This window comes from Ptychodera flava, assembly GCF_041260155.1.
Source record: "Ptychodera flava strain L36383 chromosome 3 unlocalized genomic scaffold, AS_Pfla_20210202 Scaffold_25__1_contigs__length_14229661_pilon, whole genome shotgun sequence".
NCBI classification, from domain to species: Eukaryota; Metazoa; Hemichordata; class Enteropneusta; family Ptychoderidae; genus Ptychodera; species Ptychodera flava.
In genome coordinates this window covers 6,074,625-6,146,713 of record NW_027248279.1, presented here as the reverse complement: position 1 = coordinate 6,146,713, position 72,089 = coordinate 6,074,625, and the positions used below count along the sequence as shown (strand labels likewise).

At 38.1% G+C, this 72,089-nt stretch overlaps 2 protein-coding genes and 1 long non-coding RNA gene across 3 annotated transcripts; all 3 read left to right on the top strand.

Annotated features, from left to right (window-relative positions):
• Positions 1-19,076: 19,076 nt before the first annotated feature.
• Positions 19,077-22,824, top strand: LOC139125509 (NXPE family member 1-like). Its single transcript, XM_070691577.1, has 4 exons — positions 19,077-19,518; positions 20,213-20,921; positions 21,330-21,376; positions 21,843-22,824. Exons 1-4 carry the CDS (start codon positions 19,459-19,461, stop codon positions 21,897-21,899), a joined length of 873 nt encoding a protein of 290 aa, XP_070547678.1. The 5' UTR covers positions 19,077-19,458; the 3' UTR covers positions 21,900-22,824.
• Positions 22,825-41,202: 18,378 nt separating this feature from the next.
• LOC139125604 (uncharacterized) lies at positions 41,203-45,190 on the top strand. Its single transcript, XR_011550295.1, has 4 exons — positions 41,203-41,690; positions 42,233-42,786; positions 43,067-43,119; positions 43,823-45,190. It is a non-coding gene; the product is annotated as an uncharacterized lncRNA (long non-coding RNA).
• A 22,658-nt stretch (positions 45,191-67,848) lies between these two features.
• LOC139125563 (NXPE family member 4-like) lies at positions 67,849-71,225 on the top strand. The gene is made up of 3 exons (XM_070691663.1): positions 67,849-68,557; positions 69,603-69,649; positions 69,940-71,225. The coding sequence occupies exons 1-3, from the start codon at positions 68,223-68,225 to the stop codon at positions 70,770-70,772; spliced, it is 1,215 nt and encodes a 404-aa protein (XP_070547764.1). The 5' UTR covers positions 67,849-68,222; the 3' UTR covers positions 70,773-71,225.
• The last annotated feature ends 864 nt before the right edge of the window (positions 71,226-72,089 follow it).

Genomic DNA, 72,089 nt, shown 5'->3' with positions numbered 1-72,089 from the left:
AACGGGTTCGAATTACAAAATACAAGACCACTTTTAAGAAAGGGTATTTACCAAATTGGACAGAGGAGATTTTCGTGGTTTCAAAAGTTGTGTACGCAGCTGGACTAGGAACGCCGCCAGTTTACAAAATAAAAGATCTGAATGGAGAGGAAATACTTGGCACTTTCTATTCTGATGAACTTCAGAGCGCACCTTCAGAACGCGACGAGCTGTACAGAGTAGAACGAATTTTGAAGACGAAAAAAATTAGAGGAAAGAAATATTATCTGATAAAATGGAAAGGTTATCCAGAAAGTTTCAATAGTTGGGAGCCGGAGGAAAATGTTATTAGAACTTCGTAAGTTCCTGTGCTGGTACTTGTCAAGTACTACGTAAGTTCCTGTCCATGGTACTACGTAAGTTCCTGTCCATGGTACTACGTAAGTACTAACGTAAGTATTTACGAAAGTTATTCAATAAGTACCATGGAAAAAGTCTTAATTTCTTGAAAGAAGAAAGTGTCAGTTTACCACCTCGCTTCCACCCACCTGGCCAAGTATTTATCATGTACTGTCGTAAGTAATGTTCACTTATTGCATCTTTTTCGGCAGTATGTGGATGAGGTGGTACCCCCTCAGTTCCTGAACATATTAAGTTTGCAAGATCTTCAAAGCGACTTCTCATGTTGCCACGGTCCGTTCTTTCCAATCCTCCTTGTTCAGCTTTATCGATAAGTTCTGGTTGAAGTATAATGTACACAACTGACATGAGCCATAGACAAGTAACTCCAAAGTCCACCCTTTTCATCATATCAAGTGCCCGTAAGTCAAACGGAGCATTATAAGCACACACTGTTTCACAAGCATTAAGAAGTTTGTGTAGGTTCTCGAGTGAGACTCGAGGTTGTTCTAGTTGTTCTTGACCAGGTGGAAAGTAAGCTTTTTCAAGTTCCTCCTCCTCGAAACCGTCTATTAAAAATCCCTGGCTGCCGCCGGTCCATGCAATTCCAAAGTCAAAAGCTTGTGGAAAATCTACTGGTCCGACTGTCTCGGTATCAATTGTTGGATTAAGTATATTCTTGAGAAGGGCAGGCGTAAGAGATTGATGAATTACCAAACATGGAAGCCTGTAGTCGTGGCAAATTTCTAAGAAAGTCTGTTTGAACTTATCGTGAATCTCTTCTAGTTCTTTTAAGGCGGTTATTTCATATTGTCTTGCTCGAGTCAACACATTCCGCCTGCAATAATCCCAAGGCATATCTTTGAATATGATAATGAAACTATGTAAATGGTCAAATGCTCTAGAAACAATCTTTTTTTCTTCCCACTCCGTGGAAACGCTCCGGATTCGAGAAAAAGTCAGATGTTGAATTATGGAAGAGTCACAAATAATGTAGCGTTCCGAAGGAGAGCCCTCCCAGCCTGACATTGTAAACTAAGAGTATGTTCTATAAACTGGTTCTGAAAATCGGCAATCGAAACGGGGAGTGCCCATTATAAAAGTCGACAATGTTGCTAGAAAAACTAGTGTCAAATTCTGGTACGTGAGACATCGTAGCAACTCCCTCTGACAAATTTATTGCATCGTAACTCTTACCACTTCCAGTTGGTCCATTTATGAATATGTATGACATTTTGAGGATACTATATCATAGAAATTTTTTTTAAATATTTTATTAAGATATATACGATAAGACAATGACAATCCTTTCTATTTCAGATGCAATAAAAATACTTGAAACCGGAGAAAACATCAAAATTGATGATGGAGGCAAATTAGTATTTGGTGAATATGTAGATCCTTTCATATACGTAGACAGTGAGCTAGAAGTAGTTTTCAACATCGGACCTAAGTACGGTTCTAAAGATCCAGCTACATGTGATGAAATGTGTGTCAGTTGGCAACTGAGTCTTCAAAAGTTTACTGATTTAATAATATTCCGTACCTTAGGTGAAAGTTTCGATGCAAGCACTGCTAAAAGTTATGCTGCAAGCCTGGCCGCTCACTCCAAGAATACTACCGGATTTTACAATCCATCTAAAGTTTATCAGAAGCGAGGTAGCGGGGCGCAGCCAGTTGCGTATTTTAAATTTCGGTTTAAAAGAGGGGCTTCCGATTTCGCTACATGTATTGATATGGTTCAAGAAATTGACTGTGCTTTTAAAACAGTGAGCCCATTGCCAGTCCGAGAAAATCCTGCTATTGTACCTCGTAATATCAGGAAAGGTAGTAAGATAGAATTCTTAGCATTTAAACCGCGCTTAAATAAACGTACCCTTTCTTTCACTGTTGAGAGATTAATATTTTGTGCTGCGCCTAATAAACCAAAATTCAAGATGCGGAAGAACTAGTCGACTTAGAAAGATTAGGCGAGATATATAAACAAATAAATGCTGCCAAAAATATTATAGTGGATTTTGATGAATTAGAATAGATATTTCTTTTAAGAAAATTTTTTATGATATATATAGGACAGTACAATGGATCCAATCGTGAATGAATATAAGGTAAACCAATTGGCCGATACACTTGACCTCGATTTAAATAGAGGGCTAGACACTCAGAATTATCTGTATACCATGACTCACACAGATTTAACAGATTCTTCAGGTAAAGGTTTTACTCTAGAAAATCCCTTCGGTAAAAAACCATGGATAGATTTCAATGATCTTAGAGAAGAATTGGTGAAGAAATGGGAGAAGGTGCCGCCGCAGTTTATTCCAAGGAGACTTACTGTGCATTACAGCATAAAAAAACGGCGCTTACGGAGGCATTCCAAGGTGTATTTATAGAAAAAGATTTTTCCTCCGAAGTCAAGCGAGTCGAGGATATCGCGCAGATTGATATTGAAGGTATGGCCAAAGAAAGAAAGATGTACCGTGTTTTTACAGAAATGGAAGTCAAATTCAAAAATCCAAAAGATCAAAGTGTGCAAAATCGTACACACTATGTTAACTATAAGGGGGGTATATACACAAAAGATAAGGGAGGGGCGGCAGTGAAAGAACAATTAGTAAAAGACTACAAAGAATGGCTTGATAAAGCTGAAGCTGTTGAGGGCTCTGGTCTAGTTCTCGAGGAGATACTTAATTTTAAAGTAAGACTGGTAGAATTACTACTCGGGGCTGGCCCCGGCCCCCAACTGCCGGAATGGTTGAAAAATAAGAAATGTGTGAGCGATCTTGTGCTACTCAGAGGCGCCGAGGACTGCTTCCAGTATGCCGTCGTAGCAAGTTTAAAGTTAGCCGACCCCGAGTTTCGTAAAAAGAAGGCTGGTAATACCAGAAAAATGGAATACGTACTCTCCATTTATAACCGATTACTGTTGGGAAGGTATTCCCTTTCCTACACCCGCCGATCTGACTGTGTTCAGGCGCTTCGAGCAGCAAAATCCAGGCATCAGACTCAAAGTATTTCAGATCTACGAGTCCGATCCCGATCCGTCCGGTATAACTGTGTTTTATAGTGCCCCTGTCTGAACGGAAGGTGGAACGGTGCAGACAGCGAAGATTTTACTAATAGTCGGCGAAGACGGCGGGGCCCACTTCGTACCAATTACTGCGGAAAATCGCCTTCTTAATTCTAATAAAAATCGTAAGAATGTGCACAGACGGAAGTGTATTTGTACGGTTTGTGGAAAAGGATTTGCGTCAACAGGAGAGTTGGAAGAACATGAGAATTATTGTGGAACAGACACTGCCCAGCCAGTTTTTCCTAAGGAAGTATGTCAATTTGAAGGACATCGGAAGAAGGTGGTGTGTCCCTACGTCGTCTACGCAGATACTGAAGCAATTATTGAGCGGGGCACTGGCCGACACATTCCAATTTGTCTGTCGTATGTTATGGTGGAACGGGGGTGGGGGGTTCCTTCGGAATGGGGCCCACCGTTTATGGTAAAAGAACATTCACGGGGCTCTCCTGTGTTACAGACTTTCTGAAGGATATGAAAGAACGGGCTGAGGATTATTCGAAATCGTATTATTGGAAAATAAAAACGATGGGGGATCCTTCTAATTACGGCAATCCAGTCTGTATTGCATGTGGAGAGCCGGCAGGATACCAAGACGGAACGACTTTTTATTGTGAAAAGTGCCGTCCGTCGAGAACCATTCCTATCTACTTTCACAACCTCAAGGGATACGATGGTTCTTTTATTTTGAAAGAATTACATGAAATCGACGCCGAGGGGGACCAGAGACTAAAATCATAGCTAAGACGGGCAATGGTGGAATTATGGGTCTCTCGAAAACATTTATTTTTCACGCCTCAATTGTTGTCGATGGTGAGAGGGAGCCAAAGAAACGTTTCTTTTCTATAAGTTTATGGATAGTGCTCAGTTGATGTCTGGGTCGCTCGCGAAGTTGGCAAAGACTGTGCCGGACCACGGATGGGCGGCGGTGCCACTTTCGTACCCGGACATTCAAAGAGCGAAAGGTTTCTTTCCGTATGAATATTTAGATTCTCCAGAGCGATTGGAAGAAGATGAGCTACCACCGAGGGGCAAATTTTATAGCGAATTGACGGAAGAGGGGATTTCAGAATCTGATTATGAGCATTCATTGAAGGTGTGGGATGAAGTGGGATGTAAGACGATTAAAGATTATATGGAATTCTATTGTGAGACGGACGTTCTCCTTCTTGCAAATATATTCGAAAATTTCCGCGACACATGTTTAGAAGCGTACAAGTTAGATCCGGCCCATTACATGTCGGCGCCCGGCTTGACATGGGATGCTATGTTACTTTACACAGGTAATAAATTTGGGCTCATTCAAGATGCTGAGCAGATGAATTTCGTACAGAGGGGAATTCGAGGCGGTATCAGCCAGTGTAATATTCATTACTTACAGACAAATCATCCTGCTTACGTTGACGGAGCTGGCGGGAACTGGGATCCAGAGAAGCCAGTGACCGAAATAAAATATCTCGATGCAAACAATCTCTACGGCTGGGCAATGAGTCAACCAATGCCAACGGGCGGACTTCATTGGATGACGATGGAAGAATTGTTAGAATGGTCTGCTCAGAATGACGGAGCAGGATTTGATTGGGGACCCGGCGCCACCTTTCCACCAAGTTTTCTAGAAGTAGATCTAGAATATCCGGTCGAATTACATAAAGAACATTCGGATTTACCATTAGCGCCGCATCACTATGAATTTCCTGAGAGGCAGGGCACTCGACTGATTACAAGTGTGTTGGACAGAAAGAAATACGTCTTACACTACAAGTTGCTGGAATTTTATCTTCGGATGGGAATGAGATTGAAAGAGATTCATCGGGCGCTTGCCTTCGAAGAGGCGCCATGTCTTGCAGAATATATTGACTTTAACACTAAAATGAGGACAAAGGGGAGGACAGATTTCGAAAAGAATTTCTATAAGCTGATGAATAATGCAATGTTCGGTAAGACAATAGAAGATGTTCGAAAGTACAGAGATTTTAGATTTGTTTCGGGTAGGAACGGTTCCGACAGTGGTCGTAAAAAGATTCAGAAGTATAATCCAAAGATGAAACATATAACTTTCATAACTTCCGAAGAGGATGGTGATTCCTGCGACAGTGCTCTCCTGGAACTGAAAAGGGATCAATATGAATATAAAAAGCCAGTTTTCATTGGTGCGGCAGTACTGGAACTTTCTAAGCTGCTTATGTATGAGACGCATTACAATTACTTTCGGGTACGGTTCCCTGGAATACGATTAGCCTACATGGATACTGACAGTTTTGTTTACAGTGTGCCGATACCCTCCCCGGACGTAACTTTCAATGATATAGTTCGGGAAGATGTGGAAAAGAATGGTGAGAAGTCTATATATGATACTAGTGGGATGAGTGGGCCCAACTTTCCGAAGATTAATAAAAAAGTGATAGGTAAATTTAAAGATGAGTTGAATGGTGTACCTATTCTTGATTTTGTCGGCATACGCTCGAAAGTGTATGCTTTTCGAACTCCAACTTCGGAGACGAAAAAAAATAAAGGGGTGAAAGATGTTTGTGTTAGAAAACATTTGAACTTTGAAGATTATAAGATCTATTTGAAACTGGGAAGGAGACCGAGCGGGCACAATTTGTACAGTTTGTACGGAAAAAACCTGGAGAAATCCGTAGTGAAAAGCGTAGTAAAATTATGATGGCGCCAAATGATATCAAGCGTGTGCAGTTATACAATCCAGACACGGGCGAATGGTTGGCAGAAACATGGCCGATAGGACGGACGACGGGTCATGGTTTAAATTGTAAAGACTTTAATCTACTATTTTCAATAGAGACCAGGGCATCACTGATAACATAAATGTGGGCAAATATATTATCATTGTGAGCGTCATCGCCACCCCCACGCGGTATCTTTCTTCAGGATCTCAAGTTGAATTCCGTCCTTTGTGTTCATTACTTTTAAACCATTTCCATGAAACTCAATATCTTTAAAGCTACGCAGATCGATAAACAGACAGAATTTATTCTTCAAATAATCGCCTCATCTATATCAATTTCACACCAATCTTTATCTTCAGCAAATACCGTCGCACCTCTCGCCAAAATTGTCTTGGTATCATCTTCTGAGCGTACACTTTATTTGCAATGCCTTCAATCATTACAGACACAGATTCAATGGAGGGGTTAATGAAAAGTTCACTGTTCAGTTCTTCCTGATTCTGATTTTTAGTGAAGAGTATAGCGATACCTCTAATGCTACGTCGTGGTACATTTATATTTTCATTGATAACCGTGTCTGATTCTTTGAATGGGATTGTTCTAAAATAATGTATATGCTCGTAAAGGTAACTTTTTCCACCGTTGTAATAACCAGCAGTTGACCTCGCGAGATCGAGGTCAGAAATTGTTTCGTATTCCATTTGAATGTTTTTTAATTTATAATTGGTTGTAATCAGTTTATTACTGACAATTAATTGGGGGGCGGGTGCCAACGTAATTTCCCATTCAATATGACTCCCTAACGCTTTTGGATATGCAACTCCATGGCCTGTCACGAGGGGATGAGTGAGACGAATAGCATATTTTGTTTTATATGTGTCAAAAAGTAACTTATCGCCCACGACGTCAGCATCTGCATTGGCCGCACCGCTTCTTAATTTTCTTAGATTTTCGTTCTGAATTCCGTACAGTGTCATGTTCGTTCTCTCCTTTTTATGTTTGAAGAGATCACGATAGCATTCAATGAGGTTATATTTATTCAAATCTAAAAGTGTCTGGCCCTCAAATGTGAGTTTCATACGCTCCACCAAATTTTTTGCAACATTTTGTACTACTCGGGTAGTTCCACCTCCCATTACTTCGAGATCAAAAACCAGGTCGAAAGTATCTGGAACTAAGAGTACTCCGCTTTCTAACTTCGGACATCGTATGATAAGTGTCTGCTTGGATCTGCCTCACTTGGATTATGAGCAATCACGTGATGAGTTCTTTCTGACTTTGTTCCATTCGGTATTCGGTTGGTGAAAGTCGGTGATAATGTTCTATCGTACCCCATTTTTCGTGTAATGTATATAGTAGAAGAAAAAAGAAAATTATCACATCTTAAGTTTCACTTCGTGTATATAATGACTTAGAAGAAAAAATCACATCTTTACATAAATATTTCCGTCTGCCTGAAAGATAAATCGATTGCCTGTGTCGCGAATCAATCGAAGAACCCATATTCTTGTAATGTTGGACTTCCATTTCATCATTGTCAATCTCCTGAAAGACGTTTATGAATTCTAGTCGCTTAAAAAAGTTAGTCTTTTGACATTCCTTCACGAAAGCTAATATGTTATGATAAAGATTATCATCTTTGAGTCGGACACCTGGATTTGCTCGAAGGATATGTCGATTACTCGTCGGAGTTTGCACCATTCCAATTCGACAGAGAAACCAAACAGGTCTTTATTTTTAGAAAGAAACTTTGCAATATTCTTTTCACCAAACATGTTGATGCCGTAGGGGAGTGTCATATATTAATACATAATTTTATTTATAATGACTAATGTTAATCCAGTTAAAATATCCATAGCTGTTCTCCGACAAATCCGACCACCGATCCTGCTGTTTTTAATAGAAAACTGACAAGGGAGCCGATTAAACCTGGTATTGCAGCAGCACTTTTTGCAGCCAATGTTTTTAACCATTCGCCAAATTGCTTTACAATTTCTTTCGCTTTTGTATATACTTTGGGCGGACCTGAACCTCCTGTGTTTGCTCCAGTTCCTGCTCCCCCTCCCCTCCTCCTCTAGTTACAGCCAGGGCAATTGTTGATATTGCCATTCCAATGGCAGTCAGTATTGCAGCGATTGTAATACCATTTCGTTTAAATAATTCTGTCAGCTTCAGTCTCAGTGATAATTCTGGATCAGAAATTACATCACGAAGAGACCTAGTCGTAGCCAGTCTTTCATGTGCCCCACTGATCATATCAAGTTGTACTTCAATTCGATCATCAATTTTAGCTAGTCTTGTTCTGAGTTCGGGTGTAAGTTCTGTCTGCTCTAACAGATTTTCTCTTTCACTGTAAAGCTCATCAAGACGCATATTTGCCATCTTTAATTCATCAACAAAAGCTCTATATTCAGGGTTTAGATTGTTCCATTGGTCGATTTTATTTTCAAAAGCTTGTATTTTATCTGCATTACCAGAAGCATCTTGCCGTAACTCTGTCAGTTTATCTTTGTATATACCCATGTCTTCTGGCGTCATCTTCTCAGCCGGTATTTTATCGTTTTTCACATCTTCAGAATACAATGTACGACTCACATTTTCGGGCTCTGCGCTTGAGTGCTCTTCGAATACATCTCTCATAAATTCATGTCCTCCTTTTTCTCTCATTAATGTGGACAGCTTATAAAATCCACCTCCTCTATCTCTAGACAGCTTGAGGTTTTTATAATACAGCTTTCCATCCCTAATCTCAGATTCCGTAGCCAATATATTTAGTGCATCCGGATCAGTAATTTTATTATAGTCTAAGAATTGTCTAACCTTATATATTTTGCTTCCTACTCTAAGTTCATCCAAACGACCCACCTGCGGGCTATCGCGTGAGCCAGCCTGGGAAGGACCGGCTTCTGCAAAAGTATCATCGGTAAAGATGTTTCAGCAGTAACATCGTCATCATTCAAATTTGCATCATCGAAATCCTGGAGTTCTATATTCTCTCCTCCTTCTGCCATATTGTATTTCTATATTACTACAATTATTTTTTATCCCCCCCTTACATATACAGTAAAAATGCACATCTCAGTTGTTGAAAGCGTTGAACAATTGGCTGATTACATAGAAAGAACAAGTGCTGCATATCGACGCAGTTATAAATTAATGGGTCGAATTGATATGGCTCTTAATATTACTAAGGGAATTCTTGTAAGCTCTGCTGTAATAGCAGCAATTCCAACAGTTCCGGTACTGTTAGCCTTAACTCCTATACCTGGTGTTGTTATTGATGTAATACAAGGAAAACGGGAGTATCAAAGAGGCGAGAGAAATATAAACATTATTATGTTCAATATAAACAGCTGCTTACACAAATACAAGAAAAAGGCGCAACCCTTCGGAATGAGGAGGCTCCGGAGTCAGAACTTATTCAGAACATATTTCATCAGGCGCTAGAAATACAAAAACAAGAAGGATTTAGTCCCCCTCTGGAGCGATATCTACGATATTATGGATTGAATGGATATGAAAGTTAGTTAACTTCAGCTAGACTCCGCGACCGGCCGGCCGGACTGACAACGGGTCCTTTATATAGGCTAGTTTGATGGTGATGACTCACACGGAATTTCCGTACATGTATAAACATGCTCAGCAGGGAATTTCCCCGCTTAGTACAGGACAATGCACTGCTGCGCGTGAGTTCATATATAGGTCAGGGTCACACTTTAGTTACATGGATGGTTAATTTTTCCTTCGCTCCATGTAGATAAATGAATAAAATGGGTGTAAAATTCTTATTTTGTCCTGGAGGTCAAATTATATAAACTACTCCAGTGTTATTATTTCACTTGAAACTTCAATGCCATGGGTAACACGTACGGCATGCTGTTGCAATCTCTTTTCCCAATGCCAAGTATGCTATATCTAATTTCCTTCTGTTGTAGTTGGGTCTTGTAACTGTGGATTTTATCTTCATAAGTAACTTCCATTTTTCTATAAACAGAAGAATAAAAACATACTAGATCAACATCGAAGTTGTCAACAGCTGCATTTTTTAAACTTGTCACGTTTCGTAACTCTATTCATTTAGTGGTGACATCAAACTTAGCTATCGGAACGAAGTCAAAGTGCGTGATTGTGACTGCCGTTAATAAAAACAAATAAACACCGCGCTCATGTTGAGGGCGTTGCACAGGGAAGCAGCGTCGCCCCTTTCCTTATGGACAAAGGCGTAAGATTCTCATACAGAAATTGATGCTTGAGCTTTAATAAGATACTTGAGGTACAGAGTGTCACACTTTGCAACTTGATTTGAGTCCGAGGTTTTAAGATGCAATTTACTCCAGACATGTGTATACAACTTTGCTACAGGAAATTCGCACTCGTCAAACTTTGTATTGGTATCAGAATTTTGGCTTTTTACATATTTTGCCTGTAGTGACTTTGTATGAGGATCAATATATTTTGTCTTCAAATCAGATTTCAACTACGTCTTTGTCGCTTGCATGCTTTTTTTTGATATCGATTCTTTTTCATTCAGTACAATAGTGACACATTGTATTTTCGCATTGTATTCGAATTTTTACGCTCTCAGCATATTTCTGAAAATTTGAAAGGTTGTAGACATAACTTTCAGTGGTACAATCGTTTGTCAACGGAATAAACCAGACTTGACAAAAGACCAGTACACAAGAACTCGTCGAGACTTGTTTTATTCGATAAGGCTTTGGCAATTACAAAGTGACAGACCCTTTTCAACATATTTTCTGCGGGTCACGAATAGGGAAGGGGGCAGTTACAGAGGAAGTGAGAAAATAAAGAAACAAGAAGCGATATTTAGGCTAGCAAACTAAAATATATTCGTCTACGTTTTTGTCCTCAGAAAACAATGAACAGTCTGGTATACAACATTGGTTCACTTATCAAGTCTGGCCACACAAACCTGGCATAATGGTGACTTTGGTACAGCGAAGGCGAAGGATTATCAATTAATAGTGATATTGGGAGTATTTAGTAACAGCTTAGTGCAATATAGGTAATGCAGCGCACTTCTTTTAGAATATGTTTGGAATAATTAATGACAAATATGATGAGAGTAGGGGAAGGTACCAGCGGATTTATCAACACGGTAATCCTGATCAGATTTGCAATTAATAAATGTGATGCAGAATCACGTATAAACTATACCTCGCAACATGTACACCACGAGATTTCGAACAGTCCACAGCATGATACATGTACGAACGTTGCGAGTGCATTTGGACAATAACAGGTAGTGTGCATGATCCTGAGGGGGTTTATCGCTATAATATCGTTACAGTATTTTACAAATCAGCTAATAGTCATTTAAAGGGATATTTCTCTGACTAAGAGATGGCGTTCTAACTGCGCTATATCACGAATATGGCAATGCTATTTTCAGGCCTCAAACGACCAGATCGCTGCATTTGCGCCACAATTGCTATCTGCTGCACTGCAGCATCTGCTCACGGTCATTGTGCATTTATGGGTCATCGTCCAGTTATCAGAAATTTTGTCCAGTCCTTGGTAATTTAGCCACAAGTCGATCATGGACACACATGGACAAAACGAAAGTCTATCAGTGTTCGTCTGTGCTGGAAAATTTGGACCAAAGGAGTAATTAGCCCCCTTTGTTATGGTTTCAACATGTAGTTCTATTATTTTGTCACTAGCTCAGGATACTTTCAGCTGCTTGCACATTTATCACTGACCGTGTCAGCTGAGATAAACCAAAGCAAAATAATGACAGGTTCCTTTAAAAACTCTGGCAATGTTACAAGGCTATCTGACTTTAAGCATCAGATATTGATGAGTTCACTTAATGATCACTGAAAACGTTTTTAAGATTCTTTGAGATCCGAAACGAACGTTTTCTGTTAGAATGTCTGCTTAAGTACACTCAATCCACAACCATACGAACAGAGTAGCAGAATTTTACATTTTAATCACTTCGTCTGTGTAGATATGTTGACTTTAATTATCGTAATAGTGTTATTTATATTGTATACTTATTGCAATTGTAATCCTCCATTTAATTATGTAGCATAAACTATTAATTTTCTTGATGTTAAAATAATATTGTTTATTCGAACGTTCTGATTTGATGACAAATATACATAACAAAAAACAATTTTCAAAGTAGCTTGTGACCTTTTAAATCTAGGTGGAAGCTCTGTTACGTTTGTACTCCATTAGTCAAGTGATGAAGGGCATTTTTGAATTTTAGGATTGTTTATCTTCTTTGATCGATAAAAGGTTATCTTAAAAATCGCAATTAAATACGATGGCGTGCTGCATGTATTTTAAGGTAAGGGTCTCGGACTTGTAACATTTCAGGGTAACTCGGGATCAATTTTAACAAGTTTGTATCTAGATAGCTTGAAAATTGACTCAGCACATTTCTTAGTAAAAAAAAAGAAATATGTGCAGACTTTGAGAATTAGACCGAGACACGTGACTAACACCCACTATTATCCCGCCAAATTCACACATTGAAAATAATAAAATATCAACTGCTAGACTAAACATTATTCAAAGTAAACGGTAATTTTATGTAAAACAGCATTACTGTTTCAAAATAATTACTGTTTAACAATATTTTCCTTCAAAACCTTAAAATCAAGCAGGTATACATTTCACGGAAGTTTCAAATATTATTTAGACTTGTTAAATAACTCTATTACGTCTACTTTGTCTCTTATGATGAGTGATAATTGCTGACTTTGAATATTAGAAAGAAGAAATTGTATAATTAAAATGTGCGAGTTGACGGATCATTGTAGGTTTTTTCAGTCAGTGACATGCATACAGACATTCTGTAACAAACGGAACAGACTGACCAACTTTTAATCATCCGACGATATAAATGATACGATTTCGTTAATTCAAGTATGTTTGGTACAGCGACTAATGTCGTAACACACTTGATATGCAATGGTATGAGACTGATTGCATGCAAACGTAATTCGTTGATGCTGACACAGTCGTGCAAATCAGTGCAATTTTCTGTATATACTTGTTTAGGCAGTGATTGTCACCACTTTTTTAAACATGGGAAAGGACACTTCGTTGTGTAAGTAATCTCAGTCTACAGTAGATATAATATAGCGACGTGACCTTACTTTCTTTCAAATGCATTATTATATGTTATTATACACCTGCGTCTGTAACCTATGGAGTTTCGTCGTACAGTAACTTTCCGTATCAGAGGTATCAGAGGTATCAGAGTCCAATAACTTTGACGGTGAGTACAATAACTTCAAGTGTTATTGGACGCTATCTGACCTTTGACCTCAAAACATCTTACGTCAACGTAGAAAAAGGAGGGATGATCGTAAATTTTTAACAAAAAGTATACTTCTGGACATTCAGTAGTTAACGAAATTTATAGTGGTCAATCCAAAACCTGTGAATTTTAGTGAAATTATGCTGCTTACCTACAATTTCTACCACGTGCACTACGCAGAGCGGGTTGAAATTTCGTTCTGTGCGCTTAGTGGACGCGCTGAACGCGTTCCCTGTCTGCTCGCGATCGCTCAGTGCAGTGCGCGACGGGCATCCCAAAAATGCTTTAATTTTGACTTTCTCCTTGTAAAATTTGGCTAAAAAGTTCTATAATAATCAGGGTTATTTCCAAAAAAACCGGGATTTATGTCCTCGTACATCGTACGCTTCCCCAACGCTACGCATTTCGGACAATACTTCCGCTGCACGATGTATTCGGGCATAAATCCCGGTATTTTGTGATAACCTTATTATTATCAAGATTTCCTTGCAGGCTAATTTAGTGTGTCTTAGCAGTAATCATTAATTAAGCCATGTCTTTTTGTAACGTTAGGGATGTATTGACGTTTTTTAGCATTCAGTCATTACATGACTGACTATAAAAATACAGCCTAAATAGAGAATCTTGAAGTTCACACGATTTAATATTTATTCGAGCTTTCTATCAATAGTGAACAAGATATCAACATTCTAAATTTTATTCATTGATGTCTGATTATTTCCAACTGGCAGCGCAATTGACAACAGTTACCGGCGATGTTAAACACTACCATAAACATTTCCAATGCTCTGCAGCAATGTATTGTATGATATTGTAATTTACTTTGTTTAACCAGAGTAATCAGGTGAAGCAATGGGATTATTTCGTGTCGACTTAATTTGAATTTATGTCAAGAGCAATCGTCGCATACCCCTTCGTTTGCATCAGATGTTTTGCTGTGTTTACAGACAACACCTTTTTTATGACTTGGTCACCTTCATTATCTGCATATGCCTTTATTTATTTCTACAGGATTTTGTATGGTGATCTCGCATTTGTATGATCGTTCGAAATTAAGGATAAACAGCTAACGGTCAGGACCGGGAGCACTGTAAAACTAAAGATCCTTTATGAAAACTGTCCGTCCCAAAAACTAAAAATATGTATATTAGTCAAAACCTTTTTCGACGTCGTTCAGATCTATATCTCATGAATGATGGTGAATAAATTGACCCCTGACCCTGCTCTTTGTTCGATAGACAGCAATGTTCATACAGCATCATAGAAAACTCAGATTATTCATAACATTTCCTAGGTTTTTTTAACACGACTTATTTAAACTTTATAAACTCACTGGAAAAATTAATCGGCAATTTGTCATTGCGACAAATATATGATCGAGCTGACCTTTTAGAGTGTCGCTTCTACAAAAACCTTCCTTGTCATATATTTTATCCGACAATGGTCTAAAGCATGGTTCGATTGTCTTTGTTCTCGTCTCGGTGGTTTTCTTATTCCCTTTATTGTGTACATTAGTAGCCATTTCACCCCCAGTTTCTTTCCAAGCCCAGGGCACTATCCATCTTAAGCATTTTGCAGCTGCCTGCATCCCCTATCCCTCGTCATTGCCCGTTCATGAGAGCGGCATGTGACAATGTTTGGGTGTGTTGAAACTACTTAAACCGTTTAAGTATTACAGCATTGGAAACTGGAATCTTGAAACCTCTTTGCGCACGCTCATTTAAGTTCTGTTCAAAGTCAAAACGCCTTGTCCAAGAACTCCGATGCATCGACTGACGTACGAAAGGGAACAACAATATTTCTTGACGAGACATGTATATGGCTGAGCATTTCCTTTGAATTCATAATCATACGAATGTCATCCCTTAAAATTAACCAAAACGTTTGTAAATCCCTATTGAACTTTCATTATTTTTCGTAATTTTTCAATTTTGTCATGATTTACGAGTGTGACATGGTGCCATAGTATTATTATTCATGAGCTCACTGCTGTCTTTATTGCTCATCAGGACATATATATCTGTCTTGGCCCACGTGTATACCGGTCAGTGTCTCTCCAGCTTACCTTCTATTATTGTACTGTACCCTAACGTATAGTGGAATAAAGTGGTATCTTTAAATTATAGTACTTGCTGCCTCAAGTCTTCCTTACAACCCTTCAAAATCGGAATACCAGCCTTGCCGGCCCCTACACACTACCAAGTGACCGACAACACCATCATAATGATGGCAGCGATGGGACGTCGCCACGTGTCCGTCTTGGAATCTCCATACTATACTTAAGTTGGACGTAATTAATTGGGGAGGGTTAATCAGATGTAAAAATTTTGATGACGTAAAAGTAAAAAAAGGCGCATAAAATTAAACAAAGGTGCCTCTCAGTGTTTGAGCATACGTTGTGCTGATATAGGGTGAAAGTTAAAGAACGCATGCGCCCTGAACTAACCATGTCAACTGTTTGGCACGATGCTTTCAGCATTAAATGCAGGAAAATGTGGATTGGGAAAATAACGTTTATTTATTTATAAAAATGATAAGTTATGAGAATAGTGGGGTACAGAAATTACCCTGTATATATTTTGGATCGGTCACACGGAGCAGCTTGCATGTCAAAACTCTCGATCCTTCGGGTCCGGAAAATAGTTGGCCTCGGAAAGCAAGACTAACGTTAATTTCAAACGCTGATCGGTGTATGGCCAGAATCAATTCATTTGTGATATTATTGCCTTGAGCTCGATACTTCGATACGTTAAGAAACTTAGCATATATTAAACATAACTACCAACTTAAAGGCAAATCGGTTCCTTTCAGAGCTGGAATGATTGCCGTGATACCTGCAGCATTTACAGTTCATGCCAGGCTCGTCAATTATCTTATCAAGTCACCGTACGGCATCTGATCTTAAAAATCAGAATGTATTGTTCTCAATAAAGTATTGATTTCAAAGTAATGTGGCGGAAAAAATGTTCATTAAAGTGGAATTACTGTTTTTATAACATCACTAGAAATATATCACCTTCACCTCGACAGTCTATTATGTGACATCGCTCTTAATTTCGAGTCTTATGAAATCGATAAAAACCTTACGAAGCTTTCGGAGAAGCCTATGGTCTCCTGCATATAAAATAGTGTTGAGATCCACAATAAATTTGTGGGCCCACACGGACTGTTTGCATGCTAATAAGGTGTTCGAAAATGCTTTACAAAGACACAGCTACTTTACTGCTGTTGCTGAGAAATAACGACATAACAAAGTCACCGTGTTGACCTTTGTGGAAACCTTACTCTAAATAATGGTTGTGTTTATCAGAACTTTGTATCGAGAGACCACATCTACGGCTTTCAAACGCCGTAGAAGTAAGCAGTCTTATAAGTAACATAAAAGAAAATACAAACCTAGGGCATTATATTTTACAAAGTTATCTTAACACATTAGTTTCCTTTGTTTTATGCCCCTAATCCTCATATAGTGCCTTAATTCTCAGACATTTCACTAAGATAACAGAAGCTTATCAGCTTTTCACCAGGCGCTATAGCTCTAAAATTTATAGTTATGTTCACACGTAAAGATATCTGCCCATGGGATGTAATCCTGAACTAAAATTTGAGAAAATTTATTGGAAATCATCAATCAAATTTATTCCCTGCCCTGAATAGGACAACTTACCGAGATTGCTACAATAAAGATGTCCTACGCCGCCACATGACAGCTATAGGTAAAAAACGTAGTGAAACATTCGTTTCAAAGACTGAACTCTACGGAAACAAAACATCTGTTCAACATGTTGAAAGAGATAGTCAACGAGTAGGCACTGAAACTAGGATAACATTTAAACAGACTGGCAACGCAAATATCCTTTTGTCATATGATATGTTTAAACTAATACTGAAAGTCGAAACAGTTTGTATGAGCTGAAAAGTCCCATTGTTCTGGAAATGCAGAAACATGGTTGAGCGAGTCCGGCCGTCGAAAGTGCATCTCTGATTGCAGAAAGCAGAACACCGACGTCAATACGACCTGACAAACGACCGTTTAAAGGAAACAACAAGTTAAGCACGGCAAACACGCAGCAGTGAACAACTATTCAACAAAGGACACAGTGTAATTTGCCATTACGCCACACGTAAAATGAACTCCGGTAGCAACTCGTACATGTATAACACATTTAGAGGACCAGAATTGTATAAGATTCATCAAAAACTGCAGCAGTTATATTGTCTCACATAGGCGCTCTAGACTATTAAATTCCATTGCTTGTTTAATGTCGTTTGTGTATCATGAGAAAAGCGTATTTGCTTGCAGTACAAGTTAGTCATAAACACCATACCATCGATTTTAAATTTTTACAATCGTAATTAAATAAAACAATATGTCCGATATTTAACGTCAAATAATAATCATTATACAATGTATACTGAATAAGGTCTGGACGCTCTCAGTTTAATGAGCCCGCTGTACCATTCTAAACATTGAACTATACAAAATATATCACGAGATTGATTTACTGCCTGTCAGTTCGACTTTATTCTGAACAAGATCACGGATTGGATATACTCCCTTGTTTATCCTCACTTCTTTTTTAAGTTGGCCTTTACAAAGAAAGTACGACTTCATCGTGCGACGCGAATTGACCTCTTTTAAGGTCATGTGGTCGACAGGCGTCTCTTTGACTGGCTACCTTTACAGACTACTTCATCAAGATCATTAAGATTGCATTTTTCTCTTTGGGTTTCCTTAAATATAAAGACCAACGTTCTGTGTGACTGTATGTAGACGTATCATCGAGATCTAATGTTCGTTTGGTTAATACTAAGTTTGTCATCGATATTTAGCATACTTAATACTATTGAAACAAAACAGCCTCGTCAAGAGATATCGTAAAATGTCACAAATACACTGAATGAATGCCCTGTTTGTAGAAAAGCATGAAAAACGAAACAATGCAAAAACACCTTCACACTTCGTATGGACAACCAATCTGATTAAAATCAGATGTAGAGTACGGCGACGTCTACTTGCGCGTACGCGGTATTCTCTTGTAGTGAGAGGCGACAGCAAGAGAATACCACGTACACGTAAGTAGACGTTGCCGTACCCTACATCTGATTTAATCAGATTGATGGACATCGTGACCAGTTCGCGTAGGCTGTGTCGTTTGTTATATGAAGGCAACTTCAAACATTTCGTTCGGCCGTATTGACTCAACGAAGAGATATTTTTTTCGGATAACGAGTTATAAATCTTAGGCCGAAACAAAAGGCCTTTTCTTTACGCCAGTGCAATACACTAGCCAACCAGTTTTCTTCCTGAATTATTTTGTAATGTAAATATTGTAAATGTTGTTATACTCGACTCTGTGTGAGAAGAGCCTCAGGCTCAACAGTTTATCGAGTTTAAATAAAGTCTAATAATAATAATAATAATGATAACCACAGTTACGCCCATATAAATAAAGGCCTTATTTAGCACATAAGGAGTGCTTCAAAGTTTTTGAACTCTCAGTGAGACAGTAAAACACCAATGTTTGCATTCTTCAGTCATTAAAAGGAAAGTCGTTAATTTCTTTAGAAAGACGTTTTGGCCTTGAAAGCATCAATGACTTTGCACTGTGCCAAAAACACCAATGTTTGCATTCTTCAGTCATTGAAAGGAAAGTCCTTAATTTCTTTAGAAAGACGTTTTGGCCTTGAAAGCATCAATGACTTTGCACCGTGCACGTCGAGTTCACGAATGATGACATGCTTTTCACTGTAGATGGTTGGTATTATTTGCCGTGCATTGTAATTTTTTGGGTGAGGTACATCTTTCACGACATGTGTTAACTATACGACAGCCTGGCCATTTTATGTTAATCAAAAGAGTGGGCACCATGACAACGGTATATGCTAATGAGTGAGTGGTCTGAGTTCAAAGACGACACTCTCGCATTACCGATCTAAACCCACAGAGTGCAAGGTGATTGTTGTAAAAAAACTTTCTGAATGAGAGGAAAGAAACCACCAGCAGTTGAGAAGTAATCACAACGATGAATATAAAACGCCTATACTTGATACTAGCACTTGGTTCGATGCTGCTGTGCATTACGGTAAGAATATGAGTGAACAGCTTATTAAAGCTGAACTGCAGAACAAAGGTTGTGTCACCAGCAAAATGAATTTTTAGAGCTTAAATGATTTACTTTGCAATTGACCACACAACATCGCACCATGTACTGAAAGCAACGCTGTAATTCAAGGGCACCAGTCATGCACCGGTTGAATATTCATGTAGAGGGGCAACAGTCAGTCTCGATTTGACCGTATTTTAAACAGAAAGCTAGCCAAAAAGCCTTATGAAGGAATCATACGAATTATTGATCCAGTTGTAACCAGTTAGAATATTTCCACTTTAAAATAATTTTCAATTGAATTTTTCATATCGTATATCAAGATGAGTGCATGTGTAAAACATTGTTTAAAAGTCTGTTAAGTTTACCCAATGTAATTCATACTTTTAGTTTGTAGTAGTCTGGCCAAAGCTTATGTAAGACAAAACACCAAGAAACATTTTTAATTCTTCCTTGGCATATATCAAAAGCCATTGATAGTCTAGCAATCGGTATCAGTGAATTTGCTATACAGATTTTTTTCTTTTTTTTTTTTGATTAAATCAAAATTAAAAGGATTGATTGAATCAAAATTAATTGTGTTTATGTTATACACAATGTGTGTTTTTTATTTTATCAAAGTCTCTGCCATGTCGACAATCGTTATATACGTAATACTTCCCTTTTTCTGCAGGTATATCATGGTGTAAACGTTTATGGAAAATTATCAGTGCCTATATTAACTAACTCAAGAAAGACGTTGGTGGTTCCTAGCGTGATGTCGATGCTGCCGCCATATTGGAATAGTACAAACGGTGAGCTAGGTAGTATGAACGTTACAGATGCGTCGAGAACACTGCTAACTCCGATAAGTAACCTTACAGTAATTCACTATGGGGACGTTATTAAACTTCGGCTTGATGCAAAGGACGTCAACGGACGCCAACGTGTGCATGGCGGTGATTTCTGGAAAGCTCTGCTAACCAACAAAAATTACGGGAAGTGTAGTGTACCAGGCCATGTTGAGGACTTGGGTAACGGCACATACTTTGTCATATTTGTTGCAAAGTGTGTCGGCCAGTCAACGATAGTTATTTCCTTGACCCACACAAGAGAGGCTGTTCGTTGCTTAGAGCGAGAGTTCATACCGCTAGAGGACAAAACTGCTTGGCATGGCTATTTTGGGACAGGTGCTAAGAGCAGCCATACCATGTGCTGGTTGCATCGCGAAGGAACTTGGGAAAATAAGTGTGAATACAGGTACAAAACAGGTCTTGGAAGAAGTTTACTGCTTTGTGATAAACCGCCGAACAATCTTGTTCCAGCCTTCACCATCTTGTGGCCGTATTTCCTTCTAAAACAGCAGTCGATGTCGCGAGTAAACATAAACATCTATTTGAGAAGTAAGTATGGTCTAAACACTTAGTATTAGCATGGAATAGGTAAATCGTTCTACGCATACAATGGTACCACTCCATCGACTCATGCAATACGTATTGTTCGATGTTGAGAACATTACATTTTGTCTAAATCTAAACTTCATGTAACCGTCTTGCCGGTAAGAACCAATCACAATTTGTACTATATCGTGTCCTCACTGCGGGGACATTTATTATTGCTTTAATTAAAAAGATATTTTGTGGATAAACTTTGTATAGTTGTCGCGACCAATAGGAATGCTCGTTGAATTGGTTGTGTTCATTTAAGAATGTGGAAAATAGAAGCTACCAAAATGCAATGTTGGTTTTGTTTACTCTAATATACAAATATTTTTATTTTTATACAAATATTTTTTTCTTTTTATTTGGTAGAGAATCAAAAGCTGTCGCAGAAACTCCGAAGAAAATTATTATTTTTGGTGAGTATTTTGAAGAAATTATGTCAACATATTTTTGCCAGATAAATATATATATATATATATATATATATATATATATATATATATATATATATATATATATATATATATATAAGAAAATTATTATTTTTGGTGAGTATTTTGAAGAAATTATGTCAACGTATTTTTGCCAGATAATATATATATATATAGAGAGAGAGAGAGAAGAGAGAGAGAGAGAGAGAGAGAGAGAGAGAGAGAGAGAGAGAGAGAGAGAGAGAGAGAGAGAGAGAGAGAGAGAAGAGAGAGAGAGAGAGAAGAGAACACAACATTCTTACGAACCTTTTCAAGGTAATTCACAATTTAGCTGTCCTCAAAGTATTGATTTCATATTTTCATTTATCATGCTTACCATAGCTGTGTCATAATATTTTGAAAGTCCGCTGTTTCTTGATCATTTATGCTGATATATTCGGTTTTTCATTAGAAAATGATCGAAATAGAGTCACCGAGCAACTCCCGCATTGTTCTTCAGAGACTGTAGATAAAACATTTCAAGGACATTGGTTCAATGGAACTTGGCATCCAGCGCATTGTAGGACACAGAAGATTGATGTCACAAAGGTCAAATCTTGTCTCGCAAATAAGAACATTTTACTTTTTGGAGATTCGACGCTGAGACAATGGTTCGAAGAGATATGTCAGCTACTCCAAATAAATGCTACGAAAACAATGTGGGACACACAGTACAGGAACGTAAAACCAAAGGAGCCAAAATACCTTGGCCACATTCGTGGATACGGAAAACAGGATCCAAACATAACTATCAAATTCTTCTTTGAAGCTCTTCCCGTAACGCGAAGTAGATACAGAATTGCAGATTCCATTTTTGCTGATGACATGATAGACGACCTGACCGACTGCAACCAGCTTGTCGTCGTCAGTCTATGGGCACACTTCACATTTTGGACGCCAGAAACCTTTGCTGAAAAATTATACTATATCAAAATGGCTCTCTTTCGTTTCAAGCAACGTTGCCCAGATAGCGTGGTAGCTGTCAAGGGGGCCCACGTGAGGGAACAATCATCATGGCAGTATCGTATATATAACAGCGACTGGAGGTTATACCAAATCAATGAACAATTAAAGGAAATATTCAATGAAGAGTGGATTATGTTTTACTATTCTTGGGATCTAAATCGTTCGTATCCGGGCAAAATAGTCATTCACATGCCTCATGATGTCATAAGGGAGGAAGTGCGACTATATCTATCCTACATTTGTCCTCTGGAACACATAACTGCTCCTTCCATAAAATGATTTGCATAACTCAAACGATAAAAATATAGATCGCCGAACATGTTTTGTCTGTCAACTACGCCTAATCAACGCATTGTCCAATGTCACAATTGATAGTTAATATCTCAGAACCTTGAAAGCATGCCGTAAAGTAAAATTAATATGCACGATGGCTCGAAATGCGTCCATGTTAATGGAAGTGACCATTTTTATAATCAGGTTTTTAGGGATACGTTCACATTAGTGCATATAATGGTATATATCGATTGCAAGGGCTAAATTCAGAATATTGCATGTCCTATCAACATGAGTGTCATTCAAGAACTCTCCGAGATTTGTGATGTTTAACACGGATATCTCGAAGTTCACCGACATGGGTGATACATTACAGTTAAATTCACAAGGAATATTACTGGCATGGGCTTATAATACACCTTTTGAAAGTTTACTTCAGATATCAAGAGTCAAATTTCATGAGGAATAAATGATAAAAGTATCCCAGTTGAATTTCATAATAAGCCAACAACATAAACTTCGTAAAATAAAGTATTTTAATCCCTTGTTTTTGATAGAATCTGACTGCGGACCCACGAAGTATAGCAGCATATGTTAAGGCCTACATAAATTTGAATTTCTTTCAGAGAGATTTATACCTATAAAAACTTTAATTGGCCCACTCAGTAATAATAGTATTGTTGAAGTAACCTTGTTGGCGACCTTGCGGCTATTTCACTTGTACTACACTTGTAGGTCTTAATTTGACATTTAAAGTTGCTGTTTGCGATATTTCGTGTATGGCTACCAAGTACGGCACATAATGAATCACATGTATTTATATCCGCTTTGCATGATTCTTATTCGAAAGGGTCGGTGGGATTATGAATCATTAGTCGGGGCTCAAAACGTCCGACAGATGAATGATATATATTAGGCCTATAGCCCAAACATATGGGCTATGTGCCCAAGGGAGGTGACAATTTGCCCGACGTAAGGAGGGCAAATGGTCTCCTGCCCCAAGGGTACATATCCCTTGTTTGGGCTACCTAAGGTTTTTATTACACGCTTTTCTTACACAATTTTCATTCAAAATGTTTAGGTTTATTGGCAAATGATAATCGAATTCTTTATTTCCATCTTAGACGAAAATCCGTTAAAAATGGAAAGATTTTCATCATCGAATGGCGCATTTATATATTTAAAGTACTGTTATGCGGTTTATCATTTATTCCCTGCAAAATTGTCTTAAAACAGGATTTTCTATGGCAAACATGAAATTGCAACATTTTTACATCATAAAGTTGTCAAGTTGAACATAGTTCCGGTTCACTTTAAGTCCAATGATGACTATGCGGCCCGCGACGTCATCGACGAGTTACCATTTACCAGTTATGCTCCTATGGAGCGTTCGATATAAGTTCGATATACGAGGCATGTAATGAAGGGCCCACCTTGCATGAACAAGTAATGTTCAGTTTGATTCTATGCTGGTTGCAACGGAGTTCTTGATCTGTGCGTTATTGATTCAGTTGCTCCCCTCTTTGTTATGTCTACCTTCAGATTTACTCAGAAACCATTGTAAACATCATGAGAAAAATGCCGAGAGGTTTTGACCGGTTGACCTCGCTGTTAATTTTATGCAGGAAATTACAATAACAATGCTTGGTCGAATGACGTATTGCCTTGAGGGCGGGATAGCCAGTGGTATAGGGGGAGGAGTACCTTCAAGATAGTGATAAGTGGTGCGGATTACCGTCGCCTAGGTGTATGGCGTATACGCGTGCCAAAAGACACCTATGGTTGATTTTCGGTTGACCAGTCTGATGGCACAGTTGCAAATACCTGGACTGAACTATTCTGTATTTTGTAGGTGTCGTTGGCACTTTGACAATAAAGTAAAGATGCACACATATTGAGTTTATTGTCTTGTTTATGAGCGGCCAGTATTTCCAACGGCATAAATTGTGTGCATTTGCCCTAGAATAAATGATTTCGAATAAAACATCGCGAATGTAACCTTATTCCTTAAGCTCGACGTACACTTAATTGCCCCAAAGAGCCATGGAATCGCCCGACTTCGATATGAGCCTACAGAAATTTCAAAATGCCAGATGACTTTATTTTTATAAACATAGACAGTATAGCGAGAACTGTCTATGGTAGAAGAGAAGAGAAGAGTTCAATGGCTCAATGGCTCCCCCAAAGTGTGGCCGTCCCCGTCTCGGGGCTGTTCTCGGAGCGGGACCGTTTTCTCTGGTTTTCCGTCAATGTTTTCCACCACGGACAAATGGTAACAACACTGAACAAAACCTGAATTATATGCTTGTCAAACCAGTTTGTGTCAGTGCCGCCGGTCACGCGCACCACCCAAAAGTTTGACCGTCACTTAATATCGAACAGTATTCAAAGAAACAGTCCTACTAATTACTGCCGTCCCTGCCCGTCATTCTTCTAGCAATGCCCGTCACGAAATTGGCCTTTTCAATACAGTAATAGGTCGATATCTTAATATTCCACAACATTTGTTTGTGATATAAACTTATAAAATCATAGTCCAGGGCCCCCAAACCGCCGATCGATTTACGACCCGATAGTTATGCCGCTGACGCTGATATTCACCGTTGGTTGCCTGTGTGTGCGTACATGGACAGTCTGCATAGCCCTTGAATGTGGTCTCGGTTTTGATCAAACTTACAATTACAGTGGAATTTGATCGAGTGTCCGTTTTGCCTTGCAGAGCTCGACAAGTCTACATGTTGCTTATCATTAGAAAAGTAAACATTTGCAACAAATTGAGTATTTGGTGTTAGATTACAGCGCACGCGGCGAACGTTTCCCAGACACTGTCTCGTCTACAATAATGACAGTCGTTTCAGCATGCCACTCATGCACAACAAGCTTGACACCGCACTATAGCTATAGCACATCATCAAAGTTTTTTTTCAGCTACAGCTTTGTGTACTTTGATTTTAGGAAATATTACTCAGACAAAACTCACTGGCATATTTTTCGAGTGTCGGATCTATATCTCGAGGAAAGTCCTCAACATCAACCGGACTGACTCTCGGCGTTTTATTACAGTGAAACATTGTATTTTTTCAGCAAGGTAAAGAATATTTTGAAGGCAGAGAGATATCATCGTCCCCTCCATGCTAACCCGTTGCCGTGTATGATGCCGTCCGGGAAATTAAGTGCCAAAATACGGTGAATTATTTCAGAAACACTTGGTGTGTTATTCAATGGCACAAAATGTACCGTGTTGATTGAATTGCACTTGCCTGTGCAAAATCAACTCTTTTCTTCAAGTCTATTTTGTAGCTCAGAGAAGTGTCTATTCAGAGAGAAGTGTCAATTGAGAAAGTTTCATTTAGCTGAGACAAAAGAGAAGCGGGATTAAAGTTTCATTTAGGAGTGTTTAGCATTTTCTGGTTGACAATATTCAGTTTTGTATCGTGTCAAACTTGTTGATAGAGTAGACTGCACTCGCAATGCTAAGGGACTGGTCAGTTTCTTCGGCCTGGGGGGGGGGCGGTGGATTATTTTTTGCCGACGTCAAAAAGTGGCTGACCCCCCCTATTCCAAATTTTGAAAACAGGGTGACCCCCCTATTCCAAATTTCGAAAACAGGGTGACCCCCCCCTGGGGCGCGACATAGGTAAAATAAAAGGTGGACATAACGTCATATATATATATATATATATATATATATATATATATATATATATATATATATATATATATATATATATATGTATGTATTATATTTTACATTTTACATACCGGTATATTTATATTTTAAATAGTCATTCTATGTTTTAATGAAATTGTTGACATGTCAGTTGTAAGATAGGACTTTCAAAGTGTCAATCTTAAAGTTTGAATACAGTACATTTTGAATGAGCTGTATTTTGAATGAGCTGTGAATGTATTTCACACTTTCTATGCTTAACCAGATGTCCTGAACTGTTGTACAGAAATGGATGTCAATCATTAATATCAAAGAGGAAAAAGCAGTGAATCAAAAACTTTGATGGGTGTTAAGACTTGCCAACCATCCAATTAGATTTCCTGAGGAGTCATAGAGAGCTTTTTTAGCCAAATCTGATGTGTACAGTGTCTGAGAGGATCTTTTCTTGTAACATTGAAACCATAAAAGCACAGCTAATAATGACAAAAACTGCCTTTTTTAACTGTTATTTTGTTCATAAAAAAGCATCTTTCTACAGAAAACCTGTGAAACAAAGGAAAATAATTGTATCAATGAGAAGGAAAGATATCTTGTCATTTTTCTATCTCTAAAATAAGTCACTGTATCAAATATATATATTGTGAAATATTTGTGCAAGTTGCTTTCTCATACTGAATTCTCATAGAGAGAACAGAATTTGTCATCCTTTTCATATGAAATGCAGATTTCATAATGGTACACTTTCACTTAGCAAACATCAAGATATCTCTGATTTATTCAAGTATGGCGCCCGAAGGGCGCGCCGAAAAATATGAAACATCCTGATATCTCTGATATATATGCCTGGTATATTAAAGTCATGCTGAAAAATGTCTGATATATTAAAGTAATGCGCTTGAAGAGCACGCTGAAAAATATTGAACATACAGATATCTCTGATGTATGTATGCTTGATATGTTAAAGTTGGGCGTGCTGAAAAATATGACTGATTATTATAGTTACGCGCCCGAAGGGCGCGCCGAAAAATACAACTGAATGATGAAATTTGTGGCTGACACTAGCATTTTAGGCAATGATGAGCCTGTGTCAAAATTCAAAAACACACTGACCCCCCCTATTGGGCATTTCAAAAACATGGTGACCCCCCCTATCACCAAGTCAAAAACAGGGTGACCCCCCCCATGAATCCACCGGCCCCCCCCCAGGCTGAAGAAACTGACCAGTCCCTAAAGACTGCATGCTGAAGGAACTGTTGTCGTGATTGCTGACATCGAGAGGAGAAGAAAGGTTTTTTTTAAAGAATTTACTTGTTTCTTCATAAAGTTCCCATTTAAAGTAAACACCTAAAAGAAAACTGGTGATGTGCATGTAGTGCAGTGTTATGCTTGTTGTCAGTGACATGCTACAACGACTGCAGTGATCGTGACGAGACAGTGTATGGGAAACGTTTGCCGCGCGCTGTAATCTAACACCAACCAAAAGACGAAGACTCAATTTGTTGCAAAGGTTTACTTTTCTAATGATAAGCAACATGTAGACTCGTCGAGCTCTGCAAGGCAAACCGGACACTCAGGAGTATATATCAAAACAGATAATGATTTATGTTTTCACATGGATTCACAAAAAGTTTCGCCCCGGTGTTCATTTTGCCCTGGAATTCCATCTACCACCCTTTGCAGAGTAGTAAGCTTATTGGGCAAGTAAACATGGATGCGCCGGTGCGATTCAACGATCAACCTGTATATCGGATCGAAAGTCAAAATTTTACGGCTCGGACTATGATTTTACAAGTGTATATAGAAAGTATAAGGCGCGGGGTATTATATATTTGACTGATTACTGTAGCTATGATAGGCTACATTCAGGACGGGCAGCGACGGGCAGTAATTAGTAGGCAAACAGGTGGTTTTCACCGTGGGCAGAACTCGGTGCAATGATACTGAACATTAATAGTAAGCCCGTCACCTTGAAGGTAATACTGTAAGTGAAACAAGGACTTCAAAAGCATGATGTTACAAACGACACCACAAGTGAAACGTACACATAGAAATACACGCGTTCCCACGTTGTGCCCACCCGGGCCACGCGATTAACATATGACTGATACTGCTGGATAGTGTTAATTGGGTCGGTAAACAGTCAATTAATAGTTAATTGACTACGTGGGTGATTGGCAGGTCGTGTCCAACGACGCATATGCAAAGCAGGCCAAAAGACAAAAGCCCCCAAAGTTATTGACAGCTGGCCAGGGTCACCATGAATACGTAATGAAGCTTCACTACGCAGAACTGCGTAGTCAAGCCCTTCTTAAACGGTCAAAAGCTCTCGGCATTTTCCGGCATGATGTCGTAAAAGCTAACATAACTCTATAGGTAAGCGCGATATCAATTGATTGATTGATTGAATTTATTGGCAATATTAAGATAAAATATATAAAATGTACATTTCACATTACTGCCGAGGATAACACAAGAAAGCAATTGATGCTTATTTCCATTGTGGTCCTCGATGTTAAAAAAATACAAAATGACGGATTTGATTTTGACAAGACGCAATTGTTCTGCTTGATGTATTGGAATACATGGGGAAAATGTCATGACAATTTTGTTTTAAAAAAGTGTAGCTAGATATATATCATTCATTAAAATCAGAGAAACATTCTTGACATTAAGTGGTCTTTTACTCCTTTTTTGAATACACTGATTGACTCACATTGTCTTAGTGACAAAGGTAAACTATTCCAAATTACGGAACCTGTATAATTAAAGGAATTTATGCCACAACCTTTTACCCTTGGAATCTTGAAAGATGCAACACTATTTCTTGTATTGTAACAGCTTATGTATCTTTGTACTTGATTTCTCATGTAATCGGGAGCATGGTCATTGAAGATATTATGCATATGATTAAGTTTAAGTTGGTTTACTCTCTGTTCAACAGGCAACATACCTACTTGACGGAATTCGCCCGGCCCAATGTGAGCTCTAGGCGGGACATTCAACAGAAATCTGATAACTTTATTTTGAGCCACTTGTAGCCGTGATTTAGATTATGACAAGACATTCGTTTGAAACTAAAATGCAGACAATCATGAAAAAAGAACAGGGCTGCTCGGTCAGGTGGTGCCTGTTACTTCCAACGGAACTAAACGGAACAAATCATATACACACCTTGTTAATTATTGATGGTAACATAAGTACCAAAATGTCTGAATCACTATTTCATTGTGTACCAGCAAAAACTGACCTCTGAAATGACTTGTTGACGATAATTTTAAGTCAAAAATGAATTCAAATTAGGTTTTCATTACAGACTAATTTGAATAGAGACTGAGTTCTGTTTATTTAACTGCCATACAGTATGAAAGATTTGCGTGGCGATAGAATAGTTAAGAGCAACATAGGTAATGAATGTACTCGTGATGATCTTACTTTTCTGCGAGTAATTCCCAAAATATTAGGCAACGACTCAATCTCCTCAGAGTGATTGTAGAGCGGTATAATTTCTGATGTAGCTACAGGCATGAGGATAGCCCTTTACCACGCGCCCCATCAATCTCTGCTGCAGGTGACATTGCACATTGTCCTCCAAAATGTTTCGGTTGAGCAAACGTGTCAGTGTAGGACTGAAAGAAAACCGATTAAGTCCGAAATATTTAAGTTTGCCTGCTGCTGAAATTGGTGTGACTATTGGTCAGACTCCCTATTTAGCTTATAATTATCCAAGCCGCGCTACAATGTCCGTGTGGAGCTTGGCAACGACTCAGTCTGGGTAGAGAAACATAAGTATCTCATTGGCGATGACTTCATGTCACCAAAAGTCTTTTTCGAGGTGCAGCAAACGGAGCTATTCCTCAAAAAGCTATTCCTGGAGCAATTTTTTGAGGGCAGATGAAATTTTAACTTTGCTTGGGTAGGGACAAATTTTTAGCTGGCAGGGAGCATATTTGGTGTTTTTGTCGGGCTCGGAAGATATCGGTTGATTGGCCTCGAGACCTGGATTTGGGGGAACAAGAAGACGGGAAGTTGCTTGTAAAACGGAGACAGGGGAAGCTGACTTATTTATAAAATTAAATATGTGTATGGTGTTTTCAGCGAGGGGGGATCAAGGGCAAGTACATCATATCATTCGGGATGGAAACCAAATAGAAGGCCACTACAGTATATGTCTGCAGGTCTGCAGGGGAATGTTAATTTCAAGGGGAAGCAGGGGAATGTTAAGTTTAAGGAGAAATTTTATTTCCAGTGCAGGGGAAATCCAAAGGTTTTTTCATCATCAGACAGGGGAGCTTCATGTCTGCATGGGAATGATGAATTTTAAAGGGAATTTTCTCCCGGGCAGGGGAAATCGACAACTTTTTTCGCCACAGGGCAGGGCAGCTGCAAAAGTTCACAATGGGTATGGAAAACACGAAGTTAAAGATTATAGTAAAAAATACTAAGGATGTGATCCAGCCTGTACAGCAGTAAACTCTTTACTTTGGTTGCTCATGTATCAGAACAGATAATAAAATGGAGAATGCCTAAAGTAAAAAATTGTCATGACGTCTTTTGTTGGGCACAGTACGTGTTGCAGGAACGCCTATGAAAATGCTTATTCATGGTGAGTACCTCAACAAATAGCTTTTGCAAAACAATCGTTGTGATCGCCAGTATGAGAAAATAAATACCAATATGCCATAACAGTTGATGGAAAATACTTTATCGCTTAAAGTTTGGTCGAGTCAACTCAGTTAATGACTTTTAAGGGCGCATTGGAAGTAAAACTAGCTCAATGGGAGTTGTCTTTTTGAGATAACCAACCCTCACCCAGCGAGGTCACTCACTGATTCAGATCAAGAAGGCTTAAGCAGTTCAGCCTTGAATGGATTTATACGTACATATAGACACATTTTCAGGGGGTCCAAGAAAAAAAAACAACAAAACACACACAAACATAAGTTTTCTTGGAAATCTTCCCTTTGCTTGAGATTATAGGTTTAACTCTGTATTGCAGTCTCATTTCAGAAATGGCACCAGCCAGTGACTTCAAAAGGTGCCATCAAGACAAACCACCCATTGTAACTTCTGTTGGCGTGTGCTGTCTCGTTTTTGTAATCCAGAAAACAAATAGAATTACTCTTATAGGCCCAGTAAGTCTTAAAGGTTTACTGAAGACGAAAAAAAGCGAGTTAAATAATTTAGCAGAAAGCAACTGGAGCGCTTTGATCGTCAAAGATTTGGCCGACCGTTTACTTTGTCTTTTGAGAAACACACTGCAATGTACACGACTTCATGCAAATTTATTTATTATTCAGTTTGTTATTTTGTCTGCAGAAGATGTTCAAACTACATCCATCGACCAACTCCACATTGTTCTTCAAATTTTGTCGAATAAACGTTCCTTGGACATGGGTATGGCTATTGGCATCATACAATCTGTTAAACAGAGAATTCGACGTCAAAAAATCAAATCTTGTCTTGGAAATAAAAACATATGAACATCTTTGTAGACTCGAGTTACCGTAAATAAACATGACGGCTATCAGCAACGTCATATCGAAAGAGGGTAATTATTGTGGCAATATTCAGGGATACGTGATACACGAACCAAATATCACTGTCATTTGTTCTTTCAATAGGTGGCAGGAACGCATAGTAAAAGAGGCTTGAAGACTTTACCTTTGCTGGAGACATCATAGACGACCTGGTAGACTATAGCTATCTTATCGTTGTCAGACCTTGGGAGCACCACACCTTTTGGACACTAGAGGCCTTCTCTGAAGAGTTATGTTGCATCAAATTGGCTCTCCTTCGTTTCAAACAACGTTACAAAGATGGCGTGGTTGCTGTCGGGGGGGGGGGGAGGGCAAGGGAGAGAACAGCCATCTTGGCTGTATCGTACTTATAACAGCGACTGGAGGCTGCACCACATGAATGAACAATTAAAGGAGATATTCGTTGAAGAATGGATTATGTTTTATGGATTATGATTTATGGGTTCTTAATCCCTCGTGCCCTGCAAACTTTTATTCACATATTCTCTGATGTTATATAGGAGTAGGTGCGACTATATATATCCTACATTTGTCCCACTGAACTCGAGGATGTGCGGACAATTTGTACATTTTTATGATACAAATCTGCTCACATGGTGTCTGTATTTCAGAAAGTTTGCTGATGTCCTGATGTCCTAACAAGTTAAACATGTTACAAAAAGAGATGTTTTTATATTCTCTTTTTCACTACCCAACATTGATTAGGGGCCCAAGCCTATCGGCTGGGCCCTATTGGTTTCATCGTGGTTTTTCTTCTTCCTTCTTCTTTCTTCTTTTCCGTCAATTCTTTGTCAGTTTAGATCTTGGAAACTGCTGCATGTACATTTCCAATCTTGGCACAGTGATCAGGGCCAATAAGAAGTGGTGAACCTAACCCTTGAATTTTAGTTAGTCACTTGACCTTGCGGCCATTTTGGATTTATGAGATCCTAAAAGACTTTCTCTCTTATGATCTAGGCGTCTGGTCAATTTGAAATTGTGTGTATAGAAATCATGGTCCTTGTTCTTTACAGTTTGTTAATAAAATTGATAGCGGTCTCGTGACCTTGGCCGCCATATTGGATTTCAACAAAATCCAGTTTAATCTATTTAAATCTGAAACTCCAAAACCAATAGACCTTTTGAATTGAAATTTTACGTATGTCGTCAATTGTAAGAGTACTATCAAGTTTGCGAAATGCATTTGGATCTGGCACCACTGAACTGACATTTTGCTTGTTTCATCCTTAGTTTTGTTAGCATCAAATGTTCAATGTCATGTGATATGGTGGTCATATTGGTTTTCACAAAAACCTACAAAAACCACAATATTCAAAATCTTCTTTATAAGAAGAGTAAGGCCATTTAAAACTCAACTTTTGCGCATAGTATCATCAGGTGAGTACTTTCAACCATGCCAACTGCTTGGGCCTCGCGAGTGCTGCTTGCAGCTTTAATTTGCCTTATTCTTATACTACTTATGTCGTATTATCAGAGATAGACAATATTCAGCTTCTGTCTAAAAATCACGTGAATTTTAATAGTACTCAGACGTCTATCGAATTAGGTCTTACAATAAGGGCTTCTTGTTCATTCACTCATCATTCACTCATCACCCTTGTTGACTTTCAGTATGGCTTAGCCTGGGTATGGCACTGACGCTCTGACCCACTTTCGTTCACCCTGTCAGTGACCTAGCGTCCGGTTTTCAAATCAAAGTGCCAGCAAGACTGTACTTCTCCACTCAGCTAATTTAATCAGTAATTAAATTTTTGTTGGATTCTCTTAAACGTATTCACAAAACAGTTAAGTCTGTTGCACTGACGCATAAAAAGTGTCTTAAAGCCACGTTCGTCATCTTATGATAGTCTAGCGACGAACTCAAGGATCACTTTGTAACTCAGTTTCCTAAGCGATAGCCGGAGCATGGACTGTGGCCAGATATACATGAATTATCACACACACATAAATGTAGATATCTGGCTTGTTTTATGGGAAAATGCCAATAGTTTGCCCAATAGACCCCAATGTATTATGATTTGATATGATTGGACGAATTGCTATATCGGCCACATTTTCCTTCCTTTAAATGGGGGGGGATTTCAAAATTATAGCAAGTCAGAAGGGGCGGATTAGAACACAACTGCAGTGTGAGTTTTTAAGGGGGTATTTGAAAAAATCTGAGCACTTTTTTTGGAGTCCCCCGATGTGAATGCAGCCTTAAGGGACTTTTTCCTGAGGTACTCCTCTCACTGAGGGTGCTGCCGCAGATAAAAAAGATCGTAATACCGACCCATTTTGTCATCGGATTTTAATCAGATTGAGTTCGGCAAGGCACGACTAGGCCTGCGTTTTGAAGTTTGCCAGCCTTTTAAGGTAGGAATACATTCTACCGTAATTTTGGACAATGCCTCACTGTCCAAGTTTCCTGGGTAGAATTCGACCAAAGTTGTGAATCATGCAAACCTAACTCTGAATCAAGAAAAGTCACGGCCCTTTCACTGGTCGGAATTTTTTTTTTATATAATGAATTCATAAAGCGGCTGCACTACACTTCTTATAACCGACATAGGCCTTCCCGACAGATCAAAGGTACAATGCTCGGGTATATAATGAGTATTTATTTATTCAGTCTCGAGTCAAACAGTCTAAGAATTTATGGTTTTATGTTACAGTATGCGCATGCTCTATCATACTCCGGCAACAAGTCGTAAATGCCTAGCACAACAAGCTGAATGCCCAGAACAACATATCGAATGCCTTGTAGAGTAATGTGTACAAGACAGCCGAGCGCTGCAACTGCCGTGTTCTGGGCGCTGCTCACAGTATGTCTCAAAAGCTGTCCGCATGATTTCTGTTTGCACACTTATTAATATAATGCATGTTTCACCATTCGATTACAGACAAGTGGTTTTAAAATTCGCAGAGTGTATAAGTAACAGCAGAGCTCAGAGAGCTAAACGGCCACAGCCGTTCACTACACTGATGGGCACTGTTCACTGTATGCCTCAAAATCTGGCCGCACGATTTCCGTTTGCACATTTGTTAATAAAATGCATGTTTCAACATTAAAAATTCAGATAAGTGATTTTAAAATTTGTCGTGCGCGTATACAGAGACGAGAAGACCCGAGACGACCGAGGCACTGTATGCCTATAATCGAAAAATAAAAAGATATTCAAAAGATTGTATCAAACAAATAGTGCATGTCAATGAGCTCGGCCATGGCGTTCGCTCATTCAAAGATTAGATATGCTCTGCTGTGGCGTAATGGTGTTTCGTCATTCACAATTATATGTGAATGTAAATGGAGCCAAGGACAAAACCAAATTTTATCTCCATATTCACACAGGCTACCATTCAGCGGATTTGATTTTGCTAGTCAATCGTCACCGAATTATTTGGTCGACATGCCCACAGGCGTGCTAACATTAAAGGGACGGCAGTGTTTGATAACTGTTTCACTATTTTTGTTTTCAGATTTTTCAAGTGCCCTATCCCACCCCAACAAACTCACAATGCGTTCAAGTTCCCCCTTCTGACTTGCTTTAAGGCAAAGAAAGCAAAATGTGGCCAATATAGTGCTTCGTCCAAAAATATAATATCATTATATATCGAAGTCTATTTCGCAAAATATTAACATTTTCTCACAAACACAAATTACAAATTATAGTTGTCGATAAGTCATGTAAATGTACTTTGCTTGAAGTGGCAGATAACAAGTGCATATGTGTACAAAAAATGATATTTGGATTTCATCGATACTGTAGATACACTATACATGGTAGTCTATGAGAAAACTATGGACATTTTTTCGAATATTCAACCAGCAATGTCTGTTTTGATAGGCGCTGATAATTGATATATATGTACTTGATCGTTACTAAGTGGTTACAAGTGCATATGTGTACAAGAAATTTTATTTTAAAACTTCTCCGAAATATGATCCACTATACATGGGCGATTATGCAATATTTATGCATATATAGATTCCAGATTATTGACATATTTGTACTTGATTAAGTGAAGGTGGTAACATGTGCATATTTGTACAAGAAATCTGATTTTGGAAATTTGCCGAAAACGTTAATTCATTATACATTGAAGTCTATGAGAAAACTATGAGTTTTTTCAATGCTAAAGTAATTAAATCTGTGCTTTAGTAAGTGTTTGATAATTGATACCAGAGTACTTGATTCAAAACGATGTTTGAAAGTTCCGATGCGGACAATAAATATGATATTTGAATTTCACCCAAATTAGTGTTTCACTTCTCATGGTATATATAGTCTACATGAAAACTATTGCATATTTTTCCTCAACAAACTTGCAATATTATTATATGCTAAGAACGTAATCATTGTTATTGATGACAAATAAATTGCAGTCTGAACTTGAATTCAATTTGAATTCAATGCTGACTGTACCTATGTGGCTGTGCCGGACTTTTCATCACACTACAGAGAGTAGAAAAAGGAACTACAGCGGATACACGAAACAAAACCAGCCAAAAATTAGCGAAACGTCTGCTGACATTGACAATCCTAGCACATATATCATATGAATCAGAGACAGTTTTTTTCCGATTCCCCTTAAATTTCCAAAATTCATTGAAGTGCCCCGATATACACTTAACATTATCAATGTCCCCCGCCATGGCCACTGCAGTGGTGTTTGTGAATGCAGCCTAAAGTGTGTTAAAATACACTGTCTTGAGCTTATCAACAAAGGCAGTACAGTGTACACCGCCTTTTTGTTGATGAAGTGAATTAAGGTCCGGACTAAAGTTAAAATGTAAGCAATATCGAGCATTTTACACATACATGCCCGTTTATATAAAATTAGAAGCGGATCTTTCAACATGGTCATGAAGTAGAACACGAACTTACGATTGACATTTAAGAAAAAAATAGAGTGCAAATTTCAAGAAGAGTAAAAAACAGCTGTACATCTGGTAGTACTGGCGTCTTTACAACAAGTACAACAGCAATGCTGACAATATTACATGAGGCCTGGCAGTATTTTAGAATGTTCATGAATACGGAAGACAACAAAAGAAACTCTTTCAAGTTTGAATGGGGAAGACATCAATAACGAAAAAACTCTTTCAAGTTTGTTTGGCTGATCGCAACTGAACCGTGACTGTTTCAATGCCAAATGAGGTCAGTTAAACAAATACGTTTATCCGGTATCTGGTTGGTAATCTTTCTTGATTTATTCGGTTTCGCAGATGAATAAGAATACTAATAAGAGGAAAAATGTGGTTTATACACTTGGAATGGACTACTTTCATGTTCAGCTGGTTAAGTTTAAAATGGTCATGGGTTTAACGCTATGTTGAATACATCCACTATGCAACATCATAATATACCGATAATTTAAAGGTCGTTTCGTCAAGTTAAGTGTATATTCATTGTGTATTTGCCACCAGTATTTTAAGCTTATGGGATCAAATGTGCCATACATTCCTCGGGTGTACATGTTAGAACCACGTCTTGGTTGTCGTTCATCGCCGGTAGATTAACCGAAAAACTTATCAACTACATTTCGATATTCGCTTATGGCCATTGGAGAACGTAATTTGAAACGCGAAAGCCCTTGGTTCTTCGCGACCGGGCCTTGCCGACTTATAGCGGGCTATAACAGGTTGAGTAACAAAAGGCAGTAGCATTGAACTCGGACCACTGACCCCTTTCAACAGTCAATGTTGTGCTCTGAATGAATATTCCTTTTTATGCAGATTTACAATTTATAAAGGACAACGCAAGATAAACGACGTAACATGGCGCGAACCACACGTTCTTTTAGCTAGAAAACAACAGGAAATTAACCTACTTGCTTAAAATACGGATAGTTTTAAAAGCACATGCTGGCACCATTTCGCAGGTACGTCCAAACTGAACATTTCGTTAACATGTCTATATCCTTTGCGATGGTGGCCTTGTACGCCTAGTCTGTGTCAGTAAACACCTCCATGTTCTTTCTTGATCTTCATTAAACATACCGTGACACATTTTCTTTTAACTCGTTTGTTTTCCTAGGCACCATAGCCTGGATGGATGTCTTTCCGATTAACTAAACAAGAACTGCTGGAAATTATTTGGGAATATCATTCTACTTTGAACTATTCACAATCGACGACAAAGTTTTGCTTTGATTTTGAACGGAGACCCTAACTTATATTCTTTATTTCGAAAGGGAATGCTTTTGAAGGTTCCTTAAACACGATTTGAACTAATTTGGGAGAATTTAGATCTTAATATTGTAAAACATTCTCAAAATGTTAGATGCCCTACAGCTGAAAGTTGCCATATTGCAAATTATGTATAGAAACAAATGCATTGTAAGTAAAGAAAAGCAGATGAGCCTACATTGGAGATTTAACCAACATGACTTCACTCCCGAATTATCCCACATTTGTTTCAATCGTGTTCTTACAGAAAGTTTAAGCTAAATTATAAGCCTTTCAATTTCGAGGTGTCCAAAAGGGTTGCTAAAGTTGACATCACAAGGAAAAATGGAATGTTAAGGACGCTATATTCAGTCAGTATAGTGTAAACACGAGTGCATTTGCCTCGGACATATATTTTTGGTAAGATCCACTATGCAACATCATAATATATCGATAATTTAAAGGTCGTTTCATCAAGTTTAGTGTATATTCATTGTGTATTTGCCACCCTATTTTAAGCTTATGGGATCAAATGTGCCATAAAAAATGAAATTTTACGACAGGAAAGACAATGTTGTAGTCGCTCAATAAAAATCCGGGTGTGGAACGTAAACTTAATTTCAGATCAAGATTTTTTACATTACATGTTATTTCTTTCGTGCAGCCGTGAATTATAATCAAAGTTCTACCACAGACAGTATGTCGACACAAAATAAAAAGCAGCATTGGATTTTATCATGGTGTAAGGCATCAATAGTATTCACACTGGTCTTAGGCATGGTTCTTGGAGCTCTTATTCAAGACATGGTATGTGTCCGTCATCATGAAATGTCAATTAAATGTTAAGTATTTATTAATTTATTTAATTTAATTCATTTACTTATATTAATTGCCCCTACTTTGGCTTTTTACTTAGTGTAATAAATAAGTATTTCATAGTCCACAATAATTTGCTTATTCGTTTCCAAATTGCAATTCTGTGAATAAAGTTAGTACATATGTACAGTTTGCTTGGCATGTTGAATCTCAACACAAGCATAATATACACGAGACGAAGACATAGAAATTTATAGCGCCCTCATCGCAATCGAAGGTAGAAACTGAAAAAAAACACACAAAAAATACACACAAGTACAAAATGAATACTGTTTTGAACTGATAATTATAGCTTGCATAATGTGACCTTGTAGTAACCGCCATATTGTAGAGCATGAACGTATTTGCTTACAGCGTTAAAATTTCATAATCATGATATCGCAGAAAAATATCTAACAACTCTGTCAGACTGTGCAGACAGAGGGCGTAATATCTATAGATTAGCGGACGAGTAGGAGGCGGTTTACGGAATTTAACGGTACAGTTTGCCAGTAAAACTCCGAGGCCCGCAGGGCCGAGGAGTTTTATGGCAAACTGTACCGTTAAATTCCGTAAACCGCCTCCTACGAGTTCGCTGACCGTGTTATACCACGAATTTGCCGAGTTTTAGAGCCTTGTTTGCACGCCCAAAGGTTTCATTTGTAATTTTAGTGCAGTACAAGTTGAAACTTTGGCAGGAAAACATTGACGCGTTTTGACACCTTGTTGAACGAAAGTATAAAAAATAACCCATGATTGGATAAAACAAAGTTGACATGTGTTGCTATTGTAGTGCGATGACGTGGTTGAGCACCTGGTTTGATTTGAATTGTATGAATAAGTTTGATTGATTGGTTGGTTGAATGAAGTGAAAAGGTGTTTGCAGATCGACGTCAGAGTCACGCTTTGCTCATTTGGGTCGAAAACTTTGAGCAGCATACACGCAAATTGCCGAGTCGCTCTACGTATATCGATATGGCGGATGAAGTACAAATGAAAGCTGTATCCGGTGCACTTCAACTACCAAAGCCAAAGATGGAAAAGAAAAGTCCCCCTGTCATGCCAGTGCTAACGGCCACAATCGGAAGACCAAGCTACACAGCCACGTCAGAGAAAGGCGCAACAGAAACTGCAAGTACAAAAAAAAATACGTGTAGATCCACAATGACTGTGGTACTGCGTGTGTGTTTGCCTGTAGCTAGATTTAACTTTACCAAAGGCGACTGAAACCTCTACATTCAGTGTTGATAAGGGACTGGTCAGTTTCTTCAGCCTGGGGGGGGGGGCGGTGGATTCATGGGGGGGGGTCATCCTGTTTTTGACTTTGGTGATAGGGGGGGTCACCATGTTTTTGAAATGCCCAATAGGGGGGGTCAGTGTGTTTTTGAATTTTGACACAGGCTCATCATTGCCTAAAATGCTAGTGTCAGCCACAAAATTCATCATTCAGTTGTATTTTTCGGCGCGCCCTTCGGGCGCGTAACTTTAATAATCAGTCATATTTTTCAGCACGCCCAACTTTAACATATCAAGCATACATACATCAGAGATATCTGTATGTTCAATATTTTTCAGCGTGCTCTTCAAGCTCATTACTTTAATATATCATACATCTTTCAGCATGCCCTTCAGGTGCATGACTTTAATATACAAGGCATATATATCAGAGATATCAGGATGTTTCATATTTTTTGGCGTGCCCTTCGGGCGCCATACTTTCAGAGATATCTTGATGTTTGCTAAGTGAAAGTGTACCATTATGAAATCTGCATTTCATATGAAAAGGATGACAAATTCCTGATACTTTTCTGTTCTCTCTGTGAGAATTCAGTATGAGAAAGCAACATGCACAAATATTTCACAATATATATTTGATACAGTGACTTATTTTAGAGATAGAAAAATGACAAGATATCTTTCCTTCTCATTGATGCAATTATTTTCCTTTGTTTCATAGGTTTTCTGTAGAAAGATGTTTTTTATGAACAAAATAACAGTTAAAAAGGCAGTTTTTGTCATTATTAGCTGTGCTTTTATGGTTTCAATGTTACACAAGAAAAGGTCCTCTCAGACACTGTACACATCAGATTTGGCTAAAAAAGCTCTCTATGGCTCCGATTTACAAGTTCTTTTGTTTAAAAGTGTCCGATTTACTAGTAAACCGGACAGTTTTTAACAAAAGAACTGTCCGATTTACCAGTAAATCGGACACTTTTAAACAAAAGAACTTGTAAATCGGACACTTTTTAAACAAAAGAAAGCCAGGTGGTACATAATAAAATATTCGGTTATGGAAATTAGAGAGCATGGTAGAACAATGGGCACGAGGCGGAGAGTGGTATAACATCAGAAAAACGATTTCGTGTACTCGTTGAAGATGTACACAGCAATCATCTTCTGATTAAAGGAGTTTCTTTGAAAGTGTTTATAAGTGAAATGTAGATAGATAATTGGAAACATATTCAATATCTTAATTGTAAAATTCAGGTGAGGCTAAGAGTTAATATGGAAAGCCATCACAAGTCAAAAATGTAGTGCATTTCTAGAGTTGTCATATATTATCATACATTGCATTAGTCAGATTCATTTGCATGATTTTTTTCTTCAGTCTTTGTTCAACCCACCAACATCAACTCTCACCAACGGTTTAGTTCAACAGTGCCATAATGAAATCGCAACGCTTCACGAAGAACTTGTTGCAAGTGAAAATTTTGACCAAAAGGATAACTCGACAGATTACTCTAAAAATAATAAACCTTTCATAACTCACACGACCAGTCTTTGTCTAACATCAGCAGAAAGCATGAGGTACGTAAACGTTACGATTACTACTTGCTGTTGGTCATTTGTTATTTTGTCATAAGGGCCTGTAATCGTCGAGTGATGCTTGCATATTCCGTATGAAAGTTATTTCATATGTGCAAGCTTGTAAAAATTACATGACGAACGAACGTACTATTACGTATTCGTTATGTATTAAATTAAATTGTCAAATTGCGATTTTGTTCATGTAAATATTCAGCTATTGATGCCAATTGATTATGACACAACAAGGCGCAGAACAAAACAACAACGACAACAACAACATCAACAACAATATCAACAACAACAACAACAATAAGTGAACACTTAGGACTCAGCAGTATAATAGGAACACGAAGATATAGACTGGATAAGATATGGAGGGATAACATGAACTTTATTAGTGATTAGCTGTAGAGATTGGTAACATCGATAACAAATCATCCGAACATGCATGATTGATCGTGTCGTCTTTGATGACACGAGGAATATGTGAAAATGAAAGATAATATCCTCCCCGTTTGTTTTCCCTCTTCAACGTTTTTTAGATTGACAGCAGAAGGGAATGGAATAACGCCATCTTTTTCCAGAGGTGACTTCGTTCATGTAATGATACATAGTTCTGGTGACGATGAAGATTGTCCTGTTGGTGGTGACTTCTTTTTGCCGTCATGTCTAGTACGAAACAGAAAAAGTCAACTACTGGGAGGATTATCGATCACAGCAATGGTTCTTACAGCGTCTTCTTTTACGCAGGATGGTCTGGAACAGCAGACATAGCGGTCACATTGGTACATCCACGGGCGGCTGTGGACTGGATTGAGAATCATTATAGAACCGAGGAGCGACACGTAGAATGGAATGCATGGTATAGAAATGGGACGCTGACGGAAGACAGTATCTGCTATGTTTCTAGAGCGCCGACCTTTCCAAATAAATGCGTGTATGCCAATAAAAATGCCCTGGGAAGGACAGCCTTCGTGTGCGACAGACCACAACACTTATCGTGTGAGGAGATTAAAACAACAATGTCTTGAGTGACGTCCTTGGACGCATCAGTCAATAAAAATCTGCCGGAGGATTTGGACATTTTGTTTAGAAAGTGAGTGAAGTTTGCAATAAATTTTAGACCTAGTAAAGGGATTAACTTATCAAATGGGATAAGGTATTATGCAGAAAATAGAACGCCACACATAGCATTGGCTCGAGTTCAAGTACAGCGTTATACATACCTACTGCTATGTCTCCTCTTATCCTGTATTCGATTTTGCAGATGTTGCTATTGCATTTTTGTAATTGGTTGTCACCAGATATCACATTACCTGGCCAGCTGACGTTTTCGTGATGCAAAACCTAAGCGTGAATTTTATTTATTTCCGTAGACCATACTTAATGACGGCTGTAGTTGGCAGTCCGATAAAAATTTCAATTCAAGGTAAGATCATCGACTTCACTGTGGCGCGAAATTCATTATGCATGAACTTAAATTTTCATGTTATTAGCATACGGTTGGATATCTGACTTGAGTTTGGTATTATATGTTATTTTAACACACTCGAAGGTTTGACAAACCATTATTGTTACAATTAAATGCTGAAATAGAGGCTGCAAAGTAAAACAGATGGAATATGTTCAGACTGATCTTAAACAAGTGTATTTCATGCAGAAAATTTCTTTGCGTCCGATAATTGACCAAACACTGCTCCGTTGGTCTTTCGAAAATGGTTATTTGCATACTTTGCGAAGCTTCCTTAAATGGATCACATGAGTTTAGTTACGTCCTATGTGGTTGAAATTCTGATTTGAAAACGTAACGTTGTGTGTGCACGATTGCGGCTGATGTTTTGTTCAAATACTCACGATACATGTATACTGACATTTGCTAATTATTCATTAAATGCGGACTTGCATACTGGAACATTACTCATTGATTCAATTTACGTAAATTCATACAGTCTGTCACGCTTTTTGCATAAGACCTCCATGAGAAAAGATGGTAATAAATTGTCTTTGCTCATGCAAGGGTGGATATTAACAGTAGAATAAGATTCAAATGTCTTTCATTTGACGAGATAACACCAAATGTACATTGTACTTGGCATTAACACTACTACTACTAACAACTTTCTTTGCTTCAGAAGAAAATACAGACTTGCAATTTGATGAACCAGGCGATGACCTTCCACGATGCGGAGTAGACCTTCAAGACCAATGTCTGATGGTTTCTGGGGAAATGACGTAACATGGACTTCTCGGGTATGTAAAACACGTCACTGGAGTATTGATGAAATGAGACAGTGCCTCAAAGAGAAAACACTGTACATACTTGGAGATTCAACTGTTAGGCAGATACACGAACTTATTACAAAACTCTTCGGACAAAAATTGCCATCAAATCCGATAGAACGGACATGGACCGCGAACCGAACAACCGTGACGTACCAGTTTCATCCCATTCTGATAGGCAGTCGAATTATCGACTTTTGGCGACAGAAGTTTGAAAGTGACACAATTGATGGTATTACAATGACGGAATGTAACTCGGTGATTTTGTTAAGCCTCAGCTATCACTTTGCTTCATGGACAAAGACTTCTTATGAAGAGAGGCTTCTCCGAGTCAGACACACCACTGTTCGTTTGAAATCTCGTTGTCCAGATATAATTATAATCGTGAAAAGTTCTCATCCAAGGGAACACGCTAGAAAAGAAGGATATATACACAGCAGTGACTGGACCTTATATGACATGAATACCATGATGCGGGCAATCTTTAAAGGAGTTGGTGTCAAGTTTCTTGATGTGTATGATATGTCGCTGTCACACTTTGCCCAAAATAGAGTTCATATGCCTCTTGGCAGTGTCATTCGACAGCAAATCGACCTCCTAATGTCTTATATTTGTCCGGATTTTGATAATCAGAGCCTAGCAAAATTGGCTTATTTATAAAATCTGTTTGTAACAAATTTTTTTATCTTCAATCATGCCTTAGTTTTCTTCGACTAAAGATCACGTAGAACAATAAAGTTCATTATGTGGTTGTAGTATGCATCAAAGGTGATATCACACAGTAATATAACGTACAGAAACATTCTGATAATATTATTTGGCCTTATACTCACCATTTGTCACTCTTGATGCGAAGTTACAAACACGATACTGGCTTTCAAAAACAATAATCCTGAAACACGACATTACTTCTCTGCTTTATTTAGATTTTGACGTGAAGTTTATACAAAAGTGGTCATCAACTACAGGTGTGAAAGGATTACCCTTATAATCGATTGCACATAGTTGTTTGAAAATTTGAAGTTATTTTAATTTGATATACTTAGTTAAATTCAAATGGGATAAAACAATGACAGTATATTCGAAACGATTAGCGACGTCACATTTGTGTACATGGATAGTCGATCGAAGGTTCGGGAATGACGTGTGAGGCCGAAAGAAAAGAGGGTACATGACATATATATGTATATGAAAAATTGGCAAGAAATCCAAACTATTCCAAAACCAACATAATAAAAGTCTGCCTCATTAAAGGTAGCACCGGACGGTAGAAAGAACCTTGAAAATATTGCAAGTATAAAGTTACATTTGTCTTTTTACGATTGGAAATCAATTGGAAAATAAGATGGGTGTATTTATAAGAAAGGTGCCACGAAATCGAAATGCTTACTGCTTAAAATACAAAGCAATAGAATCGACTAAATATGGAAGTAATGTTTTCATCTTGCAAAACAAATAGACAAGGATACAAACTGCATAAAATCCGCCAAATCGACAACTTCTGAGCCTTTCATTATTGAATGTCCCTTATCTTTTCGTTAATTTGAGAAAAAATAAAAGCTAACTGTTGTCAGGCCTCGTTTGAAATGAATCTAACTTCACTGTAAATCGATCGAACATTTATGTTAATGCAAATCAACAAACTGAGACTAGTACAAGACAAATATACAAAGTCACACATTTTTATTAAAATATTCATAGAAGCCATTTGTTTCCAACGATATTCGATCAGATACAGTTAGTTTTCTTTTTAACCTTATCATTTGCACAGCATCGCAATATTTGAACAGAATTTTTAGGAAGTTGAGCAAAATATCGATTAATATTTGACATATTTACCTTGAAAATTGTGCCAATCCAATATGCATTAACGTCAAGAATAGAAATGTAATATCAAATTTTAGCGTGTCAACAAGTGAAGGTTACTTAAATATGCCCTGACTTAAGAATTAGACATTGGACCAATTTCCTTGTTTACTAAATTGTACCAAACTAAAATGCACTGACTTCAGAAATAGAATAGCACCGATATCCAGTGAAAGTCATTTTAAGTGTTAACTAACTTAAGAATTAGAATTCGACCAATGTCCCTGTTTACAGTTAGCTTCATTTTAAAAGTGCCCTGCCTTCAGAATTACACTGTGATCGTTTCAATCGGCAAATTAATCTGACAATTTATGAGTTGGTGTACATCACTCTGAAGAAATTAAGTTCTACACAAATTAATAGTGTTTGACTCGTTTTGATGTAATTTTGTGAAAAGTATGCTATTCTATGTTCCCTTTTGCGGCAGACAGTCATTTTAGTAATGTATGTTCTTGTGTTTTTCACTTGGTCAACGCATACTTTCATTTACAGTGTACATTTTAAAAATTTACTGTCAGTAATGTAATGTTTCAAACCTTATGGGAAAATATTCATGGTAAAGTTTGTGAGTTGAAAAAACAATTGTGAGCAATTCTGAAATAATTAGATTGTCAGTTTTCTTCTTTGACAGTACCTTGGAATGACAAATGTCGGGTTAATCATAGTCTACTGACAAAACTGAACAATATGCAGGCTGGCAATTGAACTTTTGATCTCAACACGCTAGATTTTTAGTCACTGAAATTTTCAGTTGCAGCACTATAACCTTTGGCAGCAGAATAACCCGATCTCAATGTCAAATCGGGTCATAGACTTTTGGTAATTTATACCTTCCACTGTCTCTATTAAGGGATGGCTGGATAACACGGATATATCTCGCCTCCTTGACACCCCTTTCGAAATATCTGGGATCCGTATCAAGAATTTGTACATTTTCCAAAACTACAAAGTTGTCTGGTGATTCGAATGCGGATATGTTGGAATTCTTGATAGGGATCCTAGATACTTCGTAAGGGTGTCTAGGAGGAGATTTATACCTGTGTTAACCAGCCATCTCTAAATAGAGACTGTGATAAATATAAATTACCAAAAGTCTATGACCCGATTGGACGCCACGTGTCCGAAAGGTTGTAAACATTTTACTTATAAATTTGAGAAATGTCACTCCCATATGTTTGTCTGTGGAGATAGGCAGTGTTTCTATTTTGCCGACTTTCTTCTTAATTCTTAGCTTATGTAGTTCGTGCATAGGTCCTCTAAAACACGATTTCAGAATGATTGGATAAAAATACATCTGCATAAAAGTTCTCGATGTGGAATTAAAAAAGTCGACGACACTTTAACTGGATCGATCTGATATGCTGACTGCTGCCGAATGACTGACCATGGATTTGTAAAGTATCTCCACTGTCTGTTTCTAAATATCTGAAGGCGGTGTCAGACTCTGAGAGAGAGAGAGAGAGAGAGAGAGAGAGAGAGAGAGAGAGAGAGAGAGAGAGAGAGAGAGAGAGAGAGAGGAGAGAGGAGAGAGAGAGATTTCTAATATGGTCGTATAGGGCGCGTAGGTACTGTGTTAGAGCAGAGTCGCTGACAATTCTTAATTTTACTGATCTACGTTTTTAACTTTTGATATTTAAGTGTTAATATCATTAGGAGTTTTACTGAAGACCTTCAAACTCCTCAATAGTTTGATGAATGTTATTAATCAATGCTGAGTCTTGGTAACCAAAATGTCAGCAAACTGTGGTGAATATTATCAATAACGAGTTCAGTATATGAACCTGAGCTGATCGACTTTATTACTACAATATCGTAACAGAATATTACAAATCTGACGTGAATCATTTAAAGGAAGTTTTTCCTCTGACTGAGAGTTGGTGCAGGTTTTAACTGTGCTATACCACGAATAAGGTAATGTAATTTTCAGGCCTCGAACAATCAGATTACTGTATTTGCGCCATTAATGCTGACTGCCGCACTGCATCTGCCCATGGCCATTATGCATTTATGGGTGTCCAGTTATGAGAAATTGGAAATCCTTCGTAATATAGTGCCAAGTCACGGACATGCATAGACAAAAATAAAATTAATTCCGTATTCGTTTGTGATTGAAACTTCAGACCTCCGGAGAAGTAAGCCTCCTTTGTCACTGTTTTAAGGTGTACTTTATTGTCTCTCGCCAGCCCAGGATACTTTCAACTGCTCGCACATTTATCAATGATCGTTTTATGTGAGATACAGCCAAGCTAAATAATTAAGGTTCCTTTAATAGCTCTGGAAATGTTACAAGGGTATCTGACTTCAAGAATACATTGTTGTGTTCACGTAATGACACTGAAGATCTTTAAGATTCTGTGAGATCCAGAACGGAAGGTATGGTCTGCATAAGTGCACTCAATCCAGATTATGCAGATTATGATCTTAATTGTACATTTAATTACAGCGTCTGTGGCGATATGTTGACGATAATTATAGTTATCGTGTAATTTACGTTGTATGCTAATAAGTTGTAATCTTGTATTTAATTATGCAGCATATAATTAATTCTCTTTATAGTAAAAGTAATCATGTTGTTTCTTCAAAAACACGATTGAAACTAATTAGGGATAATTGGATGATGAAGTGATGTCGATTTAATCTACAAATGTAATCTCATCTGCTTTCTTTTTTTCTTTTTACATTACACGCTTGTTTTTATGAGTAATTTGTTATATCGCAACATTCAGCTATACGGCACCTAACACTTTTAAGAAATTTGAAAAATATAAAAATCCAATTATCCCAAAATAGTTCCAATCGTGTTCCTATGACCTTCTATATCTTGGATGGAAGCTCAGTTACATTTGTCCTCCATTAGTAAAGTGATGAGATTCATTTTTGGACTTTAGAATTGTTGATCTTGATGACCGATAAAATGTTATCTTATAAATTACAAAAGTAAAACGGCGCGATATATTGCATGTATGAAAGGGCAAGCTAAGACTTAAAATTCAGACTAGCTAGAGATCAGTTTTAAGAGGTTCTGATTGAAATAATGGATTGAAAGTTGCCACAGTACATTTCTTGGTATAAAAAAGGAATTTTTGCTCACCTTGAGAACAGAACGAAGTCACATGACTAACATACACTGTTATCCCGCCAAATTCACATATTAGAAATTATAAATATTCCACTTCCAGACAAAACACGATTCAATTTTAAAGTAAATGGTTTGTTGATGTAAAACAGCATTGAACAACCATATGCCATTTCAAAATAATTAAAGTTACTTTAAAATTCTTCAAAACCCTAAAAATAAGCAGGTTTTATATTTCATGAAAATTTGTAAAATATTACTAAGAAAATACGTGTTAAAAATGTAGTGATGTTATCTTGTCTCTTATATGAATTATATTTGCTCCTTCATCAAGTTTCGCGCCTTGTCTTTTAGTTTGATTTTCGTTTTAAATAATGTGAAACTGTCACTTTGCCCGTTTAATTCCGGCAATATTTACGTTCACTTTGTAAAAGATACTGACATCAAACAAAGCTGTTAACGTTGTACTTCATCCAGCGGATTGTAGATGATTGGCGTCACGTTGATAACATTCATCGAACAAAAAAGTAAAAAACCAATCTTTCCAGCTTTTTTCACGTTTTCCAATGTTTTATTATTGCTGTTTACTGACCAGCACGATACAACCGATCCAAGAAATAAAAGTCATTGTTCACAACACTACTGAGGAGAGTATTCGAGATCAACTTCCAATTACATTTTTCGTGACTTATTGTCTAAAAACATAATAATTACGTCATAATTCAGTTGCCCCGAAGACGCATCTGCCTTGTCCTTGTCTCGGTAGTAAATTGGATTTCCCAAGACTGTGCAGGGACTGCCAGAAGAGAGCCCCGAAATGAAGTGTGGGAGCAGAGAGCTTGTTTGACAATTGAGAAGCCCGGTTAACTCGCAAGCATAGGTTTTAGAAATCGCCCTTCGCATATGTGAAATGGATACAAATGATGCGGGTATGCGAAAGTTAAAGGAACGGTCAAAAATAAAAAAATGAAAAATGTGCTGTATCCAAAACATTCAGGCGACGATGCGAATTTCTTTTTTATATTTTCTTTTTTTACTTGATAAGTCAGTCGAACTGTCAACTTTCCGTGCAGCTTTGCTCGGTGTAAACAGTTGTTGATGATGCGTTTTAACAAAGTTACTCTTCAATGACATTTGAACTGCGACACGCTATGAAAATGGAGTAGACGTCCATGTCATATCACCCCATTATACGAAAATCCGGTTTTTGCCTTGATCCTTTGAATGTTTAGCGTTCTACCGCACAGCGTCGCATGGAACTCCGGTTTATATCAAGAATGACAGGGACGCCGGTAAGCTACAGCGCCATCAGCCGGCGTAATGACTTTTTTCGAGTCCACGTATTAAAGTTGAAAATAGGTCGACGCGAGGAATTCCAAGTGATGCGTTCCAGAAACGATCCTTTTTTTTCTTGGCTATCTGGTGTTGACTGTTTTCAATAACAGCAAAAAATGACGACTTATTTGTACGTTTATATATTTTTCTCTCTTTACATAGACAAGTTCATAAATACAAGTAAACTGTTGTGCTATGATTGATCTGAAAATGAACTTTGAATGTCTCATGATAAACCTGTTTATTTATTGACTAATAGATTGGTAAATCTTTCAGCTAGGCTTTCCTATTTACACCATTTTTCCATGTTTAGCGAAATATCGATGAAGGTCACAGTTCAATATTGGTGGGCACGGAACTGGTTTATCAGGTGTGACTTTTAGAGAGTCGATATCCGTAACTGGCAGCATGCACCATAGATATGATAGATAAGATAACAGTTTCTGCATATTGCAAACCCATTCATTCACGTAGCGGTCAAAATCCTGGGGACAGTTCCACTGAAATGGAATAACAGTTCGGTATTTCGGTTAGACTTGAAACACATGGATTCAAATATGGCTGAACTAATCTGAGACCTAAATGAGCATAAAGTTGGTCAAAAAAGAGAAAGTTATGAGTGTCATAAAAGTTACATGAGTGAACTACGTGTAGAGATATCCTAATTGAATGGAAGGAAACAGGTGCTGAAAACGTATTTACTGCAATGTCTATCTACTATTATAATTATTGCAAACATCAGCTGTTCGTGGTCCTGTGAGTAACGCGTAACTCAGAGACAGACGTTCTGATGGGCGATGATACAAGACTCTGGAAACTGCGCTTCCCTGAACATTTGCCTGTGGATGAAAATTATCTGTTGTCCGTAGAATTGAGCTTAAGCTGGCTACCATAAACATGTTATTCAGTGTCGCTGGTTGGAAAAAATCAAAACATATTTCAATAGTCACCCAAGCTGTGACAGCATTGACCTGCAGTACCTTTGACCTACAGTATTTGCATACTGGATTTGCAATGCACCTCACGTTCACAAGCGTGTATCGACTATATCAACTCCACCAAAAAGTAAACATAGCATCACTTTAAGATTGTTTTTCTCTTGCGTATCAATTGGCATCTACACAACAATGTTTTAGCGACTGGAATATTCATTACCTAATAACTAGTTGTAATAACAGACGCATTCATTCACTTCATAACCAGTCTGACGGCGTAATCATCAGTCAACGACAGTGAAATGATAGAAATAAGTATATCTTCGTTTAATTTGTAAAATTATAAAAAGAAGTATTTTATGTGAGCACAAAAATTTTACTTTGCCAACAATGTCTTTCTGGTGCTTGCTGACCTTGTAGAGTCTGGTTAAATCGCTTTTTACAGATACAGTGAAGATTGAGGTGGCCTTGATCTGAATTACTCTTGAGCTGAGTTAATCTTACAAGAACAAAATGAAATATTTCTGTTAGACATCGGGTGATTACTGTAGGCGACAAAATGTTGACATTACACGTGTATTCATGCAATGATGTACTGGTGTAAAATTATTTCTTTAATTGTTGACAGATTGGATGCATATCTCAATGAATAATTCGATGAAAGGTCTAGTCCATACCTAGAAAGGCTAAAGACATTAAATACGCTTTGCTTTGCCAAAACTTCTCTATCAAGAGAGACACAACTCGGGGACACCGGTATGACCTCTTGCGTGTCATAATATGAGTAGTTCATCAGCAATTGATTGGTTGGTCCATTGGTTACCTAGCAAAGGTCAGTGATTGAAACAAAGTCTTTAAAACTAAACTATTTTAACGTTTGCATGGTATATTGTCATAGACATCTCTATAAAATGTCCATCGACATGACCTGACCTTACTAAGCCTCAGCGGACAACTGATAACATTTGACTCCAGCCGTTAACTGATAAAGTTCATGTTAAATTACTTTGATGGCGGTGCTATTTAATCTTTGACAAAGATGATTTTGTTTGTCATTGGTGATCGGTTTGTCGTCGACGGAGATAACAACTAGCGAATAAACAAAATTGTCTTTTGACATCAACACAGACTCTCGTTGTGCACAGCAATCGTGATCAGAGAAGATAAAGAGGGCTGCTTCAAGAGTGCACATTTTTGCCGTCGAAAAACTAAAGAACTGACGGTGGGACTGAAATTCGCCAGGAAGTTCAAGTAAATTCCCACGTTATGAATGCACCCGTGACGTAAAGCGTATTGTGTCTGATTAAAAAGACAGGCTATATAATAGCTTAAGGGACAAAAGCACGACGTTCACTTGATTTTTATTTATGCTAGCTTTCTGTCAACAGGCAACAAGATATCAGTATACAAACAGTGTATCATATTGTCGTCGTTTATTATCTAGCAGCTGAATTATTTATGTAGTTATTTTTTGCCACAGTGTCTGACCGCGCAATTGACAAATTTGACTTAGGACAAAGTAATTAAATTCTTTGTTTTGCGTCCCCACCCGCTTAGGTTTTCATGGTTTCATGAAAAACACACTGTGTATTTGAATGGGAATTTTGGGACATAACCGCTTAGCTTTTCTGGACTAAAATTTTGTTACAATTTTTTATTTGCTGCAATCAAATTACATTGTGTTAATTTTCTTGTGTGTGTTTTTCAGCCGCTTAGACGCGTACCTTTTCCCATTTAGAGTGGACGCAAAACAAAGAATTTAATTACTTTGGCCTTATCTAGTTGCTGGCACATTTGGCAGAACAGTTGATATCGGCATCTTTTTCATATTTTCCACACTAAGTGGTAGTGAAATCAAACTTGGGCCGCAATTTGACTGACATTGTCACAGCAAATGTTTTTTGTTTTTCAAGACGATGGACATTATTTTTCAAAGCCCTTTCTTTCGCTTTCTTACAAAAGATTTATTTGCCTAGTAGTAGTAATCAGAAATATGAAATGACGATTTTGGTTCAACTTTATTTCTGTACTTTTTGAGACTATAAGTTGCAAGCTATATAAAAACAAAAGCACATTGATCTTAAATGGAGCATGCTAAGAGCACCATTAATGTAATTTGTGCATGATTTCAACATTTAGAAGTAGAAATATGGTTTATTTTGGTTTAAATCTATACAATTCTAATGACGTAGCGTTTGTTGAACTATAAAAGATTCAAAAATTCACGGGCTGAATGCCCTTGGTACATTTCCCTGGAAACATCATTTGCAATGTTTTAGTGGATGTGCATTATTTATTTGTACACAAAGATTGATGCTTATAGCTTGAGATATTTTAGGAAAAAAATGTTGTACTTTATAAGTCGATGCGCGTCGATTTACATATGGTTTGCTTCAGATATATACTGTATTCCTACGCTTTGCCGCCATGGGACAGAGGAAAGCTAAAGAAACTTCGTACTCGTCACCTTGTCTTGGTATCAAAATTTTCATGATTCCAAGCCCTTACAGGTCGTCAGCATTTATATTTTAGTGATGATGAACAGATTTTGCCTGTTCTGTATTTTCACACAGAACTTACTAGTTTGAGTATAGCTTCGTTGCGAAATGGACTGTCAAGTTTGTATGATCCATGCAATCATTCGATAATTAGTCTGTATGGGGATAACGTTATTTCCTTCAGCAAATCAGATTTCAATCATTGAATCATTCATAGTACAGAAATTTGCGAGACATTTGCAAGAAATGGACACTTTCTCACTTTATTGCGAGAAGTAAGCGAGAATACATACTTTCTAGCAATCAACCTGCAAGAACACTGCTTTCTCGCCTGCATCTGCGAGAAATTGAATTCTCGCAATCAATCAGCGGAAACTATGTTTTCTCGCTCTGCATCTGCGAGAAATGAATTCTCGCAATCAACCAGCGATAAATTAGTTTCTCGCTCAGCATCTATGCGAGAAATTGAATACTCCCAATCAGCCAGTGAGAATTACTATTTCTACTTTGAAAGACATGGTTTATTGTTGTGAAATGCTTACACAGAAGAATTCAATTTCTCGCAGATGCAGATCGACAAACTAATTTCTCGCAGATTGATTGCGAGAAATCAGTTTCTCGCAGATGTAGAGCGAGAAAACACAGTTCTCGCCAGAAAATTAAATTCTCGCGAACCGATTAAGAGAAAGTATGTATTCTAGCTTACTTCTCTCGAAAAAAGCGAGACAGTGTCCATTTATCGCAAATTTCTCGCAAAATTCTGTACTAGTGATTGTCGATTGCTTTGTGATTCTACCCTAATTAGTACGTTTGTGGTGCGTTGTATTTTCGCATTGCGTTGCAGTTTTTACTGTCTGCGCCTATTTCCGGTTGTTTGAAATGCTATAGACATCACATTAAGTGATACAATTGTCCATGTACAACGCTGTGTTTTGTCAACGGAATAAACCAGAACTGGCACAAGATCTGTATATAACAACTCATCTCAGACGTGCCTTATTGAATAAAGCTTTGGCTGTCACAGAGAGACAAATTTTTCTACACATTTTCTACAGAATGAAACTATGGAATTGAGACAGGTACAGAGGATGTGAGAAGAAAAAGAAACTTGAAGAAAATTATTTAGGACAGATTACTTAAATACATTTCATAGACACTCATGTCTTCAGTAAACAATGAACAGCCTGGTATTCAAGACTTGTTTACTTATTAAGTCTGATCACACAAACCTGGCATAATGGTGTCTTTGTCGCATCAAGGCAATAGATGTGATATTGGGAGTATTTAATGAAAGCTCAGAGCAATATAGGTAATGCAGTACATTGTAAGTAAGATATATTTAGATTTGTTAATAAAGACATGCTGCGGATGGGGGAGTGTATCTGCAAATTTCGCAACATGAAAGACATGATTGATTTGAAATTACAGAAACTCATACTTTAAAAAACCAAACGTGTTCGACAGTTAGGGACTGGAAAAAATTACTGGGGGTGGAGGTTTCAAAATGAAGCTGCTTGAAAAATAGTGACCCTTCGAAAGTGTTTGCAAGAAAAAGAGTGACCCTCACCGATTTTATGAGCATTTAATAGTGACCCTCCTCCGCGTGTCACAGTCCGTATCAACAATATCTTAATTGACATATGTCTCCTTTGATCTTTGAACCTTGTTATGTAGGTCATTTTCCCCACACTCATCATGACCTGAGTTCAATTAGTCTAGAACATTCTCAAGGTCACTGCCCTTAATGACCTCAAAACCTTGAATTAAATTAGTCATGTTTGGAATGTTCTGGAAATTTACTGGGTTGTGCAAGAGAGATAATTTTAGAACAGTAATTAGCATGTCAATAAAAGTTCTAGATTGTTCTTATATGCCCTTATGTAAGCACATTGGTATAAAAAGGGACGTGCACAGCTTGCAGTCAGACATTTGGGATTGTGTCTCTTGTGTGTTACTTCAAGTCTTTGGAAACTCCAGCAGTAGTAATTTTCAAGACTTTTCAAGACCTTCACTGCCAACGCTGGATTTATACTGTGGACTTTTATGGAACTTCAAGCCTGCAAGCCAAGGGACTGTGCATTCATCCGACTGACGAGTAATTCAATGAAAACGAGATCACATATCACAATAAATAATTTTGTTAACAACAATTGGCTATCCAAAATCAAAAGGTAGAATAGCTGTAATGTTTACCTTCATTTATAGTTTGGCTCGTAATTGTATGAAGAGCAATAAGATTGTTTTTCAAGAAACTACTACTATCTGAAGATCAATATTAAACAACATATGCATTCACATATATCTCAAGTTTGGTAGTGGGAAAATATTTAACAGCTACCCTAGACTACCATGAGAATAATGTTTGTTGTACACATGTACTTTTCAAAAACTTTGTTCTCACCACGTACATTTATATCAATTGTCAAAGAGTTATAAAAGCAAACCTTTAGCTAGTTTTGTATTGGTAAAAGAATTATTCATAGTTTCCTCATGGACTACCTGGTATATCAAAATCAACATAATGGTGAAATTCAAAAATCAAATTTCTGGCACACACATTCACTTGTACTCACTTAGGCTAATTAATTACATTAAATGAATTATCAAACGTCTTCAAGTACACAGATTTAGTTTGTTATTGGAAAGAAATTATCCATAGTTTACTATAGGAAACAATGTATAGTGAATCAACATTTCAGTGAAATGAAAAAGTTAATTTTTTGCACACATATTCACTTGTAACCACCTCAGTCTAACAAATACATTAAAATGAATTATCAAACCTGTATAAATATGCGGATTTAGCTAGTTTTGTGTTGGACACAAATTCAAATTCAAAAATCAAATTTCTTGTACACATATGTACTTTTTACCGTCCACTTCAAGCAAAGTATATTTTACATAAATTATACCAAACACATAGAAATGTACAGATATGGCTTGTTATATGGGGGAAATTGGTAATAGTTTGTCAAATGTATGATGATCAAAGTGTATTACGATTCAATATTTATGTATTATAATTTATTATTTAATATCTAGTGTATTATGATTTAATATTTATCAGAGAAGCACTATTTCGGTCACATCATCATGCCTTCTTCTTACCATAGCTGCACAAAAATGGCGACCTCCAAAACACTGGCCCTACCCCGTGTAATTTCTGTCCAGTCCCTTATAAAGCGAGATTTTGAAAAATTCACAACATGGTATATGCACGAGCGTTGCAGGTACATTTAGTCAATGATGAGAAGTGTACATGATCCTGGAGTGGTTTACTGCTACAGTATCGTAACGGTCTTGCATGTCACAGTGAGTCATTTAAAGGGATTTTTTTCTGACTAAGAGATAGCTATCCATCCTATATTACAAACACGGCATTGTTATTTTTAGGCCTCGACCAATAATCATATCACTGTATTTCTGCCATTAATGCTAACTACTGCTCTGTATCTGGTCACGGCCATCGTGCATTTCTGGGTCATCGTCCAGTTATGAAAAATTGACCAGTCCTTCTTAACGTAGCTCCAAGTCACGGACATCCACAGACAAACGAAAATTCATTCCGTGTTCGTCTGATCATACATTGGTGTGTCCACTTAAATGAATAACCCATGAAAACGTCTTCAGATTTTGTGAGATCCGGAACGAATAGAATGTCTGCTCAAGTACACTCAATCCACAACCACACGAACACAGAGTTGCAGATTTGAATTTAATTTTACTTTTAATTATAGTGTCTGGGTGGATATGTTGGTATTAATTATAGTAACCACGTAATTGATGCTGTGTGCTAATTCTTATTGTAATCTTAATTGTATGTAATTATGCGGCATAATTCTCTTGATGATAAAAATAATGTTGTATCCTCGAACGTTGAAAATAAAATAGATTAGAAATATGCCAGATATAATTTTTAAAGTGCCGTAAGCTTACGGCCTTTTAAATCATAGTCGGAGGCTCGGTTGCATTTTCTCCATTAGTCAAATGAAAAGTTCCTGATTGAGGATTGTTCATCTTGTGTGATGGATATAATATTATTTTTTTAAAAATGACAAAAGTACCACGATGCGCGATATATCGCATGTATTTGAATGCATGGGTCTCAGACTTTGTACATTTCACAGTAACTCAAGATCAATTTTAAGAGGTCCCGATCGAAATGGCTTTAAAGTTCTCACAGTAAATTTCTTAGTATAAAGAAAGAATTTTGTGCAGACCTTGAGAATTCAACCGAGTCACATGACTAACATATACCTTTATCCCAGGCCCGCCAAATTCACATATTAAAACTATGAAATATTCCACTGCTAGACAAAACATTATTGAAAGTAAACAGTTGATGTGAAATGGCATTGGAATACGTCTAATAGCAAGTTACTTTTTTAATAATAAAATCTAAATATTTTCTTCAAAACCCTTAAAAATAAAGCAGATGTTTCATTTCCGGAAGTTGAAAAACCGCGTTCTTACCGAGCTGTGTGAATACTAGCGTTCACGACGTTAATCAACCACAACAGAAGAGACGCCCAGGTGTGCGACTGATACATATCATGAAAGGACACTTCGTCATTTCTGCGCGCTCTTGTCTGTTAGTAATTTCGCACCTTCTTCTTTACTTTGGTATTCATTTTAAACGTGAAACTATCATTTCGCTCTTTACTTCAGATAACGTTTACTAAAACTCCGTAGTAGCTACGGACACTGAACAAATTACATGTTTGTCCTGCAGCCGATTGTCAGGCGATATACGTCACGACTGCTTGCACTAATAACATTCGTTTTTGTGAAGTCAACGTTGACATTTGACCATTACGAATTTGCACTGCTGCTAAAACAATACTATGAATTTCAAACTTTTCAGCTTTTTCACTGCTATCCAAACCTATACCCGGGCTGAAGAGACTAATCAATCCCCTAGTGAATATCGTTTTAATAACTGCTCAGCTCAGCAATGACGACACATGGCTTCATGCTGTTTGACATTGCACTAAGGTGGGAGCGACCTTCCTGCACTTTGCTTTTGTAAATCACAGATGCATACCAAAGTAATGAAAATATGCAGATTTTGAGACAATTTAAATTGTAGACACTTCTCGACTGAGTTGCACTTCTACACACTTTAGGCTTTGAACTCCTTCCTCGACTAGACACAGAGACGTAGACGCTCTGAGACTTTGACATACTGACTTCAGTGAGAAGCCCAGTCTGTTTGACTGTGGTGGACCACGAGACTGGATCTTTCTAGATATTGTTATCATGTACAAGTATCGTGATTAAAGTAACCGAATCATGGTATACCACTCGCCTCTATGTGTGTTGTTATTGGAACTTTATACGACTTCCAAGAACAATACAGGGACGATTACGAACCAAACGCCCCCAACTCGACCACGCTACATGACTATAAGTCATAGTTTACGCATATTACTGACGATCGCATCCGAAAAGCATTTTCATATAACTTTGAAGCTTTATCTTCTTAGAATTTGTCTCTAAACATAACAATTATATCATAAGCCAGTTGCTCCGCGGACGCATCTCTCTTGGCTCTATCATACCATTTCTCCTAGATGATATTTCAATAGGACTGCCCCAGACTGAATAGGGTAGGCCGGATGAGAGCCACGAAGAGCTCGTTTGGCCACTGTGTAAACCGGTTAACGCTCAATATAGGTTAGAAAAATCGCCTGCTATATGTTAAATGATCAACAATGTCGCGGATTTTCAATGCGAAGGTTCAAGAAGGTAACTGATGTTTAATCTGTATTTTTAATAGTAGCCAAAAATGATGACCCATTCTACGATTATGATTTTTTAACTTCATATCGATAAATTCAGAAATAAATTGTATTACTTCTTCGTCTGTAAACGAAATTTAAAATGTTTTAGTATGAACCTGTAAATTTAGTGACTAATAAGTTGATATATCTTTCAGGTAACCTTAGTTTCATTTACACCATTTTCTATATGTGACCGAATATCGATAAAAGTCATAGTTAGCATGCAGGTCGGCATGGAATAGACTTAACGATTTATCAGGTGAAAATAGAGTCCGCCCTGACCTCTGCTAACATCCGACTGCACAGCATGCACCATAGATTAGGTTATAGCGTCTACAAATTGCACACTCAATGGACGACGTAGCAGTCAAAAGCCTAGAAACACGTCAACTTGAATGGCATAAGCGTTCTTTATTTGGGTTTGGCGCGAAACACATAGATATAAATGGGGAGGAACTAATTTGAGATCTAAATGTTTGCGAAGTTGGTCAAAATAAGACGAAGTAAACAGTGTCATAAAAGTTACATGACAAAACTTCTTGTACAAATATCCCAATTCAATGGAGGGAAACAGGTCATGAAAATTTATGACAGTAATTTCTATCTAATCCCAATGCAAACATTAATGTATTCGTGCTCTAATAAAGATTGTGTGTGGTGTGTTATGGCGAGTATGTGAGTGCGAGTGCTTCATGAACTCAAAACAGCGTAAGGAGGGGTCGCGATTGCAGTCGGTTATTGAACCACTCTGTTTTAAGGGTGGGGATTTGGCACAGTGGTTTTGACTGTGACGTCTTTGCCGGGTGACTAGGGACCGTACGTTGTGGGTTAGAATCTGATCGAGAATCTACTGAATCAGCTGTGAGTAGTCCTGTGCGTAGCGCATACCTCAGAGACGAATGTTCTGATTGGTGATTCCTACTGGACCTGGAAACTCTGCGCTCGTTGGAACCCTTGGCTGTAGATGAAGATTATCTCTTTTCAACAGAATTGAGCTTTTAGTTTTCTACCTTAAACATGTTGCTTAGTGTCGCTGGTTGCAACAAATCAAATTTTATTTCAATGACCACACTAGCTGTGACAGCATTTATAAATAAACTATACAAGGTACCGTTCTTACCATTTACCTACACTATTTGCATACTGAATTTGCCCATGCACTCATAAGTTTAGGTTGACTACGTCAACTCCACGAAATCATTAACAGAGCAGCACATTAAGATAGTTTTGCACTTGCTCATCAATTAGCATCTACATAACAATGTTTTAGCCACTGGAATATGTATTAATTAGTTTTTCACAGTTGCATCCATTAAATTCTTAACCTGTTAGGCGGCGTAATCATCAGTCAACGGACAGTGAAATAATGGTAACTTTGTTGACTTAGAAAAATTATTTGCTAATTTTGTCTTTCTGGTGCTTGTTGATCTTGTGTCTGGTTAAATCGATCTTTAAAAATGTAGTACAGATTGAGGTGGCCTTGATCTGAGTACGTGTAACCTTACATTTAGAACAAAATGAATTATTTCTGTTAGATATCTGGTGATTACTGCAGGCGACAAAATGTTGACATCACACGTGTATTCATGCAATGATGTACTGGTGTAAAATTATTTCTTCAACTGCTGACAGATTGGGTGCATATCTCAATAAATAATTCGATGAAACGTCTAGTCCATGCCTTGAACTGTTCAAGACATTAAATACGCTTTTCCAGCAAAACTTCTCTATCAAGAGAGACACAACTCGGGGACGCCGGTATGACCTCTTGCGTGCTACAATGTGAGCAATTCATCAGCAATTGATTATTTAGCATAGGTCAATGATTGAAACAAAGTTCACAACCAAATGATTTTAACGTTTTTATGGTATATTGTCATAGAAATCATCAATATGTTACCCATCGACATGACCTGGCCTTATTAAGCTTCAGCGGATAAATGATAACATTTGACTCAAGCCGTCAATTGATAAAGTTCATGTTAAATTTACTTTGATTGTGATGCAGTTTAATCTTTGACATAAATAAGTTTATCATTGGCGGTCGGTAGGCCATTGACGGAGTTAAAGACTTTCGAGTAAAGGGAATTTTCCAATGACGTCAACACAGGCTCTAATTATCTCTACAGCAATCGTGACCAGAGAAGATAAGGGGGCTCATGAAGCGTACACTATTTTGCTGGCGAAAAAACGAAAAAACTGACAGCGTAGACTAAAATTCACCAGGATGTTCAAATAAACACTAATGTCATGGATGTATCTGTGACATAAAGTCTATTTTATGTGATCGTAAAGGCAGGCTATATAATACAGCTTAAAGTGTAAGTCCCACATAATTGAACGTCCGAGCGAGCGTGTTCACCGCGGCCATAGCGAATGTGTACCACTGTGTGGTTTCAACATGGTGAGAAGTTACGCTTTTGGTGGCTGAAGTAACCGTAGCCATTGCCAGTTTATGGCATTTTAGGATGCCTTATTAGCCGCTGACCGAACTGAGTGTCCTTTGAATTTTTGTATATCAATTCCAGATGCCTTCATCAGCTTCCGAAGCCAATGTGGAATTGTGCAAGTTACGACTGATTTGTGTGGCTTAATAAAGCTGAGAAACAATTGCTCCTTCTGAGTTTGTGTTTCTCTCCAATGCCCTGTACGAGCCAAATATTCTCTTAGGCATTTTATGAAATCTAGCTGTTCATCATGTTCAAAAGTATACAACACTATATCAGCTGGTGGCTGACCTTGCTTTAGAGTTTTTGTCAGACCAGCTAGCTTAAACTGAATCTTTTCGCCAGTATCAACCATGTATTTCAAGTTAATTTTATGTAGCTCAGATGACCTATTTGCATTTGTCAAAGCTATTAGCATTACCAGTTTAAGTGTTAGTTCTTTATTGAGAGATCGTTGTTCTGTTCTGTGCTTTGATATATCTCAACACAGTATCTACTTCCCATGTATTCTCATATTTTGGTTTTGGGGGCCGAGAATTGAAAATTCCTGACATTAGACTTTTGACCAAAGGTTGTTGCCCAACTTTGGTTCCATCAATTTCTGGTGAATTGCAGATATACCAGAGCGGTAGCCATTTATGGTACTATACTCAAGCCCTTGATAACACAAAGAACATAGGAATTCTATTACATTTGCCATAGTGGATTGAAACGCATTAACTTCCCGTTTAGAAAACCAGCAATCCCACTTTTTCCAGGCACAGTAGTAAGCAGTTTTGGTACCAGATCGCCATGATTGCAATAGCAGTTCTGCAGCTTTGTTTGAAATGCATGCTGTAATGGCCCTTTCCATGACTTTCCATCCCACTAAATACAGGTATCCCTGATCTATCAATGGTTGTTTCTCGTCTGTTGGTGAGATTAGGAGGTTGTCCATTGAGGGAAGTAACATTAGTAATATTGGATTGTCTGTGCACATTAGCAGGAGTGTAGAGTACCAAGTCTGAGATTGCCAAGTTGGTGTGATCAGAATCATTTCTGTTTGTTTTTTCTGGATTTTTAGCAAACATCAGTCTATCAGGCTGAATGGTGGCATTGCATACTCTTTTATTGTTTTCCAACTCATTCAAATGCATCTGTTTTGATTGCATAGGGGGGCTGGTTTCCAACTCACATAGTTTGGTGTTTGGGAATTGAGTCTGTCTGCAAAAAGGTCTATTTCGATTGGATCCCACACTTGAACTAATGTGCAAACACTGCTGGATTCAGTCTCCTATTGCTGGAATCTGTGATGTGTCTGGATTGCCAATCTGCTTGCACATTCATTACTCCAGGGATGTGTTCTGCTGTGAGGATAATTTGTTTGTGGAGGCAGTAGCTCCATAAACATTTCGTTACTTTAAAACGGTTCTGAGATCGGGTACCCCCCTCAGTTTGTTTATCTGGGCTACCACTGTCATGTTGTCTGATCTTATGTGTACATGAATATCTGACCTGTCTTTGGTTAAAGCTTTCACAGCGAAGTTGGCTCCCGTTAATTCTAGCACATTGATATGCATTTTCTATTCTTCCTTGCTCCACACACCGTTTAGTTTCGTATTGCCCCACACTGCTCCCCAGCTCTGTTTGGATGCATCTGTGTCTATGATCATATCTGGGCCTGGAGTGATTATTGCCCGGCTATTCCATTCTTTGAGGTGGTGGATCCACCAATTGCACTGATGTGTCAGTGTGACAGTGGTCTCGTAAGTCTGTCCCTCTGTCAATGCTTTTGCCTTTGTTATTTGAAGATGGCGATAAGGAAGGGGGCAGGAAGAACTGCGAGCAGAGTTGATGTTAATTTGCCTATCAAGCTGGCTAGTTCCCGAACAGTTGTTGTCTGTAACTTTACCATTCTCTGACATTGTGTGTGTATGTCCTGTAGTTTGGCTTGTGGAAGGGATAATTCCATTGTGACTGAATTGACTATGTATCCAAGGAATTCGATTATCTGGGTCGGATCTAGTACTGACTTCTTCCAGTTGATCACAAAGCCAAGATTGTGTAGAAGCCATATCAAAGTATTCCGGTCCCGAATTAGGTTCCGATTGGATTGATTCAGAATGATTATGTCGTCCAAATATATAATTATCCTTAACCCAATTCGTGGAGGAATGCTACGACTGGCTTCAGTAGTTTTGTGAATGTTCTTGGTGCTGATCCCAGGCCAACTGGGAGGCAGTTGAACTGGTATAGTCTCCCATTCCAATTGAAATAGAGAAATTGTATGTGTTCCCTGTGTATCGGGACACAAAAGTAGGCGTCCTGCAGATCAATCTTGCACATATAATCGTTCTTTGCATTAGATTTTTCAACATGGAAATCCCTTCCACCTTGAAATGTTGGTATGTCACAAACTGATTCAGCGCCCTCAGATTGAAAATAGGCCTTACACCCCCCGCTTTCTTTGGTCGTATGAAAAGGTTGCTCAAGAACTGACCCTTCACTTCTGACACTCTCTCTATTGCATTCTTTTGCATCATTTCTTGTATCTCCTGATCTAATGCCTGTGTTTCCCTGAGTGTTATTCTTGTTACATTTGGCTCTTGCTCTTGAATGGGATTGGCATAAACATCTATTTTGTGCCCTTGTATTGTCTCTAAAATCCACTGATCCTTGGTCAACTTCAATCAATTTTCTTGAAAAAATCTCAGCCTCCCTGCCATTGGGAGCCCTATTTGAACAATGTTGCTTAATTTTAGATGTTGAGCTGCCAAGTAAAGATTCACTTCTGTTTCTGCTACAAATCAAACTGTTTTGTGAGGTTTCCTATGTAAGACAAGTTTAATATGACTGTACCTGGTTTTGTTGCTTCTTGGCTTGTACTGTCCTCGCCAGCCTCTTTCGTTGGCTTTGTATGTGATGTATCTGCCCCCATCACTTCCACCTCTGGATATGGATGAGGGCCCACCTCGAAAGGGCTGGAACTGATCTCGTGGTCGGCTCTGATATTCAAAGCGAGGTTGCTTGAATTGCTGGCTACCTAGAGTTTCTCCTATTTCCAGAGCCTTTCTCTTCACCTTTACATGTCTTTCAAGTTTCTTATAGAATGTATCTCCAAACAGAGATTTATTAGTGTGTTGCAACGCTGGGGCATATTTGTTTAACAATTTCTTTGCTTTCTTCTGGCTACGGGCAATTTTAGCAACTATACCTAATCGACGTTGGTATATTTTAGCCACATTAGCCTGGCCAAGCATCAGTATCGACTGCTCAACCAACGATAACATTGTCTGCAGGTCAGTGTCCTCACCTGCTCTCCACAACGAATGTCCTCAAGTTCAGACCATAGCTTACCAAGTGGTCCCATGACATTAAGGACTCTTTGTTGAACGCGTTTCAAGCCTGTGTCTATATTGACACATATCTTACTACTGCGTTTATCGATCATTTCTTCCATGTAAGGGCCAAGCTTAGCAGCCTTTAATATGCTAATATTAGGCACAGGACTGTCCTCCAACACCTTGTCTTCAAGAGAACTATTCGACAAAAATTGTCTGAAGTGTCGTTTTTCATAGCTAATCATATCAGCATCCAGCTTACATTTTGGTTTAGAGGAAGTTGGGTCAAACCTAGTGTAAGAATCACAGTCCACATCATTAGTTGGCTGTTGCTTTTTTGAGGTGCTTTTCTTGTGCTTCCCTTTGTCTGTTGAATCATCACTCTTTCTATTGCACTGCTTTTTGAGACATCACTATCAGTGTCGCTCGAAGTGGAGGTGTTACTATCAGTGCTAACTGTAGTACTGCTATCACTACTACCTGAGCCTGTAGTATCAGTGTCACTATCACTCTATTCATTAGTGGTAATTATGTCTATCAAACTTGCCTCTGTATGGCTTTTCTGCCCTTACGCTTTTCGAGGAGCTTTCTTAGGTATTCTATACCCGTCTAAGCCTGTCTTAGGTACAGCTTCGCTGTCGTCTGCTCTATGGCTGGATTGTCCGCCATCTTGCTTTTCGTGGTCTGCTGCCACTACTGAAACACAATCATTGACATTTTCTGCCATGATCTTTAGAAATTTCAGAATTGTGTTACAAATAGTGCTATACACTTTCCCTCACAAGTTCTTGATGTGATTTTATCGAGATAGTTAGGATGGCTGTGATACAGCTTGGATTACGACAGCAAATTTTTCTCTGACATCAATATGGCGAAGCCAATATTGGAGAGGAGGATCATGGGTAAATTTCTGACTTTGAAGGGCTTAGTCAATAGAGGGCGCTAAAGCGAAGTAATGGAGAATACATAATTATACCTTACGGAGGTATATAAGATAAAATTATCCACTTTCACCAGCATACGGAATAAAATCCAAACACAGCCTGGTCCATATATATCGTTAAAGTCAAAAGTTCACTGAATGAACGCCTTGTGGGAAGAAAAGCATGAACAACGTAACAAACTTTAAAACAAGGTATGGACAACATGACAGGTTTGCACGGCTTGTGCCGTTTGTGATGTGGAGGCAATTCAAACACTATTTCCGTCAGCCATTGTGACTCCACAGAACGATATCTTTATCGGATCATGAGTCATAAATTTTCAATCCGAAACAAGTAGCCTTTTTTCAGATACTGATATTTGCCTTGAGTTATCCTTAGGTCAGCACAATTAGCGACCATGGTTACGCCCATGTTAGTATGTGTGTTATTTAAGATTCATAGTTATTATACTCTCTATGACACACGGTAAAATGACAATTTTAGCATCCTTCAGTCACATAAATGAAAGTCGTTAATTTCTTTACCAAACAATATTGGTTTTGAAACCATCAATGGCACGACTTGATCAAGACTGTGCACGTCGAGTTCACGAATGACAACAGGCTTTGCACTGTAGATGGTTGTATTATTCGCCGTGCATTGCCGGAAGGGCACGCAATGTGATATTGGTTAGGGTGTGGTTCTTCTTTACCCGACATATGTGTTAAGTATTCGACAGGCTGGTCATTCTTTTGTATTTGACGAGGCGGCTAATCACATGGGTCAGCACTATGGCAACGGTTTATCTTAATGAGTGAGTGGTCTGAGTTACATGGCACAATTCTTCCATTAATCGGTTTAAATCCACAAAGTGCAAGGTGATTGTTGTACAACAACTGTCTGAATAAGAGGAAAGAAACTTCCAGCAATCGTGGAGTAATCCCAACGATGAATATAAAACGTCTATACTTGATACTAACACTTGGTACGATTCTGCTGTGCATTATTGTAAGAATCATAGTGAACAACTTCTCATATAATTTATTCAAATAATTAAACTGCATTGCTTTATCGGACAAAGGTTGTGTCACAAGCAAAAATAATTTTTGGAGCTTATTTACTCGGCAATAGAAACACTAAATGTTGCACCCTCTGTGAATTCCAAGGCACCAGTTGTTTATTAGCCATGTCAAAGACAGTTGTGTACAGGTTGTATGTAGAATTAAGGGCAACAGCCAGTCTCGCATTAGACGGTATTTTAAGCAAGAAGCTAGCTTGTTAAAGAACCGTACAAATTATGATCCACTTGTAACAAGTGAGAATGTTTCCCAATCGAATAATTTTCGAGAAAATTTTTCATACCATGTATCAGATGAGTGCATGTGTTATACATTATTTAAAAGTCTGTCAAGCTTACCAAATGAAATTTCATGCCTTATTTTGTAGTTGACTGCCTAAAGCTAATGTACGAAAAAATCACATTTTCTATTTTTTGCCGAGTAAAAATTGTAAACATCAGTAGTTCAGCAGTAGGTATCGGGGTGTATACTTCCCAAACAGCTCTGCGTTTTTGATAAAATCAAAAATTGATTTTGTTGACTTTATAAACAAAATATGAGTTCTTTCTTTCATTTCATCAAAGTTTCCGTCATATGAAAAAGCGAAATATACATATCTTATTTCCTTTTTCTGAAGATATATAATTTTGTAAAGGTTTATGGAAAATCCCCAGTGTCTGTATTAACTGACTCAAGAAAGACGTTGGTGGTTCCCAGCATGATGTCGATGCTGCCTCCATATTGGAATAGTACAAACGGGAACTAGGTAGTATGAACGTTACAGATGCTTCGAGAACACTGCTAACTCCGATAAGTAACCTTACAGTAATTCATTATGGGGACGTTATTAAACTTCAACTTGATGCAAAGGACATCAACGGACGCCAACGTGTGCATGGCGGTGATTTCTGGAAAGCTCTGCTGACCAACAAGAATAATGGGATTGTGTAGCGTACCAGGCCATGTTGAGGACTTGGGTAACGGCACATACTTTGTCACATTCGTTGCAAAATGCGTCGCCAGTCAACGATAGCTATAGCCTTGACCCATACGAGAGAGGCTGTTCGTTTCTTAGAGCGAGACTTCTTACCGCTAGAGGACAAAACCGCGTGGAAAGGCTATTTCGGGACAGGTGCTAAGAGCAATCATACCATGTGCGTGTTACATCGAGAAGGAACTTGGGAAAATAAGTGTGAATACAGGTTCAAACGAGGTCTTGGAAGAAGTTTATTGCTTTGTGATAAACCAGAGAATCAATCTTGTGCCAACCTTCACCATCTTGTGGCTGTATTTCCTTCTAAAACAGCAGTCGATGTCGCAAGTAAACATAAACATCTATTCGAGAAGTAAGTATGATCCCGAGACATGATTTAGTATAGGAAAAGTCGATCGTGAAACTTTGTTAATACGATAACGTTTTATGTCGAAAAAAAGACGATTTGTGCGGGGAGGGTGTCCCCGTGAGCTTCTATAACTAGCGTACGAAGCCTAACACATACCACTCCATTGACTTATGCAAAACGTACATTATTCGATGTTAGGGATAGTGCACTTTCACTATAGGAAAAATTGCGAGACTGGAGCGAGAAAGTGACGCTTTCTCGTGATTGGTGAGAATCTCTTGTCATTCTCACTGCTACCAGTGAGAATTCGAAAATTCTCACCAGTGAGCAGTGAGAAATGCACTCCCCGGTGACATAATAGATTCTCACCGGTGGGAATGGAAATTCTTACCAAGCACTGTGGGCATGGTAATTTTTACGGTGAGAATGAATTATACTCATCATTCACTGGTGAGAATCAACCAGACTCATTCACAGCAGTGGACAACAAGTCTGGCTGATTCTCACAATGAATGGCGAGTCTGTTGATTCTCACCAGTGTACAATGAGTATGATACATTCTTACTGTGAAAATAACCATTCTCACTTTGCTTGGTGAGAATTTTCATTCTCACCGGTGGGAATCTGTTTTCTCACCAAGGAGTCAATTTTTCACTGCCCGCCAGTGAATTGTTGAAGTCTCACTGGTGAGCATTGAGAATAACAAGATATTCTTATCAATTGCGAGAAAGTGTCACTTTCTCGCTCCAGTCTGGCAACGCTTTGCTAAAGTGTTTGTCAAAATTGAATTTTATTAAACCGTCTTGCAGGTAGGGCACACAATTGTACCTTATTTTGTCCTCTCTTTAATGAATTTACTCTTGTTTTAATAAGTTTTTGAGGGTTAATTTATATTTGTCGCGAATAATAGGAATGTTCGTTGTATTCAGTGTGTTTACTTAAGAGTGTGGCAATGGAAGCAATTTATGTCTGTTTTGTTGACTATAATTTACCTGTAAAAGGCAAAAGTGTAATTAAAAAGTGGACGTTTTACCATTTTGTTTCACAGAGGACCGAAACCTGTCGCAGGAACTCCGAAGAAAATTTCCATCATTGGTGGGTATTTTGAATCCCCAAGTACACACATAGAGTGGATTTTGCCTGACAGAATTGCTGAAAGCAAGTTTAGCAGAACAGGTGGACTTAAACGATGGATTAGTTAGCTAATTGTTGTTTATATACGCATGAAGCACAACTTGATAAGCCTCTGAGGCATCTATCCAAGCTAGGTCACAATATAGATATCCTAAAGTTTTAATTTTGTTAACATGCTTACTAAAGCTGTTATGATATTAAAGTACTCTGTTTCTTGATAACTTTTGTGCATCTATTCGGTCTTTCATCAGATAATAATCAAAATAGAGTCACCGAGACACTTCCGTACTGTTCTCCAGAGACTGTCGATAAAACATTTCAAGGACATTGGTTCAATGGAACTTGGCATCCAGCGCATTGTAGGACACAGAAGCTTGATGTCACAAAGGTCAAATCTTGTCTTGCAAATAAGAACATTTTACTTTTTGGAGATTCGACGCTGAGACAATGGTTCGATGAGATATGTCAGCTACTGCAAATAAATGCTACGAAAATAACGTGGGATACACAGTACAGCAATGTGAAACCAAAGGAGCCAAAATACTATGGTCACATTCGGGGGTACGCGAAACAGGAACCAAACATAAGCATTAATTTCTTCTTTCAAGCTCTACCAGTAACGCGAAGTAGATATAGGATTGCAGATTCCATTTTTGCAGGTGACATGATAGACGACCTGACCAACTGCAACGAACTTGTCGTCGTCAGTCTATGGGCACACTACACATTTTGGACGCCAGAAACCTTTGCTGAAAAATTACATTATATCAAAATGGCTCTCTTTCGTTTCAAGCAACGTTGCCCAGATAGCGTGGTTGCTGTCAAGGGGGCCCACGTGAGGGAACAATCATCATGGCAGTATCGCATATACAACAGTGACTGGAGGCTACACCATATCAATGAACAATTAAAGGAGACATTCGACGAAGAATGGATTATGTTTTATGATTCTTGGGATCTAAACCGTTCGTATCCCGGCAAAATAGTCATTCACATGCCTAACGATGTCATAAGGGAGGAGGTGCGACTATATCTATCCTATATCTGTCCGTTGGAACACATAATTGCTGGCATGGGCATATGATAACTCTGTTGAAGGTCACTTCAGATATCAAGAGTCAAATTTCATAAGGTACAAACGGTAGAAGCATGCCAATTGAGTTTCAGAAAAAGCCCGTGACATTACATTCATAAAATAATGTAATACTCCTTTGTGTGTGATCGAATCTGACAGAGTACCCACGAAGAAAAGCACAATATATTCAGACCTGCATTAATTTGAATTTCCTTCAATAAGGCGTAGTCCCATCAAAGCTCACATGACCCATTCAGTAGGAATGGTACTGGTGAAGTTGAAGATACTAGCTACAGTGATTTCGACTCGTACAATGTGACCTTTGACATTAAATGATTTGTTTAAGCAGAATACCTTTAATCTGCTGTATACATGTTTATCGTGTACAGCTGACTCGAATGGCACATAATGAATCACATATGTTTACATTCGTAATTCATATTTTTCTTTCGAGAAGGTCAAGTACAGCATCGAGCAGGTACAGTATCATGACATTAGTTTAAAAGTAAAATGCAGACAAACAAGGAGAAAGACCAGGCTAATGCCTGTTATTCCCGTACTACTAAATGATATAAAATACACAACTTGTTAATGATTGATGGTGAAATAAGTACCAACAAGTCTGAATGACTATTGACTGGTCAAACTGCAAAAATAAACCTCGAAAAATGTCTTAGTAGCCAAAATTTTAGGTCAAAATGAGTTCAAGTTAGGTTTTTTCACTCGAGACTGATTGAATAGACATTTCTGTTTTCATTGCTATACTGTATCAAAGATACCTGTAGCTGTAGAATGGTTCTGAGCAATATGGGTGATGAATGTACTCTTCTATGATAGACTGTTCTGCCAGTAGTTCCCCTAAATATCAGGCAACGACTCAATGTCCACACAGTGATTGTAGAGCGGAATGGATAATTATAACCTCGTTCACGACATGAGAGAGGCCCTCACCAATCTCTGCTGCAGGCGACATTTTACAACCACTTTTTGGTGTTGCGCGTCTCCTGTAATATACATTTTCTGTCTTTTATATTTGTTATTTCGAGCCAAAGTAAAATAAAATACATCAGTTAGAATATCGATCCTCGAATCCGTGAGCACTTGAAACATAGACCTTGCTCTAGGCTACATATATGTGAATCGCTATTCAAGATGACTGCCCCTATGGCTGTCACTCTGCAGGCGCGATTGTCAAAGTTATTAGTCTTGTGCGGAAACCCTGATTTTTTGACGAACCCAAAAATTTCGGCCCCACAATGGTTCTTAGTGGTATCTGTATCTTTAAATCTTTAAATATCTTTCATTACTTGTTTTCTGAGCTGGAAA

What these genes read in the sequence shown, in the direction of transcription:
- LOC139125509 (XM_070691577.1), top strand. Translation starts at nt 19,459, where the DNA reads ATGAATATAAAACGCCTATACTTGATACTAGCACTTGGTTCGATGCTG. An exon ending in CGATGCTGCTGTGCATTACG is followed by an intron (nt 19,519 to 20,212) that starts GTAAGAATATGA and finishes CTTTTTCTGCAG; the next exon opens with GTATATCATGGTGTAAACGT. An exon ending in CATAAACATCTATTTGAGAA is followed by an intron (nt 20,922 to 21,329) that starts GTAAGTATGGTC and finishes TTTATTTGGTAG; the next exon opens with AGAATCAAAAGCTGTCGCAG.
- LOC139125563 (XM_070691663.1), top strand. Translation starts at nt 68,223, where the DNA reads ATGCGTCGCCAGTCAACGATAGCTATAGCCTTGACCCATACGAGAGAG. An exon ending in CATAAACATCTATTCGAGAA is followed by an intron (nt 68,558 to 69,602) that starts GTAAGTATGATC and finishes TTTGTTTCACAG; the next exon opens with AGGACCGAAACCTGTCGCAG. An exon ending in GAAGAAAATTTCCATCATTG is followed by an intron (nt 69,650 to 69,939) that starts GTGGGTATTTTG and finishes GTCTTTCATCAG; the next exon opens with ATAATAATCAAAATAGAGTC.